This window comes from Canis lupus, chromosome 36, assembly GCF_003254725.2.
Source record: "Canis lupus dingo isolate Sandy chromosome 36, ASM325472v2, whole genome shotgun sequence".
NCBI lineage: Eukaryota > Metazoa > Chordata > Mammalia > Carnivora > Canidae > Canis > Canis lupus.
Genome location: NC_064278.1, coordinates 17,875,420 through 17,947,508, shown reverse-complemented (window position 1 = coordinate 17,947,508; position 72,089 = coordinate 17,875,420). Strand labels below are relative to the sequence as shown.

The following is a 72,089-nucleotide window of genomic DNA, read 5'->3' as shown; positions in this document are numbered from 1 at the left end:
TACTGGATGCAAAAAGGTTCAAGGGCTGCTTGTGTTTTTCAAATGTTATCTAAGGAATCTTTTCACAAATCCCTGCTATTGTTCGACATAATTTTTGTGGCTCTTGGGGACTTAAATGCAACCGAACTATTTTAAAGAAACCAAAATATGACAAAAGGAATAATAGTGCCCCTATTATAAAGCATTCTCGTCTTTTTCTTTCCCTCCGTCCACCTTTCAACCAAGCCCTAGTCTGGCTGATGCAACTTATGTCTGAGAATGCTTGAAATTTTAGGGTTTGGACTGTGTACTGATTTAGGAGAATATCTGAAACTGTGCACATATTAGATTACCATAAATTAGGGAGCTTTTTTTCTCTTTCTTTCCTTTTTTGTTTTTTTGTATTTTTTTAGAACAAGAAGACATTGAAAAGCCATGTATAGCTACTGGGTCAGGCTCATTTGTTTGGTTTAATACTAAGTTGATAATAATAATAATCTCCAGAGAGAGAGATGCTCCATGAATGTGATAGCACTCTATGCACGGCCAAGGAAAACTACTCTAAATAATTTCAACCCTTGAAATTATTTGTGAATTTCAAAAAAAAGTAAAGAAAAATACATCTATTTCTTCCCTTTTACTTTGTTGTGGTTCTCTTCTTAATCTTCCAAAGCCTTCCCATTACTTAAAAAAAAAAAAACAAAACACACAACTTTTTCAGGGGCCCCTGGCTGGCTCAGTGGGTGGAGCAGGTCACTCCTGATCTTCGGGGTCATGAGTCTGAGCCCCATGGTGGACACAGAGATTACTTTAAAACAATCTTTCTCAGAGTTCGGTCCTATTTTCCTGTTCATCCTATATGTAATAATAATGAGGAGGATAGATGGTATTTATCAAGTAATTACTATATGCAGCTCATGGAACTAAGCACTTTACATACTCATTCGTTTAAAACTTACAATAGCCCTATGAGGTCAGCACTGCTATTATTTCCATTTCCCAGATGAGACGATTTGCCCAAGGTCTTCAGCTAATAAGCAGCAGAGGCAGGTTCAAGACCCAGGATTTCAAGTCCTGACACCACGCTCTTAAGTACTATAATGGACCATAAATATATATATTTTCCAATCTGGGAGATACTGATCTATTTTCATACTTACACAAACAGCAATTTATTTGCATAAAAGGAGAATTCCCTGCCAATACTCATTAGATTTAATTATGCTTTTGATTAATAATTTGGTGCAATAGACCCACAATACCATTTATATATTTAACTTAACTGTAGCTTTAATAGTATAACATGTCTATGCTCACTGTAAAGTATTTTCTCGTTGGTTTATTATTTCTTTTGAATTCTTTGACTTGATTTGCCTCTAAACTTTGCTCATTTCACAATAGAAAGAACCAACGAACACTCATGTGTAAATTAAACCTAAGGATAGCAGACTTAGGAGATATTCATGGGGTCAAAAGAACAATTCTCCCAGCAGATAGAGCTCATCGGAGGAGATCGTTCCAAGGAGAATGACTCCGCAAAACCAAGCATAGTGTTTTCCTCCAGTAACCACTACCGCTACCATCCATGATTTCAGAAGAAAAAAGCTATGGGTAGAGAGAGAAAGGGAGGCTCTCTCCAGGCCTAGCAACTAGAATGTCATAGGACAGGCAGGGAGTGAGGAAGCCCAAACTAGTCACAGGCCAGTCTTGGAGGCTGGTGGAAAGGAGGTTTCAATGCTAAAACTTGGTCTTCAAAGTAAAAAATGGACTTAGGAGCAGTCATGGAAAAACCTCAGGTCTGTTCTGTAGAAGACAGGAAATCAATACAGAGCAGAGGTTAACGAGAGAAAGAGAATTTGTGTACACATCCAAGAATAAAGACAACAAGGTATTGACAGTGAGTCTAGGTCAGGAAATAAAGGTCAAGAAGCTTTGGCCTTTGGGCTGGAGTTCGTGGCTACTTCCTTCTGACCCAAGCTCAGAGTGCCCTGAAATGCTAGCCCGTACCCTAAATATTACTACTCATGTCCGTCCCATCCCATTGAGTGCCTTGGAGGGACCTTGGGGTCAAGGATGGCTACATCATTTGTGGGTCCCAGTTCAAAATGAAAATGTTGTTGAAGATACTAAAATATAAAGCTTTTTCTTTTCTATGGCCTTGTTCTCTTGACTTGTTATGATGGGTTTTTTAATTTGTTATTTAATATCATTCTAAGGAAAGAAAAATTATAAATTTAAATTATTGCCATGGATTTTACTGCTCATCTTTGTATTGTGCAATTCTGCTTTTAAATACAAATATAAGAACATTTAGCTTGTATGTGGACTCTCTGAAATGACACAATTTAGATTTCCTAACTCATACATGCATATGTATTCCATTCTTACCAGAACAGCGAAGATGCTACACGAAACTTCCTCAATTCTTTATTTTACTCCTTGTTTAATACATGCACATTCTACCAATACATTTTGCCTTTAGCTGATGAGTATGGAAGGACTGAAAAGAAAATGAAAGAGAATTATGGGTTGGCCTAGCTTTTTCTTTCCTTCAGTGTCATCTTTTCCAGCATAAGTGGTTGGCTAATAAGTAGCATGGTCAAGAACGGATACTATAAAGTTCCTTGGGATTTCCTAGCACACCATTTCTTTCTTTCTATGTTGGAAGCAAGTTGTGGTTCAAATAGGAAAGACTGGCTTCTCAGGGATGTCAGCACCCCCATTTACTCCAGTCATAGATGTCATGCTCTCTTACCTTGTACTCTCATTTGAGTCTTGTGGAACTTCCGTGCATCACGTGTCCCCAGGAATTCTATGCTCATGGATCTTCGTGAATCCTATGTGTGAATGGACCATCAAGGAACAGTGGGCATACAAATGGAGCTATCTCCTCTGCTCACATACATGCTTCATTATCCCACTAGACTGCATTTACAAAATACAAAGTTTAAAGACAAAACTATGAAGAAACTCGAGATGACAACAGCAGAGCATCAAACCAAGCAGAGGATCTTTCTGAGTTGTGGGTCCTGGTCAGCTGCACAGGTGGTACATTCATTAAGCTGACCCTGCCTGGGGTACCTGCTCTTGTGCAACTAGGAAAGGATGCAGTGGTATCCCGAAATGTAGGGACTCACACTACTATGAAAAGAATGGTAGTAGACAAAGACCAAATATACAGGGACAGCAAGGCACCTACCTACACAGTGAGACAGAATTCCTGGTGAGTGTCCCTAGGCTTCCGTCCTGGGTGGGTCCACTCACCTGCCCGATGCTCCAGGACACTTGCTCAGTGCTCCCTCAGAAATTCTCTCCTGGTCCATGAGCCCCAGCACATCGTAGACCACGTAACGACAACCCTAGAAATGATTCTGACATGACTTAAACAGCCAGGAGACCACCTTCCTCCTCTTCCTTTTCCCTCTTCTCGTTTTCTCAACAAAGCCCACATTCTGCTGTCCCTTTCTACAATAATTGAATAGAGCTCAGGGGCCTGCAGGCAAGGCTTTAAAATTAGAAACCTGTTCATCTTCCTTAGTTGGTTGAGGGGAGGAGAAGACAGTGGGAAATACCTTCCATTCCTCCCCATGAATTTCTACTCCAAAGGCTGAGCGGGAGGTACTTTCTGCAAAATGGCATCTTGTATATGGGGAGATATTTTTGTCCTTAACTTATTTAACAGACAGAAGATTTGAAGCAGAGGAATTGTGACTTACTAAAATTAAAATCGCACTGATTCTCTGGAACAAATTCTATGATTATATACCCATTTTTATATAAATCAACCCAAAGCAAAAGCAGTGATCTGAGGTCCTTGGGCAACTTTTGACCAACGCCTTTTCCAGATCATTCTCTAAAGAATTAATTCAATATTCTCATTACTGAGTACCAGAATTTAGATATGAAAAATGCTCGTTGTACATATCTATACATTGATATGTAATATTATTTATATGAGAAAATGGCCTTATATATTATACATCTAGATATCTATATATGTAGATGATCTATATTTATCTATATATAGCTATATAAGAAAATGGTCTTATAGTATCATAAGCAATTTTGAGAGTTCAAAGAGCTTCTATGATTGGATAAGAAATCTCATGTAACCTGATTTAAGTTGCCAATTTCAATCAGTTTTCCTCTGTGACAGAGACAGTCACATAAACCGATCTAGTTTAGCTGATAGTAACAGTTCCAGAAATCCAACCCAGAGAGTGTTTTTTTTTTAATAAAAATGTATACAGGATTGGAATGTTGATAAGACATTTGCAAATGTATATAGAAATATGATAATTTATACTATTTTTTGATAAGACTCCTGGTTGGCATTAGTGATGTGTCATATGATTGCATTAATTGCAAAGAAGAAACTCAAAATGGCATAATTGTGCCTGATGTTCAAGTAATAGAAATGGAATTTAAAGTGTTGTTAGAAGATGGGAAATGTTACCGAGGTGAAAAGGTTTTAAAAACATGAATGCAAAACCAAACCATTAGCACATGTAACCCTTTCGAGGTATTATGAAGCGCGCAGCAATGCTCCTACAACACCTGCTGACCCCAGCAAGGATAAAAGACAAGTGGGAAGTGAGTGTCAGGCTCCAGGGTCATCTCTGAAAGTGCTTAGCTGGGGCGGTCGCACGTTGTAAGACTCTCACTCCATCAGGTCGTAAGTACCTAGGTTGATGGTTCTGGCCACTGGCTGTCTTAGTGTGAAATGCAGCATCATATAGTGGTCTGGAGCATGGACTCTGCACACCAAACTGCCTGAGTTCAAATCTTGGCCTTACTGCCAGCTAGCTCTGTGTCCTTGGGCCAATCACTCCGCCTCTCTGTGCTCTCGGTAGAGCTTGTAAAAGCAGAGTCATTCACTGTACTTTTTTTCAGCAAGTTATAAGACTGAATGAGTTCATATTTGTTGAACTCTTGAGACAGTGCCTAGCACATACTAAATAATCAGTGTTTTTCAGGTAAAAAAAATTTTAATTGATTATGAAATGTATACATGGTCTTGTCTTTATAGTCAACAGGAACTGTGGAAACTCATCCTCTGAGAAGTCTCCTTAGAGGGCACAGAATGAATCCCATTCAGTCACAGAGATTGTAGTGGAGATGGGAGTTGTACCCTGGCCCAGCACACCCTCTTCTTCATCCACAGCGTGGCTGACCAGGTAGGCCCAGGGAGCCATGTTTACAGCTCCGACCAGGGCTCACCAGAGATAAAATCTTAACTAAATCTGAGCAAAAGGATTCTCCCTCCAAGAAATTTGAAATGGGAGAACCAAAACATGGACTGGGCTAACTTTCTGGAGCTGAAGTGCAAAGTTATGTAGAACCCAAGAGGAGTGAACATCCTCACAAGACAAGACAAAGTCACGTACCAACATCCATTATGGGGCAATGCACACTAAGAGCCCCACCCCCGAATGTGGAAAGTCAGTCCATGAGATTCTCTTGTGTCCTTACACTACATCCCCTTCTCACTGAAGCTACCCGGAAGAGGTTATTGTGCCTGGCAACTCTGAGTGCTAGAACTCATGCTGGAAAATTATTACTGAGTATCTTCTGTTGTGCCCATCACTGGGTCAGATGCTGGGTGTGAGGAAGGACTGGAAGTACTTCCACTCATTGAAGTTCTTGAGGTGGTGTGCACTGCTGGGCGTTTCAATATGTCACCTCACTTAAGCTCCCCACTAACCATAGGACATTGGTCTTATTTCCCATGGGTGAGGACACTTATTTCTCGGGTAAAGACACTGAAGCTCAAGGAAACCAAACCAAGCTCTCGAGGGAGAGGCAGAGTTAGAATTTTATCTCAAATTTGTCAAACGCTACATCCCAAGCTCCTTCCAAAAACTTATTTAAAAGGTGTTCAAGGGTATGCACATGAAAATATGCACCTCATAGCTCTAGTTGACTGCAGTGAGCAGCATTATAACAACAAAGCCGCAGAGAGCCAGCCACTGCAGGCTTCTGTTCTAATTAACAAATTAAGGCCAGTAAATGTCAGGTCTTAGTCTTCGGTGCAGGGAGTTCCTTTTAGGGGTAAGAGAAAGAGTAAGTACAAAAGTGGGTTGACCTTGGGGGAGGAAATTGAGGAAATTCCTTCTCTAATGCTCAAAGTGAGAGGAAGGTAGCAGTTCATCTGGGCTCCATCTGGCAACTTTCCTATTGTCGGGAGGGCCCAGGGGAGGCTGCGTGTGGAGGTCATCTCTCCCTCCCCTCCTCTCCGTTGCTGTGACACCAGGTTAGGAACGCGTTTTTGCATCTCAGAGCAGCTATCTGATGCACTCTGAAAACTCTCTCCCAGCATTCTGCAAGCCAGAACAGCATTCGGAAATATTTTTAACCGATGTCCATGTAAATAGTTTATTCAGAAAGCTCAGCTCTTTGGCATAGGAATGTTAGAGAATTTATTTTCTAAGAATCGACACACACTATACTCTGTTCAACACCCACCTCCCTGTGCTGTTGGGTAATGGTTCCCCTAATGACTGCTTGGCTAGGTTGCGTAGATTCTTAGGCATTTTAGCTTATTAAAACAATATTCTTCCAGAACCGTTCTCGTAAAACTTCAAACGCAAATATGATTTAAAATTATCTCCTTCCTTTCCTAGCACAAAAATTGTATGGGGCAGGGGGAGTGCCAGACTCAGTTTCCTCTTTCTCCCCCTCTGAGATGCTAGTTCCTCAGGTGTGCTTGCAGGTGGGAGGGGAGGCGAATGTGCAAAAGAGAGAAGTCTCCTCCTTCAAGTCAGCCCCTAGTCTTCTACCTGGAAGGCCTCAACTGCTGTGCCCACCCATCGTCCTGGGGCTCGGGTGGATAGGTGGTAGCTTCCAGATGGCCCACTGGCAAGGGACCCATTCTCATGGAGCGAACTAGCGTGACCGCCCCTCACCGTATTTAGCTGCATCTACCAGCTGACTCTGGGCTGGGGAGACTCAAGCTGCATTTTTCTGTTGTGTGCATCTCCACGTCCCCCATGAAGCAGTGGTGCCGACAAAAGTATAACTACAATTTGTGGCAAATTCTCAGGCCCCTGGGCAAGTGAGGGACCCATTTTCTATACTCATCTGGGAACATGGCCAACAGTCACAAATTCTTTTTCCCCTCTGCTCTGGTATTATAGGGACAGATCAACAAACCTGCCACCCGAGTAGTCAGTCAACCAAAGAATGAAATGCCATCTCGTTCTTGTAGATACCTCCAATCTTTACAAGATTTTACTAAGGCTTTTTAGTGAGCCAGGGAAGGAAGTAGCTCTTCTTCTCCCACTGCCGTATAAGCAATGAAAGCCCCAAACATTTCTCTCTCCAGATGGTGTGACTCATTCTTTGTAAGCCCTGTGGGAGGTGACAAGCCCCACACAGGAGCAGTGCCCGTCCTCAGGATAAACAAGAGGAAATGCCCATTGATATCCTGTTAAAATGAATCAGTCACCAACATGCCCAGCACACACTCTTGTTTATGGTAAACAAAATAATTTTTATTTTTACAGTCTTAACCTCTTCATGAACTTTTTGTAGAACTTTGTTTTCATCACATGAAATCTTTTGCTCATGAGCAATTTTCTCTGATATTTCCTACATAAAGCCAACCCCTTGGGGATCTACTAGAGAAAGAAAGGAGAGGGGGAACAGAGTGTCTATTGTTTTGTGATGGTAGGTGGATAAACCATCACTCTACCATATTATCCCTTGACCAACACTAGTGTGCACCCACGCATGCAAGCACACATACACACACACACACACACACCTCTCAACTCAGGAGTGGGGGAAACTTTCTCCTGTAATACTCATCATCGTTTCTTTTATATAAAACATGGGATACGGGTCTTGGCACCAATCCTTAGGGGAGAACCAGGAAAACAAAAAAGGATGAGAAAGAGGAAAAGATGTGGAATTCCTTACAGTCAATATTTCGTTGTTTCATTTTATGAGAAAAATACAGGTTATTTTAAGATGTTATATGAGTTATTTGCTTTGAATCTGAATTCAAAAACATTATACAGTGCTATTAAAATAGTACAATGATTTGTTGGGTTTAAAAGTATTAAACATTAAGTCTTCAAACAATGAAATCTAATCAGTGAATCTATTAATAATACAAGAGGAAATGGTGGGGTATAGAATGAACTTTGGACAACTTACTGTTATTATTCTTTTTAAGACTGTTGTTCTTAGCCTGTTTGGGCTTCTATAACAAAGATACCATAGACTGGGTGGCTTATAAACAACAAACATTAATTTCTCACAGATCTGGAGGCTTAAAGTCCAAGATCATGGTGCCAACAGATCTGGTGTCTGTGAAGGCACACAGCCTGTTTCACAGATAGTGTCTTCTCTTTATGTCCTCAAATAGTAGAAGGGGGTAGAGGGCAGGGAATCTCTTTTACAAGAACATTAATCTCTTTCACAAGTGTGGAGCCCTCATGACCTTATCACCTCCCAAAGGCCCCACCTCATAATACCACGTTTAACATTAGGACTTCGACATGTGAATTTAGGGGAACACGAACATTCAAACTGTAGCAGCTGTTATTTGTCTTCCTCTTCTTTTCTTTCCTTTACTTTAAAAAATATTTGTTAATGGGTGGCACCCACTGTTATATTGTGGGGGGCACCGCCAATAAGGCTGGAGCCAAGGAAGCATCAGGGCCTATGGGAGGCTAATGAGACTCAAGAGGTCTGCAGGGCCAGAGGGGAAAGGTGGTCAGGAGGTTGCAGTCATACAAGGAAAGTAAGCAGATAAATAAAGATATAAACAGGTAACAGGAGCCAGCTTTTTCACAGTTTAAAAAGCTGCTAAAAATAAGGAAAGGGTAAGGACTAAATGGGCCCTATATTGGAATAGATATTATTGGTATGAATTCATAACTTTTAATATATTTACATAGTTCTAGAAATAGGTACAGATTGTATGTGTGTGTGTGTGTGTGTGTGTGTGTGTGTATAAACATATATCCATTTCTTAGCTCTGTCCACTGAGAGGGCTTAGATGCAAAGAGCACACCCAAGGTCCAGATCTTGGTTTCTAAATACCATTCTCCACTCACAGTAGTCAGGGCTCTTTGGAGAAATGGCTGAGGTGGGCAAATACCAGATGAACCTGGAACATCTTGCTGTTCCAGGAAGTAAGGAATTCTCCCAAAGTTAAGGGGACCTGTCAAAAATCACAAAGAAATCAGCTTGAAGGGGTTACCACTTGCCAAATACGGGGTAATTTAAGCATCAAAATAAATAATGATTGTAATGGATGTTAGAGATTAGGACCTATCTGGTAAAATGGAAATCCACGGATCTTCTGGTAAGAATAAATAAGCACATACATGAGGGGAAAAGGAAAGCACTGCCTTTCAGTAGAAAGACAACTAGCAAATGCAGAAGTAATGATGAAATTGGAAAAATCAAAATTTGGCAGCTGTTGTAATATATTTTATTCAGGCAAGAGTCAACCAAGGATGATAAAATAAGCTGACTGTTGAGGAATAGAATATTAACATGATTTTAAGGTAGTGCCCCATGAGACACTTGTTCATTACAAATAAAAATTAATAATAACTTACAGGGAAGAAACCTGGAAAACACCACCTTAGCCAGAGATTATAGTTAACATAGCCAATGGTGGGACATAATGATGTCATTTTCTTCCTACCATGATATACTGAGAAGGGCATGTCACTTTGATGACATTCCTACCAAACATGCATAACCTAAATCTAATCAAGAAGAAGTAACAGACAATCTCAAGCTCAAATTGAGGGACATTCTACAAAATAACTGAATGTTATAAGAATATCCCGGTCACAAAGGACAAGAAAAGACTAAGGAAACGTTCCAGAACTAGGAGACTAGAGAGATATGTGAAAAGATGTGGCACCTAACTGCAATATGTTATCCTGGATTAGATAATGAACCACAAAGAAAAATTTCTTTGTGCTATACAGACAATTATTGGAAACAACTGGTGAAATTGAAATGAGATCCTGGAAGTAGCTAGTAATCTTATATCAATATTAATTTCCTGATTTTGTTGGCTGTTCTTTGATTAGGTAGGAGAATGTCCTTGTCTTTTAGGAAATACATAAAATATTTAGGAGTTTTCAATTTACCTTCATTTGATCAGAGAGTAAAAAAAAGAAGAAGAAGGTGGAGAACATCTTGTGAAGAAGAGAAAGAAGGAGAAGGAGAAAAATATATTTATTAGGACAAGAATGATAAGAAGCAACCGTGGTAATGATCTTAACAACTGGAAACCTGGATAACGGTATACATAAGATGTGCTCTTCTTCCATCTTTTCTCTAAGTTTAGAATTATTTTGAAGTAGAAAGTTAAAAATGATCAAAGTAATCACTACAATTCATTTTACATTCATTCTTCCAGGGCAAAGGCTGCTGTATGCACCTGCTTTCCCTAGTCTGGCCCATTTCCAGGTACAGAAGAGAAAACCCAATGACTACTTGTTTGAATAACTGGTGATTAGACTTGTCTTATCTTCTTACTAAATTGTAAGCTACTAGAGGGCTTGAACCATGCCTTCTTTCTGGGAATTCCCTGGAGACCAGTTCCATGTTCCATGCATAATTGACGCCACCGGTTATTTGCAGAACTGAATGGAATTACATGGCCACTCAAATGTTATGATAATGATTAGGTTCTGACAAAGATCCCCTTTATGGGCCTGTGAAAACAACCACAGCACTTGAAACTAGTCTTCTCCTCCTGGGCCTATGAAAGCCAGGGTCCAGGTTAAGCAGCCCCGTTGTGAAGTTGCATTCTCTTGGAGCAGCATCTCACCCTCTACTGAGTCACCTTTGGCAGGCAGCCTTCCTCTTGGTCTGCGGTCATTACGCTAATGAAGTGCAGCTGGGGTTTCAAACAATGAACTTGCATTCAAGTGGCAGCCGCCCTTAAAAGAACAGTACCCTCACATACTGGAACAGCCCTCCCAGGCCAGAAACCGGCCCAGTGGTTTTACTTCTGGATGGGATGTGGACCCAAGGGGAGCCAGAAAATGGCAGCTGCAAGGCATGCTATTGAGAGAGAAAAATTCGGTTTAAAGTTAAGTGGAAACCCTGCCCAGAGCGAGGAGCAAGACTTGCCATGTCTTTCAAAAACCACTGCTGTATTAAAAAAATATATATATGTTTGCAAAGGAATCTGACACAGATTTCACCTCTGGACAGCTGTCTGGTTCATTTTGTCCTGATCAGATGCAGGGTGAGCTGGAAGCCAGGCTTCAGGGCTCTGAATCCACAGTGGCCCCCAGCAAGCAAGAAGATCCCCCAAAGAAAACCTCTGGGTGTCGGGCATTTTCCAAGCCTATTTCTCTGATGAGAAGAATTTTTTTTCTATGTAAGCCTGTATAGGTCGCTCATCCAATACAGAAATCAACATTTCCTAAGAAGACAGAAATACAATGGCTGGTAATAACCCACATCAACCGAGTGCTTACTCCCTGACAATTGCTACTCTAGGAGGTTGACGTGATTATCTCATTTAATCCTCCCAACTGCCCTGTGAGCTGGCTACCCAGCTGGCAGAGAAGGCACACGAGAAGCTTGACCAAGGCCACAGAGCTACCACACGGTGGGGCCACCACTCGAACCCAGAGACTCTGGCTACCAAGTCCATGATTCAGGCCAGGTATTTCAAAGTTGGGTATTTTTCCAAGGAAACCTTGAACTGGCACTTGAACACCGAGATGGTACTGTGTTAGGTGTATTGGAACGTGTTTTAATCGCACACCCACGCAAGCCCACACAGAGTGCCCTCAACACGGAGCATAACCAGCACCACCAAGGCTTACAGCAGTAGGAGAAGAACACGGGAGCATCGGCAGTGCTCACTTTGGCTGTTAGGGACCCTGGCCAGAAGCTGACACCTGTATTAAAAGTGGAGAATGTGACAAAGTTGAAGCCCTGCTGGCCCAAAGGGTTAAGAAAGCTTCTCAGGGGCAGCCTGGATGGCTCAGTGGTCTAGTGTGGCCTTCAGCCCAGGGCGTGTTCCTGGAAACCCAGGATCGAGTCCCACGTCGGGCTCCCTGCGTGGAGCCTGCTTCTCCCTCTGCCTGTGTCTCTGCCTCTCTCTCTCTCTCTCTCTCGTGAATAAATACATAAAATCTTTGAAAAAAAAAAAAGAAAAAGAAAAAGGAAAGGAAAAGAAAAAAAGAAAGCTTCTCAGGCTGGGAATGTGTCCTCAGTGTCTGGAGTTCTCATCTCGGATGCTGCCTCCTGCAGGAGGAGATTTTGTGGAAGCTCCCAGGCTGTTATCAGAGAGGTCAACCAGGTGGGAAGCGTAGTGATGGGCCTCACCGCACTTAGAAATGCAGCCTGGACACCAGCAACAACCCGGCTCGTGGAAGGGGGTACATGCTTGCACCCATTAGCAGGCACAGTGAGGACGGGCAGGACGGCGGATGCCCAGCTGAAGAGAACCAGGGGAGCATATTCGATATAAGACACAGGAAATGACACTCCAGCCAACATGAAAGAGCTACACAACGAGTCAGGAAGGAGAGCGATCAATGTTTCCAAGGCAATAACACTGGCTCATTATATCAAGTTTTCTGCTCTGCAAGTCATTAAATATACAAGTGAGGAAGGCGAAAAACACATTTTTATGAATCAAGCAATCATCAGCTTCTATGAAGCGGCTTTTCATAACCAGACTATGGGAGTAAGCTGTTGAGATGAGGACAGTCACACAAACAGAGGATGAAAATGGGCTGGCAGGGAATGTGTGCAGCCTGGCTCTGGGGGGCCCGGCCCGACAGCACCCCAGACCCCTGGACCTTACAAAAAAGAGCAATGTGATCATGTTGATGTAGAACTTATTGATTCTTCACAACACTGTTTTGTGGGATCACTCTGCTCCCATTAGAAGAATAGTAATAAAGAGCATTTGAAGAGTGCACACACGGACTGCATCACAGCCTCTGCATCGTGGCCTGCTCAGGTCGGACTCTTGCCAGGTTAGGGCTTTTCAACTGGGAGGCTGAGAAGTGGAAGCCAGGGAGACAGTTTCAATGAAATGGGTAGAGAATTTTTTTTTTAAGATTTTATTTATTTATTCATGAGAGACAGAGAGAGGCAGAGACACAAGCAGAAGGAGAAGCAGGCCCCACGCAGGGAGCCTGATGTGGGAATCGATCCCGGGTGTCCAGGATCAGGCCCTGGGCTGAAGGCAGCGCTAAACCGCTGAGCCACCTGGGCTGCCCCAAGAAATTTTTTTATTTTAAAGAGAAGAACCCTAAATAAGATTATGGGACATGATATATATCACCTGCAACTCGGAGAAACATAATTATTATCTTAGGATATATGGGTAATTGACAAACTGGGGGGGGGGGTAACTAAACACCTTAAAAGGAGACACATAAAAAATAAATAAATAACATAAAATAAAAGGAGAGACATTGCAATATGGGAATTTCAGAAACAGTTTCCAGACCTTGAGAGTATTTTAATTTTGGAATGGGTCACCCAGATATTCTTGTGATGCTTCTAGGAGGAAACATAAGGATAAGGATAGAGATCGATCTATCTACCTGCGACAGTTTAACGCAGTATTTATCAAGCTGAAGTCTATCAGGCCTAGTTCTAGAAGATCTTTAAAATTTTATATTTTCATTTTGGTAATCATCTAAAAAATTATTTTGTGACAGTCTGAGCATGGCTCAAGTTTGGGAGACAACAGCTGAAGTTCCTAAATTCTCCTCTCTCACTCTATTTTATATTGTTCTAGTATAAACTTTTCTTAGAGTAACCAATCACCACCTAACAGTAGAGTAGAGCACATATTCAGTGCTACGATTTGTTAAAGATGCAATCAAATGTTAAAATTGCAGAAGACAAGGAAGCATATTTACTTCCTATGAACTGGGTCATATGGTACTATGGCATCAGTCATTGAAAATGGTAGGGTGCAGGGGACGCCTGGGTGGCTCAGCGGTTGAGCATCTGCCTTTGGCTCAGGTCATGATCCCAGGGTTCTGGAATCAAGTTCTGCATAAGCCTCCTTGCAGGGAGCCAGCTTCTCCCATCTCTGCTTCTCTCTCTTTGTCTCATGAATGAATAAATAAATAAAATCTTAAAAAGAAAGAAAGAAGAAAGAAAGAAAGAAAGAAAGAAAGAAAGAAAGAAAGAAAGAAAGAAAGAAAGAAAATGGTACGGTGCAGGCCCCCTTAAAGAAAAAAACACACGATTCTTCAGAGGGAATATTGTAGCCCCTCAGGTACTTTCTTATTTGAAAAAGAGTGGAAATTTTACATATTTATTTGAGATAATTTATGTAGTCTCCATAGACAAGAGAAAAAAGTTGGTTCAAAAGAAAAGATTAACTATTCCTGCAAAATCTTAAGTAATTGAAGGGTTAAAGAATTTGATTTACTGTTTGTTTACCTCATATATTATTACCTTCAAGTAATGATGAGCATGTATTTATCTATAAACCACTAATTTGCTACTACTTTGCCCATGATGCCTCATTACTTCTCAGTATCTGATTGGGAGAGGCTGACCAGAATTTTAAGAGATGCAATGGAGCAGTGCAATGGGTTTGATGCTGTGGGAACTTCATTCTCTCTAAGGATGCTACCAATGTGTCGGCATCCCATGAAGCAGTGTGTTGTGGACGCCAACAAAGATAATCATTCAAGTACAAATTCATTCAAATGCTGACGATGATATTTTAAAACTCCTCACCACTTTAGAAATATGAGTGCCAAGGGTATACATTCCAGTTCAAACAACAACCATATCTTTCCCTTGTTTTTATCTCTCTTAACCCCACACACCTGGGTCCTGCATACCCCCAAATATAATGATGCAATTTACTAATTTAAAGGGATGTCATATGATATCACGAATGAAAAGCATTTCAAGTTAACAATACCTATCTTAAAAAATAAAAAGAGGGGGCTCCTGGGTGGCGCAGCCAGTTAGGTGGTGGGCTCTTGGTTTCAGCTTAGATAGTGATGATCTCAGGGTTGTGGGATCGAGCCCCCTGTCAGGATCTGAGCTCAATGTGGAATCTGCTTGGTATTCTCTCTCCCTCTCCCGCTCCGTCTGCCTCTGCCCCTCCTGCTTGTGTGCATGCTCTCTCCCTCTCTCTCCCAAATATATAATCTTTAAAAAAAATTAAAAATAAACAAATAAAAAGAGGTTCTTCACTATTGTGAACGTTCAAGAATTGTCAAAACAACAACAACAACAACAAAAAAACAACTAGAGGTTTTACAACTTTCCTACTTCATTTTCCTTATAAATAAAGAATTGAAGCCAGATACATTTCTGAAGTTTGAAATTGTTTTAACTGTTGTAGGCATTGCCTAGGACCCAAAAGGCGAGTTCTAATAGCAACAGGATGGGGTGCTTTGAGGAAGAAGTTCCACAAAAGGGACATGTTAGGCCTCTTCTGGGCAAAGATTCTGACAAATGTGTAGGATTACATGCAGATTTGAGAACTGAAGGAGATGTACATCCTCCAGCATCACACAGAGTCGTCACTGTATAAATTTCTGAGGCTATGTCCATTGGATTAGATAGACAGATGATAGATGATAGATGATAGATAGATATCATTTTGTTCAAAATTGTAATTTAAATGCTTTGTGATTTTAGAAATAAGAGAACCGAGTTTTCACCCGTAAGGTGAGTGATTCTTCAGACACATTTGGCACTGTCTGTAGGGTTATGGCTTCCAACTTGTTTAAGATCATTCCCAGAGTGAGGACTGATTTGCCACGGTTATGAAGCTTTCAAGATATAAACTATAAGAATGATAAACTACAGCAGTTGAAAATGTGCCTTCAGCCACTCACTTGCAGCTCCCATTTATGTCTCTGGGAAGAGAGAAATGAGGATCTGGGGAGCAAATCTGGCCCAGTCAGTAACAGTGTGGGTAACACATAAATATTAATGTTCATTGCAGTTAGTGTGGTATGCAGAAATATCAGAGTATAATTGTTAATTGCCAATACATTTCATTCATGTTACAGAGGAATAAGTGAAAACCATTTTACTGTAATTTTTAAACGATTCCATCGTAATAATTATAAAATATTCACTCCATTCCTTAGATTGTTAAAACTGCATTTTCTGAAAATGAAGCATTTATACTTCACCTTTATTGCCATTTGCTTTCTCTATAGATGTGTCTATGTATCTGTTATTCAGTTTAGTCAGTGAAATAGTCTCTGGTTGTGTCAATTTATTGGTGCTCCTACACTTAGCATTCCTTCTACATGATACAATGTTCAAATCATTAAAGGCAGGCATTACAGATTTCATGGTATTTTAGGAGTGATCATGTGTCAGGGGGAGAAGGAGGTCCCTGCTTTGCCCTGCCAAGCTACCTGTTGAATCCTTTTCTCTTTTGATTTATTATTATTCTCCTTGGATTATACATATTCCTTCTCAGATCACTTCTGTCCCATTTTAACAGCAACAAATATTTATCAAATGCCTATGTGTCAGACATCATGCTAAGCATTTTTAATGTATTACATCTTTTAATCCTAAATAAAACCCTATCAAGTCCTGATTTTTAGTTCTGTAGTAAACCTGTCTTTGCTTTCTCCTTTTTTCAAAACGGCACTACAATTTTTCTTTGAGTGACTTCCCCTGACCCTTTCCATATGGCTCTGAAAAAACCCATCCCTTCCCTTTCTCCCTGCCCAGGTGTAGACAGATGACTCAAGCCTGCCGTAAGTGACACCAGGATGGAAAACAGGGTGGAGTCATTTTAATATAAGAATGTTGTCCAAATGGCTGTTTGTTCTGCTGTTGCCAGGGTTCTAGTCTATACAAGGCCCGATTGTTCAGCTTTCCCTGCGATTCTGTGAGAGAATAAAGATCATTTCCATACATATCCCTTTTTGGCATAAGTGAGTCTGTTTCTGTGGCTTGCAACCAAAGAACTAAACTGATGTGTTCCCATTTTGCAGGTGGGTTAAAGGAACTGAAGTGCAGAGAGTTAAGTAACTTGCCCAAAGCAGCTGGGAGAGCCAGGACACACACCTGTGCCAGCCAGACTCCCAAACATAGGATCTTACCTCTTATGTTCTGCTGACTATTACAGCAAGGTGAGCCAGGGAAGAAGTTCCTGGAGCAGGACCAAAAGCCACACCTATTGCCTCTCCAGCTTTCTGAAACTCCGCATGTTTCTCTTGGATCAGGGACCCATTACTATGGGTCAAAACAGATATAGCAGAGCAAAATGATGTACTTATTTATTTTTTTTAAAGATTTTTTAAAATTTATATATTCATGATAGAGAGAGAGGCAGAGACACAGGCAGAGGGAGAAGCAGGCTCCATGCTAGGAGCCTGGCGCGGGACTCGATCCCGGACTCCAGGATCACTCCCTGGGCCAAAGGCAGGTGCTAAACCACCGAGCCACCCAGGGTTCCCAAAATGATGTATTTATTGACTTAATTACCCTTCAAACTATAACTTTACCATCGGCAACTAACCCCACCTCATCACTCATTAGACCAATCATTTTCTACATTTTCTGAAGATAGTATGATTTTTTTTTTTCTTTTTTTGGTAGGCTTTCAGGTCCCAGCCCTATGATGGATGGTGTATGAACAGGTCTCGACAGCTATCTTACCAGGTAAAGTGGCTCGACACGATGGAAAGCAGGTAAGATTTGGGGCCAGAAGACAGGCTCCTGGTTGCAGCTCCAACACTTCCTAGGTTTGTGACCCTGGGAAAGTCGGCCTCTATGGATCTCAGGTCCCTCATCTGTAGACGGGAACAAGTGATTGATTCTTCCTTTATAGGTTTAGGGTGAAGATTTAGTAAGATCTCGGACCTCTTAAATGAATTCTCTAGTGAATTATAAAGCCCCACAAACATTACCATCTTTACTTTGAGGATCTACTGTAGCATTCAAGGACCATTTCAAGAGCCTACTCTCTATGGTACAGAATCTTTCATTGGTGCTCAAGCCATCGTCTTCTTTCTCTTTCCCCATTTTTTTATAAGATGAATGGCAGAGTCTTTATCATAAAATACATGTTTTGAGTTTCCAATCCGTAGGTCTGAGGGTTTGGGTGACTTTACCCTGAATCTGTGCTCCCTGTGGCAACCCTGATTTCACTGAAGGAGATCTGACCTGCAGGGTTACGAGTGGGATGGAGAGGACAAGTCCGATGGGTCACAGGAGTGGTTCTGGTTCTCATTGGTCATGCTCATAAATCATTACCATTCAACTGGACATCAGCAGTCTCTCTAAAAAGAATCAGTGCTGCACACTCATTTCCCAGGGACACACAAGCCTGCATGGACCCTGCCCCAGCACCCACCTGCTCACTAGGGTGATGATGAGCTCTCGGGCGGTTCTCTGTGCCCCCCAGTGACCTCTTCTCCTGGTGACTGCTACATGTGAGTACCCTATCGTGGAGGCCTAATGCTTCTATCCCCTCCATTCCATTTTCTCCAACGCCATACAGAAGGTACCACCTTTCATTCATTCACTTACTCACTCACTCAGCACTGAGGGTCTACTCCATGCAAAGTGCTGGGTTTAAACCCTGGGAACATTTTTAAAAACATTATCAGAAATAAACAGTGCTATGAAGGAGCAAATAGCCCAGTAGGAGCTGGAAGACATAATCATAAATAACTTTAGTCAGTGTAACAGAGACCAAAAAGTATGTTAAATGGTGGCAAATAAGGGGGCCTGGGTGGCTCAGTTAGTTAAGTGCCCATCTTTGACTCAGGTCAGGATCCCGGGGTGCTGGGAACGAGCCCCAAGCTATTACAGGGGTAAAGGAATCGAGTGGCAAGGCAAGGGGGGAAGAGGAAGAGAGACAGGCAGGCCAGATGGCTGCGGCTTCGCCATGGTGAAAAGTAGCTTTTAAGAGTAAGGCTGTATAAGATTTAATATTGTGGCATTTAGGAATATAAACCTCCACTCATTGCTTCAGCTCTCTAGTAAACTTGACACACAGCGCGTCCTTCTCTGACTGCTCTGTGTGTTGGAAATTATGAAAAAGGGAGGTGGGGCTGAGCGCCACATCAGCTAAGAGAGGAAAGAGCCACAGAAGGTAAGACACGGAGTTTAAAATTTCAGTGAGAGCAGGAACTTGGAGCCAAAAGAGCCCATGAGTCTGTAATTCTCCAGAACTTTCTGGACAGAGGAATAGACATTGCCTTTCCCGTAGGATTGGTTTGACATCTCAAGGACAGGTGATTTCTTCTGTAATCTGGGCCCCCAAGCAGAACAGGAGGTTGTTGTAAGGAGAGACTCTATGAAACAGCTGGTGTGAGTGAACAGATCTTGGGAAGGATTTCATGGGACCAGGAAGAGAAAGAAGACAATCCGGGCAGAGGTAAAGGCTGAGGCCAGCTGTGGACAAGTGTGGGACATGTGCCAGCCACAGCCAGAGTAGCGGGAGAATAAACTAGAAGGCAGTTTGGACCGTTGGGATATAGAAGGTTATTTCATTCTTTGGTAGGCACCTGGGAGCCTACCTTTTACAAAGTATTTTAGCGCTTACGATCTGATTTGATTTTTATCACCTCTCTATTTAGAAGAGAAATACAAAATGTCATGATTCCCATTTTACAGATAAAGAAATTTAAAAACTGATGAACAAAGTTGTTCATGATCAGCACAATAACTGAAAAAAAATTTCACACCCCCCCCCCAATTTCCTAAATTCGAATTCAACAACCTTCTGGTGCTTCTAGTGCCCATAAATATCCTCTTTGAATAAACACATCCAGGAGCTCCAGGAGAGTCCCTGGGGAGTTGGGGGGGGGGGAGAGAGGGAGAATCAGGGGGCATGCTCTGGCTGATTTTCTTGGGAGCAATTCTGGAGAAGAATTTCTGATGAATAAAATTCTCCACCTCATTACACAAGTAACTAATCTAATCAGCCAGGCCAGCAAGTGGGCTAATTTCTGGTGTGTGTACGTCTCCCTCAGCCCACCCACTCTCCCAGATGCCCTTTCCTTCTTCCTGAGTATCAGCTGATTGTCAGCAGTTCATTCATTGAGCTGATACTCCCACCCAGGCTCGTGGAGTGTCAGGGAAACAGCCTTCTGGGGACAGGGATCTATCTTATCCCAAACCAAAACCTTTATCCTTCCTACAAACAAGGATGAGCGTGTTGTTCCGTCTGTCACACCGCCTGCAACCCAAGGCGGCCTTGCCGAGTAAATACTTGGTAAAGAGTTGTTAAAACGTCTGTTTTCCCGGCCCACCCACATCCACTCGTCTTCCAAGTTCTGTATATTCTGAGTCCCCATCATGAAGGACATCTCGCATGTTGATTTTCTGAAATTCCACCCCTGATTCTCCCTGCGACCTGCTGCTGCTTCCATTTTCTTACAGTTCAGTCCTGGTGGGATGACATTCTTGATCTAGAAAAAGCATTAGCTCCCCAGCCAAGAATCCTACTCCTAGGTATTTATCTTCCCACCCCCATCATCCCCAGGTGAGCATACATCCCCCAAAAGAGAAACTTCACAACTGCTTTGTTCACAATTGGCCATAAACTGGAAACAACTCAAATGGCCACGGACAGAAGCTCGAATAAACCAAATATGGTACATTTATTCTATTTAGGAATAAAAAAGAATGAACTACCAACACATGTAACAGCAGGAATGAATCTCAAAATAGTGTTATTTGGGGCAAAAGAAGCCAGACACAAGAGTACATAATGTGTGCTTCCATTTACGTGAAGTTTAAGAAAAAAAAACAAAGCTAATTTATGGTGATAGTAATCAGTACGATGGTTGCTCATGGAGTAGGATCAGCTAAAATAGTCTATGGGAGAACTTTCTGGGGTGATGAAAATGTTCTGTATTTGGGGGAATTAGTAAGATATGTGTATATATTGCTTAAAATTCACTGAATCTTACACTTAAGATCTATGTATTTCATATGTGCAAATTCTACCTCAATTTAGATAATTGGTAGCTCCCAACTCTCTAGTTAGTTCTATACAAATTCATGGGCCGAATCCATACGGACAGAAAGTAGATTAATGGTTGCCAGGGGCTGGGGGAGGGGAGAATGGGAAGTGGCTGCTAATAGGTGGGGGGTTGTTTTTTGGGGTGATAAAAATTTCTGAGATTAGATAATTTTTATGGTGGCACAACCCTGGGAATGTACTAAAACCATGAATCACACGGTTTAAAAAGAATGAATTTCATGACATGTGAATTATACCCCAATTAACAAATCTTCATCTACCCAGCATTCCAGACAGTCATGAGATGGTTCTAAACTAACTTTCTGGCTCAAACCCACTAACTGGTGGTTCCCAAACACCTTAGGCTCTACAGTTTTCTCACTTTGTTCCTTCTTCCCAGAATCCCAACACACTCAGCAAACATCTCCGCCTGTGAAATTTTCCCCATCATTCAAAGCTCATCTCAAAAACCATGGCTTCCTAGTTCTCCATGCAGATCATGGCCACTTTCTTCTCTGAACTTTGGGTACTCGGTAGAGCTCTTTCTTGGGAAGATCTCACCATTTTCTGCCTTGCATTATATTTATTTGTGCATTTGTCTGATACTTCTTACTCAATTCTAAGATTTGTGAGGACAAGAACTAGGTCCTGCTCAGCCCTGTGTCCCTGACAGCAAGACACTGTTGTTCATTAAATGCTTGATCAATTGAATTAACCAAGATTAAGTAGCTCTAACTTTATAAATTTTGACCCAGGAAGAAAATGATGTCTACCCAGTGACAGTTCTTGTAAGGCACGAATGTTTAGGCTGTGAAGTGATCACCCACTCCAGCAGGTTCTCAAATTTCAGATGTACCAGCATCACTTGAGGGAGCTATTACTAACTGATTCCGCACTAGAATGAAGCCCAGAAGAACCCCAGGTGACCCACAGACCACATTTTGGGAAACTTTGACTTTGAATTGGACGTTTACAAACGAATACAAAAAATGACTTCACTTAATTTATTTTCTTGAGCTGTTTTACCAGCTAAATTCTTCACCTTCTGATGGGAATGCCCTGCTGGAAGTCAAAGAGGGCTACAGTTTGTTGGAAGTTTTCCAAACAACCCCCAAAAAGTTTGTGGTTTTTGAGTAAGAATCCTATGGTGATTTCGCAACCATGCTGCTATCATGGAAACCAAATCACACTGATGCCTCAAACTTTGAGTCTAGTGGTGATTTCTGATTTCCCAGATTTCCTAGCATCACAGTGCTTCCAGCTTGGCTTTGGGCAGTTTGTTATTCCATGGGAAAATTCACTGAGGGGCGTGTATGTGGGGTGGGGGGCGAGAGGGGGAGTGTTGGCTGGTTTTTCACACTGAGTTCGGAACATAAGTTCTGAAAGTAGAAAATGTTCATACCTTACCACATGGGCGAAAGAGCATAGCTGTACACCAAAGCACTCCAATACTCATCTTGAAATAAAAGTGGGCCTCTCCCAAAGCCAACATAATCTAAAGATCTAATAAATATTACGATTCACTTGGATTTTAAGCCTAACGACCACAGACAAAAAGGTCCTCTCTCACAATCGTCCTATCTGCAGGAGGAGATAAAATGTGCTCTCCACACCCCCCTGCCCTAGACGGGAGGCCTGGCGCGCCTCCTGCCAGAGTGGAGGGCTCTGAAAGGATGCGTAGACACTCGATCTGAAGCACAAAGAGCTGAAAGAGCAGAGAGCCACGTCCGTCCTGCGCGCATTTCTTTTTCATTGTGTCCTTCATTTGATCCACGCACCAAGTATCTCCATTAGCGCCCACAGGACTCCCGGGAGCAGAGCAAAGGGACGATGTTCCAGCAATGAATCATCTGGTTCCTGAGCGAGCCTCTGGTTTTCCTTGGATCCCCACGGCTGTAGGTCTCGGATCCTCCTGTCCCTTTTTACCTGTGCCTTCAGGCAGGGGTTCATGTATAAAGCCCCAGCAAGCGAGAACTTTGAATCGAGGGCTCGGTGGGGAGTGAGCCAGGTTCAGGGGCTGGCTAAGGTCTGCTTTTGTTCTGAGATTAATTAGAGTTGCATTTTCCCCCGCCAAGTGTCACCGAAACAGTAGCACTAAGGCCGTGGGAGCAGACCTCACCTAATTGTACATCTTCCCACTTCTTGTCACAAGAACGCAGATTGCCCATTTGCTGGCAGTGCACTGATGCATGGGCTCTCTTTACTTGACCTGCAGTCCTGAATGGCTCTGTCCTAGTCAGTCGGGGCAGAACAGGCTCCTCAAGAGGTCTAGGGTGCTGGATCCCCAGGCATCTTGTTGGATCAGAGTTAAGGACAATGAGAGAGGTCAGCAGAAAAGAAGCCGTTCTTACCTGGCCTGGCTCTTTCTCTCCCTCCACATCTCCTTACCCCTAATCAGCCCTAGGTTTAGACTTCCAGAGAGAAGAAGATGGGATGAGGATGCCGGGTCTGATGAGCACTGCTGAGGCAAGCGCAGGAGAGGAGTGGAGCTCATTCGTGGAGCTCCACATTCTGTGGCTCGGAAGGCCCAAGACCAGGCAAGGATACCGGAGGCTCAGGACATTTTGTCCCACTCTGGGATAGCCTTGGACACATCGAGGGTCTAGAACTGCTGACCCAGGACCACCACTACTCTAGAAGAGACCTAACTAGAACCAGCCCGTAGGTGCAATGACTTCTTTCTCTGGATTCGCCCCGGTGTCTCTCATCATTTGGCGGCTCCTGCCGGAGGTCAGGGGCCTTTAGCTAGGCCGAGAACCATCTCTCCAACCATGTACCAGCTGTAGATCTTGGGGCAGTTACTTAACCTTGATGTGTTTCATCTGGAAAATGGAAATGATAGCTCCCCGATGAAATAATGCATTTTGCAAAAGGTTTAGCAACGTGCCTAGTTTGGGGCAAGCCCTCAATCAGTGGTCACCGTTCTTCTTGTTACCCATTTTTCACAGTAATACTGTGAAAAAGTATAATAAATACTGTTATTTTAGTATTATTTACTAAAACAGTCTGACCCGTCCCCACATGTTCTATGCCCCCTTGGCACCGATGCCAGGGATCGCTGGAGAAGGCTCGGCGGGGAAGCCTGAACCTTAGGAAGTGGTGGCCGCTCCAGTGGTGTGACGTCAGAATGTTCTGGGCTTGGAAGAAAAGGTTTCCTCTCCGGGCTGCCTCTGCATAGAAAAGAAGGGAGAGGTGAGGAACAAATCTGTTTACTTTTTCTTCGCTGTAGAGTAAATGAGGTTTGTTGAGCCAGCACACGGTTGTTTGCAGAACTCAGGTTTTCCAAGAATGGGGGCTTGTGAATGGAGGCAGTGATAGCATGGGTTCGCCCTCTTTCCTCCTACATGCAGCCCCAGAATTTGCCAAGACCGGCTTTTCTGTGCTCCTCCGGCCAGTGCCAGTGCCACAGGACTCCCTCCGCATGCCCGCATGGCCTCTGCTCTGCCCCCCTGGTGGGCGGGAGGACACATTCACAGACGACAGCTCCAGGAAATCAGGAAATAAGCCCGTCTCTGACCCAGATTTGGCAATTCCAAGCTAAATTCTTTAAACATTTGGAAGGATTGTAGAGAAGGAAAACAGCTAATAACTTTATTCCTTACTGAAATATTGGAATGAAAATGTGAAGAATGTATCAAGGGTATTTGTAGACCTTCAGCTGGGATCCCCCGAGTTCTAAACCCGAGAGTGAAGAGTCTGTGCTGCAAAGCCTCCGTGACAGCCAGGCACCCCCAAAGGTAGAGTCCAAGCCCCTCTGCACGATGCACAGAATGTTCCATCAAGTGCCACCTGCCGCCTCTCCAGCCTTGGACAGAGGCTGGATGGTGACTAAGAGACCTTCCAGTATTCATAGATTTGGATTCAAGTTTTCAAGCAAAACTCGGGCGTGAAGAAGCTGTCGCCCAAGGAGAAGGGTGGGCGCTGGGGGAGGCTCAAGCATGACCCCGGGGTGCTCAGTGTGTAGGCACTGCAGGCTGCTCCAGGAGAAGGTCCGTGGAAGAGCGGGGGTCTTAGAACTTGATTATTAACTAAAAGATTAAATCGTATTGAAAGAGAACCAGATCCTGAGTTTCCCTTTTAATTCTGCTGCTTATTACCAGTGTGAACCTGGGTGAGTTACTTATGATGCCCAAGCCCTATTTCCTTCCCCAGTAATAATACCTGTCTAACCAACCCCATGTTTTGTGAGATTAAGTGCAGTTTGTAACTGTAAAGCACTACACCAATATGAGTGATGATTACTTTCACCATAATTCTGGGGCTTCAGAAGAAACAATGACAAGGTGATCGATTATTTTCAAGGTCCTTAGAAGAAGAGGAATAAACAAAAATACTTAAAAAAATAAGTGACTTCTGATAATATATATATATTTTTTAAAAAATTAGCAGACTCAGGCTAGGAAGGGTTCATTGTAGAGGGAGTTTCAGAGACCAAGTATATTAATCAGGATGCTTCAGAGAAACAAAACCAAAGGATATATATCTATATGCTACCCTTACAAAAAGTTTAAAGATTGAGACACAGATGGTGACAGGGTTAGAAAGAGAGAGATTTGTTTAAGGCCTTGGCTCAGGTGATTTTGGAAGCTGGAAAGTCTGCAGCAGCCTGGTGACCCAGGGAAGAGTTAATGCTGCAGCTCTAGTTCAATTCCCTGTTCTTCAGAGCTCCTGTCTTTTCTTTTAAGGCCTTCAACTGATTGGATGAGCCCCACACACATTACAAAGATAATCTACTTTACTTGAAGTCTTCGGATACAAATGTCAATCCTATCTTTAAAAACCCGTTACAGCAGCATCTAAACTGGCATTTGACTAAATGTCTCGATACCATGTCCTAGCCAGGTTGACACATAAAATTAACCACCACGGCAAGTAATCCAGCACTGCCACTCAGGGTAGTTTTGCAGGTTCTCAAAGACCCTAGCAGGGTGGAGACCAAACAAATAACATGGGGACCAGCTGAGTAATCTCAGGACTTCACTGGATGCTGAAGGGCAAATGGAAAAGCATTAAAGATAGAAGACATTGGGCCAGATTGCTGAAGATGGTGCTAAGGGTGGGTAGGAAGGAAACAAGTACTATCGCTAGAGCCGTCAGTAAGATAGGCATGAGCAGGAAGGGAGAAGGGAGGATGGAGATGGGAAATTGCAGAGACCACCCAATCTCCGCCCAAAGACCAACCCCTTTTATGGTTTAGCACAGTCTGATAAACAGAAGACATGGGCCACTGGGACCGTCCAACTTTGGAGCATGCGCACGTAAGAAAAACCTTGTCCCTAATATTCTCAAGGCTGTTATAATATCATTATGATATCATTTGCACTGAGACTTTGCCCCACCCTCACCCCCACCTCCACCCCCACCCCATGGGTTTCACTTAGGAGCTCGTCAGAAGATGGCCAACTTGAACACCTGCAAAAGGTTGGAGGGGAAGAAACCAGGGGGAGGGATCTAAGAGGTGGTGTGATGGTGACAAGATGGGACAGAGGAGACCAAATAGACCCACATAAGAAAACGCAAAGCAGAAGTCATCAGGCTGCTCCCCACCCTCAGGTCAGGCTCTCCTCCAAGCTTCGAGTGCACCTTCGCCTTGCTAAATAAAAGCTTTTGTTGCTTTAACTCTCTTTGGGGGGTCTCTCGACAGAATTCTTTCCTTTGAGAAGACAAGAACTAAGGAATTCCACAGTCCACCACCAGGTAACACAACGAGAAGGGAGGCCGACAAGTATTTCAGAAGCTGCTTCAGCAGCAGCTGAGTCCAAGCAGGACCAAGTGCTGGTGGAGGGGAGGCCTAAGCAGTCTCCGCTACAGGAAGGAATGCTGGAGAGGACAATAAAAGGCAGAAGCGGTCATTTGTCTTTCAGGTTGGTTTGTTGTTGTTTTTTAAATATAAAGTGCAAACTCTAAACCAATCAAGACTCAGTTGTTTTGGAAAAAATTGAAACCAGATGAGACCAGAGGCCAAATAGGTTTACAGAGAATCTGAAAGCTGGATGCACGCAAGTGAGCCAGTTCTAATGATATGCAGATAGAACCTTCTAGCGCCTAAGATTCTTTTTTTTCTTTTAAGACTAGAGAGGACAGAAGTTCCTTTTGAGTAGAAATGTGAGCAAATGTTATACTCATTTTTTAAAAGATGGGGGCTGGGAGGTGAAGATGAATTAATAGAGTAATTACAGACCACATAGCACGGATAACTAGAAAAATTTGATTAAATCACTCATTAATCTATGCATCAAAGAGCATAAAACACCAGGAAGCAGCCAATGGGTTTTTTTTTTTTTTTTTGAAATGCCTAAGGGACAGAAGGTTTAAGGGCAACTTTCTTTCCAAATTTGGGACACACACCATGGTCACACTGCCCCTTAACCCAGGACTCCTGGATTTATGTCATCCTCCAGCCCTAGCCTCCAGGGGTCTGGAGCTGCAGAGCCCATGCTCTTGGTGTAAAATATACTTGAGCAGTGGTCCTTTTATGTGGGGGAAATGCAAACAATTGAATTAAATCCAGCGCTCACCTCTTGAGTGTTTACTACGTGCTGCCTCGCCAGGAAATGATTTTGAAATTACGAGAATGCAGAGGACATGGTTTCTGCCCCCCGCCCCTCCCCAAGATCACTGAAAGAGACCAACGAACATATTCATAAAAGAAAGAGTTTGATTGTAGTTAAAACAGGAGGGGAGCATTTCAGACCCAAGCAATAACTCCTAAACATCAGGATGATAACATTGGAATTTCCTCTGGAGAGAGAACTGAAGACTTTGGGTCTTAGATGTAAAATTGAGACGAAAAGCCAGCCTGTCTTGGGTGGTTAGACTTTCACCTGGCCCGGAACAGAGCCTGGGGCAGGTAAGGTGGGGCGGTCCCTTCCACTGTATAATTCTAAGACACTCTCATTTCAAAGTTGCTAAAAATAGAAGCATGGCGTCTGGTATGTAACAATATACACTATTGCAGCTGTGTCTTTATGATGAATAATAATACTTTGGAGTTATATGATGAGGCAATCACTTTGCAAGCAAAATCTCATTAACCCTCACAATATTCTGATTAGGTAGGCAGGTGGCAAGTGATCTGAACTCAGTTGGCAGTTGAAGCCCAGAAACCTCCCAGGGAGCACATGGTTTTGGGGCAGAGCTGGGAATGTCAGCCAGGTCTCCCTTTCCCCAAATCTGGGGCCCTGAGTAGTAGCAAGCATCCCTTCTCAGGTGCAGCCCCGGCCACAACCCAGAACCGTGCTGCCCAGTGGGCACCCTCTTGGGAAACATTGCTGACTTCTCTTCAATAAACTCCAGGGTCACCCCAAGATACAAGGTTTACTGTTTCTTTGTTGATCCTTCCTCTCTGGGAGCTAATAACCAACCTCTTCTTCCCTACAAACCCCAACCTGTCTTGAAACAAATGAAAGAAATGTAAAAACCACACCCAAGTCTCTTCAGCACTTCTTTTCTTTCCTGTCTCTGTTCATGCCTCCTGAGCTTTGGTTTTCATTCTGGGGCCGATTTAACCAAAGGGCAGGTTTAAGAAAGTTTTAAGAGGAAGTCACTGTTGCAAAAGTTTCTGAACACTGGGACAGGCACTGTCTAAACAGCTTTCTCCTTTCAGTCCTGATTTTGTTTCTTTGTTTAAAAAAAAAAGGAAAGAAAAAAAAAAGAAAAAGATTCTTTGGCTTTCCTAAACTCAGACTAGAGGAACAGGTTTGGTGGTGCTGATAGAAAATTACAGGGAAATGACACCATTAACCAGGAAACGTTTGCCAGCCAAGAGCAAAGGAACCTTCCCGGCCTCTGGGGAGACACTGACGTTTGTCTATGTGGGAACCGTGAGATTAATATGGGAACTCGGGTTTTGTGCTTTTGGGGTAGGCTTCCCTGGCTCCCTTTGAGACAATGACACATCTTCAAATTGTTAATTATGTACTGCCCCCTAGGGATTTTCGCTTTGCTGGTGGCAACCTGCTTCAAATCCTACAGGAAATATTTATCAGCTGGCTTCAGCCAGGATTTGGTCTCATAGAAAGCGGTACCTTTTGGTGACCTTGTTGTACTGAGTCCACCCTTTTCCCTAGCAAGTCGCATGCAGGCACTTTACTTTTTGGATTATTGATTTTTTTCTCCCCCTCCCTCTTTTGTCTTTATGTCCCCAGGATGGCTACATTTGCATAATGTGGGGGTAGACCTCGCCTCCGCTCTTTTCACAGCTTTGCTTACTGCATCCCCCCCACATTTACCCCCCTGCCGTTTTGTAAACATCTCCGGATCTGGGGAAAAGAGGAAGAGCAAACTGTGAATTAGAGACACTTACACATATGCACTTACATATTTATCTGTACTTATCGATGGAGGAGTTCTCTACACTCCAGAATGTTCTCTATGAAATCCCATTTAAATCAAAAACTTTTATCAGAAAAATGAAATTGCTTTATGATTGAATAGCACTTTGCTTCTAAGTACCAGCCATCGAGGCTTGATGAAATGACCACGATGACATTCTTCCCCAGAAAGACATCCTTGCCCTTTATTTTAAAGGTGGAGTAAAAAAATTCGGCGCTGTATTCCTTCAAACTGGCCCCCTCGTTCCCGGGAACAGCCTTTGGCCAAAATTAAGGGCATTTTGGCATCTGATAAGAATGTTGTAAACATGCATGTTTTGAGTCTTTACGTAGTTTTGCTTTTAATAACGCAGAGGACAGACTTGGCAGGAATCTTTCTTTCTGCATTATATATTTTTCAACACATAGGCACACACGCGCACACAAATCCTGTACACAACTTTAGCAAATATATGCATGATCAAAACAGTTCAGAAATATAAGATCTGAAAATGAGAAAGGGCAGCAGGTTTTTGAATAGGCTTCATCAGCGGAGGGGAGAGGTCAGCCGCGGAGATTAGTTATAGGAGCTATTAAGTCTCCTCTGACACCCACAGTACAAGCTGCTTAACATAATCAGCCGCAATCAGCAAAACTGCTGTTTATTACAAAACGTTTTTCCCTTTTAATATTTCATATTGTTATGTAAAATGGTGCAGTGTAGGGACACACACATTTCACCAGGGACAAATTGTACAAATTGTCAGCAATAATAATTTGTGGCTCTTCTCGTGACATCTTTCGAAGTTAAAAACCGTTGAGCGATACCTCTCCAGAGCTATTTTCTCTAATGTGGTTAATGGTTTGCACCGGAGTTGACCAGCCACTCTCGGTGCGATGTTGTCACCACCGTGTACCGGCACGAGAAAATGTTTGTGTGACCGCGCATCAATCAGTCAAGTCTCTAATTTGGGGCGCTGAAGCTTGGTTCTGCTCACTCTCGCCCATGTGGTCAGAGCCTTGCATGATAGGTGGGTCTCCTGTGTATTTACTAGTCTGTCTGAATCACCAAAGTAATTCCTTTTCCAAAATCTTTTCCTTTAAACAGCACTGTGTATGAGGCGTATGAGAGTGGGCCTTGTAGCATTCCCTTGGATTTCACACAGTAGGTGTTGGGATGGGAGCAATGTCCTAGCTGTCCTATTGCATAGGCTGCAGTGGCCTAGATCGGAGGGCATCTGGAGATGACGCCAGCACTTCCCTAAGGAGGAGGAGGAGGAGGAGGAGGGATGGAGACAGGCACTGCTGGTCCCCACCCATTCCAGCCCCCTAGGGATCTCCTACAAGATGCCCCCACCCCTGGAAGCTGAGCCTCCTAAGGCTCCACTCCTGGTCCTGGGCCTGCTGGACTGAGAGGCGGCAGTGGGAACAGGACATGGGGATAGGATTTCATTTTTACAAACATGCTAATAAATACATAAAAGATTAGGTAAAAACTGTCGCTTACCAAGCAGTCACTTCAGCAGGCTAAATAACACTTATTCAAACAAACAATGATGCTGCTATTGCTCACTTTTTCGGGCTATCTTGTTTGCCATCTTGTTTATCCGCCACCCCAAGCAAGCAGTTTCATGGCTTTGCACTCAACTTCCCTTTTGAACCTCACCTTAATCATCTATTTTATTCACCAGGCCTGGCTCCAAATTAATGGACATTCCTCAGACTTTGTACAACCTCCTGTTAAAATAATTCCTTTAAAAAAAAAAGATTTTATTTATTCATGAGAGACACAGAGAGAGAAGCAGAGACACAGGCAGAAGGAGAAGCAAGCCCAATGAGGGACTTGATCCCAGGATCCTGGGATCACACTGGGATCACAACCAGAGCCAAAGGCAGACCTCAACCACCGAGCCACCCAGGTGCTCTAAAATAATTCTTATGGATGTGTATTTATGGATGTTCCTCAGGGGTAATGAACTCCTGAAGGTTAGGAAATTTTCATTTCCACCTGACCATGCATCACCGTCTCACTGTGTCAGGCACACAGTAAGTGCTCAAAGCATGTTTGCTCAATAACCCAGTGAATGGTGTCTGGAAATTAAATTCCTTCCTAGAGGACAAAGTTGCACTTCCATGAGAGGTCTGGACTCTGAAGATTATTCTATTACAGTTTTCTTTCCTTGAACATTTCTTGAACCATGTAAACTTCTCAGGAATTATGGGGACAGTGTGTCATTAAAATGTAAAAGCTCTATTAGGATTCTTAAAACGCCCAGTCACCAGACCTTCTAGACTAGTGATGTCCAATGGAAATATAATGGCAATCCACTTAATGAAATACAAATTTTCTAAGAGCCACATTAAAAAAGATGAAACGGGTGAAATTACTTTCAATTCAATATTAATATTTTATTTCACTCGATACATCTGAAATTTTATTATTTCAACATATAATCAACTTAAAAATCGTTAGTGAGGCACTTCACATTCTTTTTTTCCTTGTTGCCTTAAGTCTTTAAAATTTGGTGTGTGTTTTACACGTCCAGTACATCTCCGCTCCCACCAGCAAAGGGAGCGGAGATGTACTGGACGTGTAAAACACACAATGCAAAGGCTCACAGCCACGTGTGGTAGCAGCTACCCCATTAGATGGTGCAGCTCCAGACCTGTCTCACAGCCCTTTTGACCTGTGCCTTCCTGGCACTGATACATTTCCAGGTGGGCTGCAGGGGGCAGCAACAGGCAATGACTGGATGTGCCATGAGTGGTCACTTCATGACTTGACTTGTCCTTTCTCCCCATTGGAAGCCATGGCTAGAAATGGGATCTTGTTCAGATTAGAACAAAAAGCTCATGAGACGCACCAGCCTTTCTATTGTCCATACTGACCACATTTGTATTCCTTAGGCTAATTGTTCCCTTGCTGCTTTTCCTTGTTTTCAGCCCAATCTAGCTGCTGATGACAAGTATGGTTTGGACTAGAGTAGCAACGGTAGAGTTGATGGGCTTATTGACACCAGATATAAGAAAAAGAGAGGAGCCAAGGATGATTCCTGGGTGTTTTCTTTGCTCAACCATGTCAGATGGTGGGATTGACAATCCCCTAGAGAGGAGAGTGTGGCTAGAGAAGCAGGTATTACTAATTGCAGAGCCTTGGAATAGTCCACCGCTACAGGCAGAGAAGAGTAGAGGGAGCCAACAACAGAGGCCGAGGGGAGGAGCAGCCTTAGAGTTAGAGATCAACCATGGGGTAAGGGTGGGGGTGGAGGTGGGGGTTCGTGGGAGGGTGGGGACACATGGTCCCAGAAGTGGAGAAAAACTACCTCCAAAAGGCTGGCATCAACAGTTTCTGGAGGTCAAGTAAGACAGTGTGGATACAAAAATGCGAAACACATGAAGTGGATTGAGAACACAGGCTCCGGCAGTGAGCAGAGCAGAATCAGGATAGTCTGAGGACAGGGTAGCAGATCACATTGCTCCAACAGGCCAACTAAGCCAACGCTGGAAGAAGGAAAAAAACAAAGCTACATGTACACCTTGAGGGCTTCTATGTCCCTCATTAGCCCAGGAAAAGCTACCCCTCCACGGAGTTTTCCTTATACACAGAAAAGGGCCAGTAACACTTCCAATCCCCAAGGGATTGTAAAAGTTGAAGTGTGCAGTGGTTTGAGCCAATCTAAATTTAGCATAACCTGAGGCCTTGACTTAGGAAATTTATTTATAGAAATTCTTGCTAATATAATTGACCTAAATGTTCTTCAGTAGAGAATTGGTCAAATAAATTATGAGACATTCAAATAATGCAATAGCAAGCACTCATTAAAAAGAACAGTGAGAGCTGTACATATTGACCTATAAAAACACTCAAGATTCATTTCTAAGTGGAGAAAGCAAGGTTTGTAACAGTGTAAAAAGTATGCTCACTTTTGTGGTTAAAAAAAGAGGGTTATAGGGGCACCTGGGTGGCTAAGTTGGTTAGGCATCCGACTCTTGATTTTGGCTCAGGTCATGATCTCAGAGCTCCACCGGGCATGGAGCCTGCTTGAGGTTCTCTCACCCTCCCTCTGCCCCACCTCCCCAGGCTCCTGTGCATGTGCATGCACATGCTCTCTCTCTCTTAAAAAAAAAAAGTTCTATACATATTATGTATCTACATAAATGTACCCTCTGTGTGCACAGGAATTTTCTGGAAGGATAAGAAAGAAGCTATTAATAGCATTTGCCTCTGGAGGAGAAAGCAGAAGGGAATTTGGAACGAGAGGGACATGTAATCTTTAGTATCACTCAATTTCTTTTGGCTAGGTGCAGGAATTATTATTTTTTAAGTCAAAATAACAGTTTAAAGTGTTCTGAACAATATTTTACTTACACTGTTTAAATTACAGGATTTAGTAGTCCTGTAAGTCCAAAGCCCAAGAGACTTTGGAAAAAGGACAGCATTTCTTTGCAACCAGTGTACCATATTCATTCAACCACTCTTCCAAATTTCAAATTTGGTGGCACTGGAAGACTGCAGTGACTAAGGGTCCACTTCCTCTATATCAAAGCTTTTCCTCTTAGCAACTGTACTTAGAGTCCAGAAATCAAGCTCATTGGTGGCTGACATGAAGGCGCTGCTGTGGCCCTGGACTTCACGGAATCTGAAAGATCCAAAAAGCTGGACAAATGTGAAAAGCAAGACCTGGACTAGTCACGGACTCACCTCTAGGGTCTTTCATCGGTTTCTTAGCACCACCTGCATGCCTTGCTTCCTTCCAGGTGACACCCACAATCAGGCCCAGGGAGACACCAGAAGGCTGTCTATTGGGAAGGAGGCAATGCTTCTCGTTCTGGAGCTCCCAATGACACCGATGTGAAGAGGCATGGCATCAGGCACAATGAAGAAGATGAAGGAGAAAGGGATCCCCGTGTACTTTGGAGAGATAAGAGAAACTTCCACAGGCAAGCCTCCCAAGGCTCTGTTTGAGGACTGTCTGCTACAGGAGTTCAGAGGTGGTAGAGACCATATGTAATCTGTGCGATTAGCAAAGATGGAATTTGAATGGGGTCTTAATATTATTGTAAGGGGTGATTTTCAGCCCCCAGTTTCTTGCTGCTTTGCCATCTTCCATCCCTTGGAGCCGAAGCAATCTGTCTCTTAAAGAAGGGCAGAACCTAGCCCTTGTAGAAAAGACAGTATTTCTTCCTATTTCAGATCCCAGAGTCGTGAGGCTTTTGTCTGTGAGAGCCAAGCTTTGCTGAAGTAAGGAAGAGTCAGTGGACTTCAGGGACCCAAAGTTAGAGGAGTAGAGTTTTGACAATTAGCCATAGGGAATGGGGGGGGGGCAGTTCTTGAAACCCTGGGAGGAGAAAAGCTGCTCCAAGGACAGGGGGTGTCGGCTGTGGGGATGAAAGAAGCGTTTAGGAGATACAGGCCTGGGGTTAAAGCACTAATTACACATGTGAGAAAGCACCTGTGTCTTCGAGCCCTCGGCTTGAGAGAGCGCCAAATGATAGAACCCGAGGTCACTGTAGGGGGCTTGGGGCTTTCTGTTGAAGTCTAGGGAGGAGGCATCTTGTGGGTCCCTAAGCCAACAAGCACCGCTGTGGGAGAACATGGCCAGTAGATGCACTTCGCTAGAGAGGGTCTGAGTGGGAGATCCTCACAGGCTGCATGTGGAGATTCAGAAGTCCCCCCGGGAGCTCTTGGGGAGCATGGGAGGCCAGAGATACTGGAAGGATCAGAGAGATCCCGGAGTTAAAAAGAAAAGCTGGCAGACCTTGCCGACAGAGGCTTCAGCGGCAACCTCACAACTTTTGGCTGAAGATGCCACTGAACAGTTCCCGGCAGGGAGGAACATGGCGAGTGTGGTACTTTGGTTTCATAGCTGGGTTAGCTTAGGAAGCAAGGACTCAAAAAGCTGAGTGTTTACATAAAACAACAGCACCCACGGCCAGAAGGTCATCTTTAACGGAATGGCAAAATGGTGCTGCTCCAAGGGAAACCAGAAATTTCTTGTAGGGAACTGTATTTTAAGTGCTTTTGTTTGTATATTGGTTTTCACCTGGATTTGAGGAGAGAGAACAGCAATGGCTTTCTGCATCCGGAAGCTGTTCCGTGACCACGGCAGGTCTCCACCCTGCCCACCTGGGGGTCAGTCACCTTTGGTGATGATCACCTGGCTCTGCGGGGTTGCTCAGAGTCCACGGCTACTCATAACTAATAACATTTCTCATCCTGAAATGATAAAGCTCCCCACGTCTTTAACATTCGGTACCATCCAGTATGGCCAGAATGCAAAACAAAAGCCAGAAATTACAGTTAATAAACCCAGGGGAGCTGGTTATTGTTCTTTGTTCTTAAATTTGTTGAACTGGAAATACAGTGTGAACTGAATTCTTCAAGTAAATAATAAATCCAGTTTGCTGCTGAGAACAAATTCGAGTAGACTCTATTGTTGAACTTTTTTTTTTTTAAGATTGTATTTATTGGGATCCCTGGGTGGCGCAGCGGTTTGGCGCCTGCCTTTGGCCCAGGGCGCGATCCTGGAGACCTGGGATCAAATCCCACGTCAGGCTCCCCGTGCATGGAGCCTGCTTCTCCCTCTGCCTGTGTCTCTGCCTCTCTCTCTCTCTCTCTCCCTGTGTGAGTGACTATCATAAATAAATAAAAATTAAAAAAAATAAGATTGTATTTATTTGAGAGAGAATGAACAGGGGGAGAGGCAGAGGGAGAGGGAGAAGCAGGCTCCCTGCTGAGCAGATTGCCCAACGTAGAGCTCAATCTCAGGACCTTGGGATCATGACCTGGGCTGAAGGCAGACGCTTAACTGATTGAGCCACCCAGGAGCCCCTACTGTTGAACTTCTTTTGACTCATCCTGAATAACCTTTCCTTTGGCCTCCATTTCTAGACACTGGCTAAAAATCATACTTAGTAGAGAGCCTAATGTACTCATCTCCACCATTTCTTATGAGAGGAGTATGTTTTGATAGCCCAGCTAAGAAAATAGAACAGAGTGCTTCATCCCTGCTTCCTCCAACATTAGAATGGTATTGTGTCTATCTAAAAAGATCATCCAGCCGTGAAGATGCAAATGAAAAAGAGCAGTGCCAATCTAGATGCCTTTCAACTCTGTATTAAGTGTTCACCAATACACGTGCATCCCATGCTTCTTTTAAATTTCATTTATAGAGAAGAAACACTTACACCATTATACATTATGCATTGTATCTCTGATGGACAGTAAAGAAGATTATAGTAGATTTACTGCCCTTGGTGTATTTTTTTTTCTCCCTCATTGGCTAGGAGCTCAGATAGCCAAATAGGGCCAGCAAGAGCCAGCCACATCAGCTCATACAATTTTAAAAGCATTTTGGCTGAACAGTAAGTCGAAATCCCCTTCTAATGAATTTCTGTCCTAAAAATTATCTTCCATGTCAGGAAAGATACCACAAGGAACAAGCATCTTCTTTCTCTGATTTGCATTGTGGAAAGAAAAGGAAAATAGCACAGATGCATTCGGTATTGTACAAAGAGCATATATGGGCATTTCAATCCCTAATATCACACTAGTTTCTGATGCTAATGTAAAATATGTTCTTTTTGCATTTATAATCATGATGAGCAGATGGCGAAGACGGTTTAAAGTAGTACAGTATGTCTATTAAAATAATGTATGCTGTTAGTGAGTCTTCCCTAAAACTGGAGTTTAATTGCTTATAAACACATACGTTAGAAAGAATCAGGATTCTAAGAACCATTTGCTTTGCTAGGACAATAGTTAGAGTTCTCTATAACAGGCTTTGGCCTCAAGACTTTTTGTGGCAGCAGATGCTTTGCTCTCTCTCTCTCAAAGAGGCTTAATTGAAAAAAAAAAAAGAAAACATCAGTAGTGGCACAAAAGGACCTTGGTTTCTTAAAACAAAGGAATCCTTCTTAAAATTAACCTAAAATAGGGAAATTAAAGGAAATGTTGGCTGGGGGGAGAACAGGTATGGAAAAAAGGAGGTATCAAGCTTCCTCTTTCTTTTTTCTCTTTTCACCACCTTGTCTCAAGCAAACCATCAACAATAGCATTTTGTCATGTTCAGTGATGAATATTGATTGTACCGTTGCTGCTTTCTGGAAGGAAAACTGTCAGATGGGAGAGCTTCCCCTGCTGAATTTCCAGGGGCTGCTGAGCTGCTGGGGGGCGGGGGGGGGGGGGGGAGCAGGCAGGGCATAAGCCATCCGCTCCAGCCGCCAGGCCTCCCTGGGAAGGCAGTGCTCCCCAGGAAGGATGTGTGATCAGGGAAGCAAACGACAAAGTCGGGAGGATCACAATCCACCCCGAACACCAGTGAAAGGAAACGGATACTGTTTGCAAACAGGAGGAGGAGAAAAGGGAGGAGGCGGCAATAGAGAAAGGCAGGCGGAGAGCCAAGGGCCCTAAAAAGGCAGCAAGTTTTAGAAAACACTCATTTGACTAATTTGCCCAATATAATAAAGAAAGGATGGTTTGATTTTCAAATACAGAAGAGGTGATTGATTAGGTGGGCATTATATTTGGAGCATGTGGGATGAATAATGGTTGTGAATGGATATGGAAAATATCTCACCAAGAAGGAAAAAAAAAATCCATAAGTCATACAAGGCAGAGCACAAAAATACCAACATACCAACATTCAGAGAGAGTTTAAATAATAACAGACTGAATCTTGGAAGCACTCCAAAGAAACAGGGAACAGAAAGAGAGCTACACGCAGCATAATGGTTTCTAGACAATAGGCATTGAGAGAGGGTCTGCACATGCTTGTGAATGTGGTATTAGCTCTTTAATTGCTGTAATTACCCAAGTTTAAGGTCAAATCACCTGTGTATTGCTGATAAAATGAATGATTTCTTCTAAAATAGTGGAAGTAGCACTTAAATTGCCCAGGATGTTATAGGAATGGGTAATCCATGGGAGTGAGATACTGCGGAATTATCCCCATTTTGTACAACATCTCTGATAAAGAATGGCACGGAATCCCACCACATCTGCAGTAGTCAGAGACCCCGGGGAATACATTCCAATGCATGAGTTCCCTCTTTGGTCGAAAGGGGCTCCTCTCACTACTTAAGAAATGCCTCCCGGCAGTTTAAGAATTTACCTTGTAATAGGTAAGATGCAGCGAGGCCCAGAAATTTGAACTCAAGTTTTGTGAGCTTTGACCAGTCATCAAATTGCAGCCTGAATCAAAAAAAGACTGGGTGCGGAAGATTTGCACGACACCTGTACTTGGAATGTTTCTGAATGATGAAATTCCAGAAAGTGTTATTTAAGTGGTGAGGTGAAAGATTTCACTTTTTCTTGTCGGGACTAACTAAAAACTTCTGTGATTTAATTTTTCATCAGCATGAATTCCAAATTGTTGAGAACCAATACTTGAAGCGTCTGATCCAAAAACTCCAGGAAAAAGCTCTCCTGTTGTCCTTCAGGTAGGACCTAGCTAGATCTCAAGCAATATGGATGCAGCTCAGACATCTATATTTTTCAAGTACTTCATGGGTGATTGTGATGTACATCATCAGGCTTGAGAACCATTGCTGTAGGTAGGGGGCAGTCTTTAATGGTTTAAGGGCTTGTGGGATCCGTATTTTTTCAACAGATCACTGGTTACTACATAGTGGATCAATTTGAGGTGAAGCAAGACTGGTGTTAGGGAGGGCTGTTGGGATACCACTGTAATCATCCATGGGACAGGTGATGGGTTCTGAACCAGGGCGGTGGAAGCTGGAAAGGGAGACAGAGCTTAGGAGTAGGGAGGCTGACTCAATAGGTATTTAGAAGGCAAAATCAGCCCTACTCTGTGATTGAATGTGGAGGGTAGACTAGCAAAGAAGTCTAAAATAACTCAGATTTGTACGCTGAGTGACTGGTTGCATTGGTGAAGCTTTTATCTAAATACATTTTAACAGCAACTCTCTGACACCAGTGGGTATTCTATAGTTCGATTCAATTCCAGCACAATTCAGAATTAAAGCAGACCCCACAACTTAAAGGCTCAGTCCCAAAAGACTGCTTCGCTCAGCCCCCAGGTGACCCACACTTCTGTTGGGCTTGGCTACAAATTCAGGGGTTCCCACAACCTGACTTTATGTTCAGTAGGGTGCTAAAATGACTCACAGAACTCACTGAAACTCATTATACTTAACCATGACCATTTTATTGTAAGGATGCAAATAAATGACCAGATGAAGAGATGCATGGGGTATCTGGAAGGGTCTGAGTACAGGAGCCTCCGTCTCTCTAGAGTGGGTTACACCACCTTCCTGATAAGTCGATATGTTCACCAACCAGGAACTTCCTTGGCTTCCTCATTTCAGAGTTTTTCTGGGTGTCTGGGATTTCCCTGCAGGCATGTTGGTTAAATGACTGGCCACTCAATCTCCAGCCCCACTCCTCTCTAGAGATGGAGGGTACTGAAATCCCAGTCCTCTAATCCGTTGCGTAGTCTTTCTGGTACAGCCAGCCCATTTCTTGAAATTATCCAAGGGCCCCCATGACTCACCCTGTTAGTACAAACTCAGGAACGGTTGAAAGAGGCTTGTTATGAGGGACAAAGATGCTCCTATCACTCAAGAAATTTCAGAGGTTTTCTTTTTAGGTTTTTGTTTAAATTCCAGTTAGTTAACATATACTGTAATATTAATTTCAGGTGTATGATATACTAATTCAACACTTCCATACATCACCCAAGGCCCATCACAAGTGCATCCTTAATCCCCATCACCTATTTCACCTCCCCCCGCAGTGCTGTTAACCATCTGTTTGTTCTCTATAGTTAAGAGTCTGTTTCTTGGTTTGTCTCTCTTTTTTTCCCCTTTGCTCATTTGTTTTGTTTCTTAGATTCCACATATGAATGAAATCATATGGTATTTGTCTTTCTCTGACTGACTTATTTTGCTTAGCATTATACCCTCTAGCTGCATCCATGTTCTTGCAAATGGCAGGATTTCATTCTCTTTGATGGCTGGGTAATATTCCACTACACACACACACACACACGTGTGAGTGTGTGTGTGTGTGTGTGTATAGTAGATCCATATATATATATGGATATGGATATCCACTATGTATTATATGTGTATGTATCCATATATCTATTGATGGACATTGGGTTTCTTTCCATAATTTTGCTATTGTCGATAACACTGCCATAAACATGCATGTGCCCCTTCGATTCAGTATTTTTGTATCCTTTGGGTAAATCTGCAGTAATACAATTGCTATCGTAGGGTAGTTCTATTTTTAACTTTTTGTGGAAACTCCATACTGTTTTCCACAGTGGCTGTACCAGTTTGCGTTCCTACCAACGGTGTAAGAAGGTCTCTGCATCCTTGCCAATATCTGTGCTGTTGATTTTAGTCATTCTGATGTGTGTGACATGATAGATCATTGTGGTTTTGATTTGCAAGGAAAATTCCAAGGATTTTGGAAGCTCTGTGCCAGGAACTGGGGCAAAGACCAAATATAAATTTTTTTATTGTATCACACTAAGAAATAATAAATTAAGTTTGCTAAGGAACATAGCTAGTTCCATTTTACCACGATGAGCTTAAGGATTACTTGAGTGAAGCTTAAGCCTAGCAGGCACTTAGGAGAAACTCAGGAAGGAGGTCAGTCACAACTGGAGGCAGAAATTCAGAAATCATTGTTTGGATGAAATACTCTCTATCATGAACTATGGTGAAAAGAAAAAAAGGCTTCAAGTTAAGCTGTGCCCAACAAAATGCAAGATGAAGAGATAAAGCTTGTAGCCTACCACTCCTTACACATGGTAATATAAATTTTGTGCTCTACACCAAGGGTCAGAAAACTTTTTCTGGGAAAGGACAGGCAGTAAATATCTTACGCTTTGCACAACATAGAGTCCAGAGCAACTACTTAACTCCACCATTATCATGAAAAAGCAGCCAAAGAAAATAAGCAATCAAATGTGCACGGCTATGTTTTAATCAAACTTTGTAGACACTGAATTCGAATTTCTTATAATGTTTTATGTGCCACAAAATATTCTTCCTCTGATTTTTTTTCAACCATTAAAATTAGTAGGAACCATTCTTGGCTTGTAGGCTATTAAAAAGCAGGCAGGAGGCCAATTTGGCCCTCAGGCTACAGTCTGCCAACCTTGTTCTAAACCAGTAGGCTTGGGCAGCCCCAGTGGCTCAGCGGTTTAGCGCTGCCTTCAACCCAGGGTATGATCCTGGAGACTATGGATCGAGTCCCACGTCGGGCTCCCTTGCATGGAGCCTGCTTCTCCCTCTGCCTGTGTCTCTGCCTCTCTTTCTCTGTGTCTCTCATGAATAAATAAATAAAATCTTTAAATAAATAAATAAATAAATAAATAAATAAATAAATAAATAAATAAATCAACAGGCTTGTGTGACTTCCTGAAGAGGAAAACTAAATGTGAGGACCCAAGGGCAAGGTGTTGGTGCACAGCGGAGGAGCATGGTAGTCCCCTTGCTGATGGACCAGAACTGACCCGGGGAAATGTGGAGAGTCTCCTGTTCAAAGGGGTGTTGCATCTGAATTGGTGTTTGTATCTCTCAGAGCTGAAGCCAGACACAACCCTTCAGTTTGTGAACAATTCTAGATACAGCTCTTCAGCCCAGGAGCAAATTTCCTCTTGGCTTTTTGCCATGACACTTTTGTGGATTCCTCCTACCTGCTGGATGCCCTTTCTTGCTCCCTTTGCCAATTCCTGTCTGTTCCCCCTTCTGATACTAAGCTGATCAGCTGTCAGTGCTTGCTTCTCTTTTTTTTTTTTTTTTTTTTTTTTTTGCTTCTCTTTATCTACACTCATTTCCTAGTTGGTTTTATCCAGTCCTGTGAGTTGAAACATCTTCCAGATTCTGATGGCCACCAAATCTCTATCTTCAGTCCTGATCTAACCCAGAACTCTGCATGCGCATGTCTAGTAGCATTCTTCACCTTTCTCCATCTCAGAGATAAACAGGTAAACTGTAGGACCGTTCACCCACTGGCTTAACCCCAAACACTGGCTTTCTTTCATCTCATATCCGGGCCATTGAGAAGTCCTGTTAAACCAATTTCTAGATCTCTCCATCTTCCCCACTTCCTTCCCTCCCCTCCACCCCAAAATACAGGCCACATATGCCTCATGTGGACTGCAGCAGTGTCTCCAAACCACTCTTCCCTCCAAAATTAGCTCCAATGACTTAAAAAAAAAGTAATCAGTAGATCATGACAGTATCATACAGAATAATTTCACTGCCCTGAAAATCTCTGTACTCCAATCCCATTCCTCCCTGGCTCTCCGAAATCCCTGGCAGCCACTGATCTTTTTCCTGTCTCTATAGTTTTGCCTCTTCCAGAATGTCATATAGGTGGAATCATACAGTAGGTAGTCTTTTCAGATTGGCTTCCTTTACTTAGTTATATGCATCTAAGTTTCCTCCATGTGTTTTTTTTTTAATTTTTAATTTATTTATGATAGTCACAGAGAGAGAGAGAGAGAGAGAGAGAGAGAGAGGCAGAGACACAGGCAGAGGGAGAAGCAGGCTCCATGCACCGGGAGCCCGACGTGGGATTCGATCCCGGGTCTCCAGGATCACGCCCTGGGCCAAAGGCAGGCGCTAAACCGCTGCGCCACCCAGGGATCCCATCCTTCATGTGTTTTTGTGACTTGATAGTTCATTCCTTTTTATTACCAAATATTATTCCATTGTACCACGGTTGATTTATCTATTCACCTGTTGAAGGACATCTTTGTTGCATCCACATTCCAGTGGCTTTTTAACATAGAAGCCAGAACATATCACACTATCCAACTACCCTGACTCTGACTTTTAATGCCCTAGTAATTTGGCCCTTGCTTGCCCTTCTTAGCTTCTCCTCCTCACTGTGCTGCTTCACTTTGTCATTCTTTCTATTCCTGCCTTAGCACCTTTGTACCACTGCTTCCTCCACTGGGATGTTGTTCCTTTGATTATCCACATGGGCCACTTCTTCACAATTCCGATCTCAGCTCACTTTTCTCATCCTCAGAGAGGCAGAGAGGTTCTCTCTGACCCTAATCCAAAGTTACCATTCAGTTGCCCCCATCACAATATCTCACTTTTAATTCTTTCCTTACCATTTAACTCTACTTGATATTTTCCTTTTCATTTATTTATAGTCTTTCTTCTCTCAATAAGAGCACAGACTCCCTCTGTCTTATTCCCGGATATAAACCCAACACCTAAAACCATACTGACGAATCAACACTTTATTAAATGCTTCTCATTTCTAGAAGTCAGTTGCACCCGCTTCTTTACAATACTAAAGGGGAAATCAACTTTTGGAAATGTAATTTTCCCAGACTATGTATTTTTTATTTGCATCATGAAATTCTTCTCTTGGTTTCTATTCTTAGTCAAGTTCTTACCTTCCAAGGCCCTCTAAAACTGTTCCTGAGTCTCTTAGATCTTTGCTAACATGACGAAGCTGTAGGTTTAAGTGGCAGAGCCAAAGTGGTAGGGCAGGGATAAGGACACTAACTAGGTGCTGCCCAAAGAGAGGGAGAGGAAACAGCAAACGGACAATCAACCAAAAATATCAAGTAAGAGCTGGTTTGGTGAAAAGTTCTGAAAGCAATTCAAAAGGTAAAGTCTTACAACTGTCTTGAATAAGTAAAACAACCTCTGAATAAGTGTTCAGCTTTTATACCCATACATTTTATTCGATTTTTAGATAAAGCTGTTAAAGGGGGAAAAAATCAGTGCTTAAAGGATAGTTGTAGTCTTTGATCTTAAGAAAAGGTATACAACTTATGACTTTTAACTCTGTGGGTTTAGAATCAAACTTGGCATTGTAGGTCTTTATATTCCCTTCCAGCTGTAAGATTCTACAGTTCTGTATATGGCCATCATTCAAGCCATCTTTCCTTTGTGAAAATGTGGTAATAGATCAAAGGATAAAATATCCAGTGAACATTTGGATTAGGTCATATACAGTCAAGTTGTCTTATATTCCCTGATCAGCCTTCAGGTGGAGGAATAAGAATCAGAGTGGTCAACAACTTAATTATCAAAAGGCTTGCGGGTGGGAGGTAGCTATAGATTAAAGCCACTTTAATGCAGGGGTCCCTGATTTACAGAGGCAACTCCTCAGAGAGGTGAACAGATTTATACATGAGCATTAATTTATTGCAAGCCATGGCCAGCATCTGAACCCAAGACCTCAGGCTTCCCATCCAGTGCCCTACCTACCTCATTTCAGCTGTCTCTCTGCTGGTACTTTAGGTCACTAAGTTTTGGGATAATTTGTCACTCAGCATTAGATTACTGGAACACACTCATTGAGGGCAATTCTTTAAAAAAAAAAAAAGACAGAGGGAGAGAAAAAGGAAAGAAGGAGGGACATGAAAAAGATGATTATAATAAACACCTATATGTGTTTTACAAAAAGGACCCCCAAAGGTCCTCCCATCTCCCATCAATCCCTTTAAAGACAATTAGAAGAATAGAAGAAAGGGCTCTCCCCCTAAAGAATCCTTTCCATATTAATTGCCTTGATGGAGCTCTTCTTTTGTTTTCTGCTTTGCTACTGGAAAAACAAACAGGAATTATGAAGGTAGACATTTGGTAGTGTGTTCTGAGCTCTGTGATAATATCCGGTGACTGGCTACTGTATGATTTTGTTAATTGAACCACTGCATATATTTACTTATTTATTATCTAAAGTTTTTATTTATTTATTTATTTATTTATTTATTTATTTATTTATTTGAGAGAGAGAGCACACATGCACAAACAGAGGGAGGGGCTAAAGGAGAGGGAAAGGGAGAAACACTCCCCACTGAGCAGGAAGCCCAACATGGGGCTCGATCCCAGGACCCTGAGATCATGCCCTGAGCCAAAGGCAGACACTATACCGACTGAGACACCCAGGGGCCCCAAGCCCCTGCATAAATTTTAGAAAGCTTCTTGGTATCTAGCCATATCATATATATGGCTTATTGAATATCATAGTTGAAGTCATTTTTGGAAAGCCTGGACATAGGGTCTTTGAATGGGAATGTTACACCACTATTTATAAGTCAAGTCAGAGATGACTCACATCATTTCAACTCATAGTACCATTTTCCAGGAACAGAAATACAAGGACTTTCAACTATAGAATATTCCTAATTCTGACACTATACGTAACTCATTAACCCTTTTGGGAGTGACTTGGGAGATCACTGTACCTTTTATAAGTCCCAATTAGCATTGCTTTCCTGACACAGAGAATTATCAATTAATTCAAACTTTAGGGAGGGATGTTTGAATGGAAAATCAAGGCTTTTAGTCTGCTTCTTAAAAGCTCTCTATATTTTTTTGTTTCAGTAACCATATGATAAAAATATCATTAAACCACTTGGTTTTGTAGAATTTTCTCATCCTCATCGAGATATTCACAATGTCACTAGACTAAGATGAGTTTTTGAGGCCCCTGATAACTAGATATCGCCGATGGAAAAAATCAGTAAATGAATTTTTCCCTTTTACTAAAGAAAGCAATTTACCGGAGTGCCTGGATGGCTCAGTCAGTAGAGAATGAGACTCTTGATCTCAACAAGCCCTACGGTGGGTGTAGAGATTACTTTGAAAAAGAAAAATCTTTAAAAAAAAAAGGAAAGAAAGAAAGCAACTTGCCAAAAACACTGTCATTATGAGAATTCACTGCTGGAGGATTTATTTGTTGATTGAAGGGGTGGGGGGAGTTTTCTTTCTTCACATCTTTCTCTTCATCTTTGGCTCTTGGTAAATTTTGTCAATTAAAACCTGTCAGTAGTTCTTTCTGGAACTGACTTGGCCAAGTCTTTAGACAGTATCAGCTTATCCACTTCATTATCACTAAACATGCTAATATTTCTCCCCAAGACTGTAATATTCTCTTATGAATGTTACAACGAATTTCTTTCCTACGTTGGCTATATTTTAAAAGTGCTTCGCTTAAAAATTCATTGCATTTCATTAAGGTACCGAATGCTATGCGTAACTTTCTATAAAAATTTGTGAAGTGTTAAGTACTGTTTTCTTACCTGTAACTCACATTATCTTTTCTAAAAACCAAGAGCATCATTTCTTTACCTTGTAGATAAAGCACTTTGCTCTTTTTTTCTCAATAAAACTTTCAGGCACTGCAGTTTTACCCACTTCTTCCCTTTCAGGATTTGTTAACTGCTCTTGAGGCACTGAAAGCTTTTTCCTTTCTATTTTACTTCCCGGTACTCAGATACGAAATAGAAGCTCTTTTACCTTCTTCTCTTCCACTTCAATCAGAATGATGGGCGTGCTTACTCTGCCTTGCTCTACTCCTTTGGCGTGGGTGACAGCTAATTTCTTGCTTTTATCCAGAACTGCACCATAGGAACCTGGTGCTTTTTACTGCAACTCCCAACTCCTTTAAGACTTTCAGGGGTCCCCAGATGAGTACCTCTTTCAAATGCCAACAAAAATGCTGCTCAACCCCCTAATTAGATGGAAAGCACACCACCATGTCTCATTCAGAGGAAATGTATATGATTAGGATCCATCACACTGATCAAAATGACTTTACTTGTCTCAGATAAACTCACAATAGCCTAAGTGATCATGGGAATTTGCCACATTACATAACGAAGAACTCTTCTTTGGAGAATTTAAAAGAAATTTTTGTTTTTACTTTCTTTTTTTTTTAAAGAAAATTTTAAAGGTGGATTTGTGCCTTAGAATCTATATACTGTTGACACTTCATCTACAAATATACATGATAACAGTGTCTGGTTAATTAATAAAACACTTTTATGGTGGTATAATTAGAGGGTTGGAAGGTGGAAAATCCTGAATTTCTTTTTTTGGTTTGTTTTAGGTAACTGTGATTCACATGAATGAGAAGTTATCCCATTCTAATAATTAATCATTGGTATACAGGCTGTAACCTTAAAAAAAAAAAAAACAATTCCGAATTGTAAAGCAAGAATCAAAAAAAGGGCGGGGGGGGGGTGGAGAGGCTTCCAGTGAAACATGGCGAATTGTAACAGTTTTAACTTGCATTTGTCTCCTCTTCCTCCCCAAAAGTCCCCAGAATGACAATAAAGTATTAATATATGAGGACAGAGAGGAGAGAAGAGGAGACCAAAGAGGAACAGAGACTTCAGGAGGTTATTTGAAAGATGAAACCTATGTGGGAGAGACAGGAGCCAACTTTGCAGAGCTGAGGAAGTAGCAGGTGGGAGTGCTGCAGAGTGAGGTCTAGACACCCCAAGCCTGCCCAGGTTCCACCAAGCTCACAGGACAGTTCAGGTTCGTCTCGCAGAAGCTGAACAATAGAGCTTCAGAATGGGCTCCCAAGGATCAGTGGCAGGTAGGAGTGAGGCCATCCTTCACACAGAGAGATGAATTGTGGGACACAGTCCCTGTTCCCCAAAAGCCAGCAGCCAAGTCTCTGAAGCAGGAGACTGGAGGACTCTTCTCTTAACAAAGCTAAACAGCTGTTTATTTGCCAAAATACCAATCAAACAAGAAAGAATAGTGTAGTGGTTTATTTGAGCTGATATAATAAAATACCGTAAACTGATGGCTTAAGCAACAAAAATGTATTTTCTCATAGTTCTGAAGACCAGAAGTCCAAGATCAAGATGTCAGCAATACTGGTGTCCGGTGTGAGCCCTCTCCTTGGTTGCAGATGCCTGCCATCTCTCTGTGTACTCTCTGTGCGCAGAGGAAGCAGGGGCAGGTGAGTTTTCTTCTGTCTCACTTCTAGGGACACTAATCCTATTGGATTAGGGCCCAACCTCTATGACTTCAATGAACTCAACTTTAATTGCTTTCTTACCCACATACAGGTATACTAGGGGTTGGGGCTTCAATATATGAATCTGGTGGGAGGACACACACATTTAGTCCATCAAAGATAGCCTAGAGACTATTTCAAATGTGCAGACTTAAATGCTTAATCCATGATACTCCTGCCTTAGGGAGCTGCTAAGGGACATATCCCTTTGGCTTGGAATCCAGAAAACAGGGACATGGGACTGGAGATGTTCCAGGATAACTGATGTGTACCAAGTTAAAGAACACCAGTCCACTTTGGAGCTGGAAGGAAAACCGTAAGAAAACTAGGAACCTCTATTATCTCTATGAACTACATTATTAACAAAAAGTTTAATTAAAAGGTAAGATAAATGTAGTGTATCATTTGGTTCAGCAATGATATTCTGCATATAGTCATAATAATGGAAATATTGACTCTTGATTTAAGCAAAAATTGTGATACAACTGTATATTTGCAGCGGAGTGAGGGGAGGTGGGGAGGGTGCTGTGTGTGGATGGCCACAGTGGTGTAATAAAGCCAGGTCCTCAATCACCATCATAGGAAGTCAAAAGAGAACGTCTCTTCTAAATCAATTTATTTCACAAATACTTATATGTCAGTATCAGGCACTTTTCTAAGGCTTAGTTCATACGAGATCAGCACTATTGTTATCCTTATTTTATAGAATAAGAAACAGACACAGAGAGGTTAAGTAGTTCACTCAAGATCATGTAGTTAGTTTGTTCAGAGTTAGGATTCTAAAACAGGCAGTCTGGTTCAAGAGTGCTGTGCTCTTAGCATAGTAAAATGGATAAATGAAGACATAGCAGTATAAGCATTTCATTTAGAAATATGGAGGTAAATTCTGGAAGAAATAGTTAAGAGTTGAATGTGTTCGGCTCTGAGAAATAAGACTAGAAGTAGGGATAGGTTGGGCAAGGGATCAGAGTTTTTATTATAAGATTTTTTAAAACTTTGATTTTTGGGGTGCCCTGGGTGACTGGGTCAGTAAGCATCTGACTCTTGATTTTGGCTCAAGTCATGATATCAGGGTTGTGAGATTGAGCCCCACATTCAGCTCCACTCTGGATATGGAGCCTGCTTAAGATTCTCTCTTTCTCCTCCCTCTACCCATCCCTACCTTGCTCTTTCTCTCTTTCTGTCTCTAAATACAACAACAAACTATTTGCTTTTAAAAAACTATTTGCATGTATTTTTAAAAGAATAATGTTATTTTTTAAAAAAAGAAAAGAGAAAGAAAAGAAAAATACCAGCTTTTTTTACCATTGCCTCTTCTTCATCCCTTCTCCCCACAACCATAATTGTTCCTGAATCCTACTATAACTTGACCAGATGGAGTCTGAGCTCCTGGCTCTGCATGAGCCTTCCTGCTTCTCCAGCCTTGTCTTACCCATGCCCTGTGTCAGAGTCTATACTCTAATTATGTTAAAATATTGATAATTCCCTGCACACCTCCTGCTGTTCTGGCCCTCTGTGTCCTATCTCTTGCATTCCTCTTGATCTGAAATTCTCTGATAAGCATAACAGTTTGCCCAAAGGCCCAACTGGACTGCAGCATTGGCCATTTACTCTGGGTTTCACACCTCTCTGAACCCTAATTATAATGAAATTGTTTACATCTCCCCCAATTACTGTGAGGCTCTCAAGGCCAAAGGCTCTTTTGTTTATATTGTGCCCTGGATCCTAGAACAGTGTCAGACCCATAGCAGGTCCTCAATAAACATTTGTCTTTGTATTTTTACCTTCCTTTACATGGAATTTAGGACACCCTCATGTTGTGCAGTCCAGGTAAATTTCTCAAGAAGCTCTGTCAGGTTGGAGAGCCAGTCCAGGTTTACTTTGGCCAGCTCATCTGAGTTCTTTCTGTAATGGTGAGCATAAAAACTGGACAGTGCTACAGAAGGTAAGTCTTAAAGTCCATCCAAAGAAAGATCCCATTTCCATTAGCACAGAGAGACATAAATGGAAAGATGTAGAGGCTCTCTTTCATGTCTACCTCAAATGTCAGGGAACATAATATCATGAAATGCCAAGGTTTCAAAGGATCTCAAAATTCATCTGTTCCAACTCAAAATGCAATTAGAGCAGTACAGAGACAAAGAGCATAACTTATACTCCCCAACACAGGTGTCTAACTTCTCACTCAACTTCTCTTCTTTGAACTCTTACAGAAAGCACAAAGTCAGTATGTCCAAAATTCAACTCCTGATGTCCCCACTAGGGTGTTTCTCTTGTACTATTTCCTGTTTCCGTGAATGACACCACCATGAACCCAGCTGCAGACACAAGAAACCAGCACCACCCTAGACCAAGTTCATCATCTCTTTCCAGGATCATCGCAATGACCTTTTAACTGGTCTTCTATGGACACTGAGCCACACTCCATACAAATAGTTTCTTCACAGGCATAATTGAACACATTTCACATTCACATTTAAAATCTTCCAGTGGCTTTCAGTGCTCCTGAATAAAGACTAAATTTTTAACATGGCTTAGAAAATTTTACATGGTCTAGCCATTCAGGTATCTCTAGCTTCATCCTGTACTGTGGCCCCTTCAGTCTCTGCCCAGCTACATTGTCCACCTCTCAGTCCCTTTTACTATTCATCATCTAGTGAACAGTGTGCTTTCAGTAAAGAAATCTTGAATGTATGATATCATACAGATGTGGGCTCAAAACCTAGTATGTTTTTGAACACAGAAACCTCCCTAAACCTGTTTCCTTATCTACAGTGTAGAGACAAAAATAGCACCTACTTATGGGTTCTTATCAGGATTCAACAAGATAAGGACAATAAAGAACTTATCATACTGTCTGGCATAAAGTAAGAACCCTTAATTTTTTTGCTATCTAATATTCTGCAGAACCCCATCCAAATATTCTATTTTCATTAGTAACTAGTCATGCAAGTCATTTATTAATTAATTGAAACCTTTAAAAACTTAAAATGTTCAGTCTGTGCAAGTTCTTGGGGATAATAAATTTTATGACTTTATTACCCTAAGTGCAGAGTAGTCAAGTAATGCCAGAGGTGTGCTGGAGCTGGTCTGTCCCAGCCCAGAAGAGCTAACTGTTAAATTTTCAGGAATTTTGTGAACCAGTTGTTAAATATGGATTTTATTAAAAACTAGACTATATAAACTTACAACCGAAAAAAATTATATTAAAAGCAATAGTAATAAAGGTAATAAATACTCAAAATGCATCACTTCCCAATTATCTTGCTACATTTTACTATTATCTATACTCTTTATGACTGTTGTATCTATATAGTAAAAATACTAGACAATGGAGGACTACACATCTTTTCCCAACTCTGTATTCAGTGATGTCACATTGGGAGCTTGAAACTGGCCACGCTGGGAGTATTTACACCATGGAAATCAGCAACCATTATAAAAGAAACCTTCTCCCCACTGCCCCCAAAAGCTGGTTTTTAAACATTCACTAGCACGTCAGTGTGTAATGTCCAATTATGTAGACATCAGACACAGATGAAGACCTCAACATAAATGACAATGACCTCTCAGCAAAGTCAAGAGCTCTCATAAAGCCCTTTAACTAAAGATCATTTCATTTACTCTATTATGAATCCATTCCTTCCTTAGAGGATATACTGACCTTAAGTTTACATACAATTCTTGTTAGTTTGGCTACCAGGTTTGTTAGTCTATAAAATAAATGAGATAGGCACATTGCTATGAGGGAGACATGACAGCTAAGATCTTGGCAGCAAACAGTATAATAGCAAAGGAGGACAAATAAAAACAATGAAAACATAAGAATGAATAAAGTCTAATAGTGGGAGGTCATTAGGATAGGAGAGCCACTTTAAGAGTCACTGTAATACAGCATAGATTAAGAGTTAACAATCTTGGATGTAACAAAGAACCTTCAAGAAAAGGTTTGCTGTTTTCCATACACTGTTGAAGAAAATAGAATAGTGTGTAATATGCATTTTAAATATCTAAAAATGCATTTCAACAAATGGGGCTGAAGAAACTGGATATGAACATGTAGAAGAGTTAATTTGGAACCTTAGCTTACAGAGTGCATTAACAAATTGACTCAAGATGGTTCAAAGACCTAAACATAAGAACTAAAACTATAAAACTCTCAGAAGAAAACATAGGAGGAAAGATGCATGACATCTTGGATATAATACCAAAAACACAGGCAACAACAGTAAAAAAAATTTAAAAGATACATCGGTCTTCAACAAAATTAAAAACATTTGTGCATCAAAGGACACCATGAAGAAAGTGAACAGGCAACCCATGGATGAAAGAAAATATTTGTAAACCATAGATCTGGTAAGGGATTAATACCCCAAATATATACTAAATGCCTACAACTCACAACAACAAATATAAACAACTCAATTTAAAAATGGGCAAAGAACTTGAACAGGCATTTTTCCAAAGAAAATACACAAACATCCAATAAGCACTGGAAAAGATGCTCAACATCACTACATCACTAATCACTAGAGGAACGCAAATCAAAACCACAATGATACACCATTTTATGCCCATAGAATGGCTATTATCAAAAAACTAGGAAATAACAAGTATTGGCAAGGATGTAGAGAAATTGGAACCCTTGTGCATTATTGGTGAGAATGTAAAATGGTACAGCCACTAAGAAAAGCAGCATGGCAGTTTCTCAAAAAATTAGCATAGAATTACTATATGATCCAGCAATTCCACTTCTAGGTATAGAATCAAAAATACTGGAAGCAAGGACCCAAATAAATATTCATACACCCATAACCATAGCAATATTATTCATAATAGTCAAAAGGTAAAAACAGCCCAAATGTCCATAGACAGATGAATGGATAAGGAAAATGTGGTACATGTGTACAAGGGAACATCATTCAGCCTTTTAAAAAGGAATGAAATTCTGAGACATGCTATACCATGGATAAGCCTTGAAAACATGCCAAGCGGAAGAAGACAGACATAGCAAGACAAATATTCTATGATTCCACCGCCACAGAATAGTTAAATCCATAGAGACAGGAAGTAGAATAAGGATTTCCAGGGCCTGGGGGGTGGGCAGGAATGGGAAGGGAATTCTTAAACAGTAACTGGGTCTAGAGTTTTGGTTTAAAATGATGAAAAGTTCTGGAGATGGAAAGTCATGATAGTCATACAACATGGTGAATATACACTGAATTGCACACCTAAAAATTATTAAAATGGTACATATCATGTTATGTATATTTTACCACAACAAAAAGTGCTTTATAAGCATACGAATCTAAAACTGGGTAACTCTATTCAAAATGTGCGACTTACAGTGTGTGAGCTCCAGATCTCCCAAATCGTACCTTATATGAAACATCTTAGTCTCTGGTAGGAACGATACACGAGATGTAAGGTTTGTTATGAACATATCGTGAGATGTCAAAAATTGACATCCTCTATTGCTGTAATTTAAACACGTGGTCAGTATAAAAATTAATACAGTCCTTGTGTCTGTGGCAGGAGAGAGAGAAAGCACACACTGGAACTGGAAGCAAGGACAGGGGGTGGCTCATCTCAGGAAAGGTGAAAAAAGAAAGAAAGAAAGAAGATAAAAGAAGGCAAAAGTGTCCTTAACCATAACAAAAGATGTGAACTACAGTAGGACAGGAAACAAAAATGATCACGGGGTGGGTCTAAATACTGCTGGCTCTTGCACTTGTTTCCATTGTATACCACTTTGGGCCTGCAAATAACGCATTCCTGCACACCTCACTCTGCACCACCCATCCGTGTCCTTTTTGCCCACTGGCACTTCCCCCGTTAGAGTCCTTCCCCTCCCTCATTGCCACTGATAGTACAGAAAAGAAGATTCTAGGAGATTCTTCTTGACTTTTTGTATTTCAATAACCTCAATACTGAAGGGAACACGCACACACACGCACACACACGCACACACAAATGAAGGTTTTTGCCACAATATTTAAAAGTTTAAGATGAGGGGTCACCCTCCCCCACCTCCTACCCAAACCACATGGAAACCAGAAAGGCTTTGCCCAGGCTGTGTTGAGGGAGCAAAGGTGGTAAGGTAGGGAAGTGTTGGGAAGGGACCACAGATGAGAGGGGAGTTCATAGCAGCCCTGAGCCAGGGACGGCATGGTGGGTTTAGGGCAAACAGGCTCTCTGATGATTTTCTAGTTTTGTGGGGGTGGGTAGGAGAAACCCCTACACTGAGAATAGACACCCAAGGTTAAATTTCTGCCACTTTGGTAGAATAGTGATGTAAAACAGACCTAAGTTATAGAAAAATCAAGAAAGGGGCATCTGGGTGGTTCACTTGGTTAAGCGGTTAAGCATCTGTCTGCCTTTGGCTCAGGTCATGATCTCAGGGTCTTTGGATAGAGCCCAGCATTAGGCTCCTGCTCAGTGGGGAGCCTGCTTCTCCCTCTCCCTTTACCCCCTGCTCATGCCCTCTTGTTCACTCTATCTCAAAAAAGTAAATAGAAAAAGAAAGAAAGAAAGAAAGAAAGAAAGAAAGAAAGAAAGAAAGAAAGAAAGAAAGAGAAAGAAAGAAAGAAAGAAAAAAGAAAGAAAGAAAGAAAGAAAGAAAGAAGAAAGAAAGAAAGAAAGAAAGAAAGAAAGAAAGAAAGAAAGAAAGAAAGAAAGAAGAAAGAAAGAAAAGAAAGAGAAGGAAAGATCAAGAAAGCTATGTTTTTTTCCACAAGCCAGTTTGTATACTAAGATTGGCACTTACTACATAGTTTTGGGGAGCCCAGGAAAACAAGAAAATGGTCCAGGAAAGCACATCAAGTGAGAAGGTTAGTGGGGTTGGCGGAAACTCTTTATGACTTAGTGACCAAGAAGTAGAAACATCTACAAAGGAAATATAGACCCAGAAAGGCAGGAGAGAGGAATGACCTGGAAAACAAGGCCCTGCACTTCATCGAGAGGTCTTGATAATCTGGTGGTGCCAAAGTCATCAACGTGCTATCACTTTCCTGGCCTTAGACTGTAATCCTCTTCTCTGACTCACCTGGTTAAAGTCCAGCCCTGTGCTCTCTGCCTGGAAATCCAAGCCCACTGATTTCCATTTTGAGTTCCCCGGTCTGTGTGACATAAAGGCACCCCCAGGGCTTTCTAGGTCACTGCTCACTTGTCTCCTAAGTGCCTCTCCACTTGGTCCATGACAGTTCTGGTTGGCTGTGTGTCTGCCTCTTTGTCACAATCTCACCTCTTTCATATCCCCGAGTCCCTGCCATGCTGTGACCTTACCTCTTCCTTTCAACCTGTCTTCAGGATTAGGATCAATACCTGCTGCTTGGCTTTTATTCAAGTGATGGATAGCTTTGGAAACTCTTATCTGGGCTGGTTTGCTGTCTCCATCTGATACTTCAAACTGACCTTCAGCCTAGGAGTCTTAAAAAAAATGTCCATGTTTTAAGGAAAGATGGATGATCCTCTCTGTTTTAAACAAGAAGGAAAATCTTTTGATCAGAATGGAAGCAATGGAGGAATTTGGTTCTGTTTTGTTTCAAGAAGTCTTTGAAAACCTGTGAATAGGTTATCCTTCTTTCCTTTAATTACGTTTGTGTCCCAAATTCAGTAAAGAACTGGCTAGGGGAAGAGAAGATCAGTAGCAGTAGCATCCCGGGTCTCAAACTAGGGCTGTACACAGAACTTCTAAACATCTTTTTTGAAAATTTCTCACCAGATTATTTTCTGCTTGTTCTTCTAGGCTCAAGAAATACAGAGACATCAAGAAATAGCTGAGATTTCATCTAGACACTCAAATTAGACTCCCACAGTGAAATTAAAGCTTTCCTCAAGGTTGCTCATCCTTATAGATCCTCGGAAGCTTTGTACTTGGGCTTTGAGCTCAAGCAGGAAAAGAGATGCCACAGATTTCACCCAGAAATGGTCTTTTTCACTCCATCTCCAGGAGGTGGCTTTGTCTGTTGCTCCCTCAACTCACCGGATGACTCAATCACAAGTGTGTCTTTCAAAAGCTGCCCATTTGATTTAAATTGTGAAACACTTAGCAGAGACCTAAGACATGCAAAGTATAGAGCTCGCTAAGGGAAGCTGGGGGACCATAAAGAAAAGGGAGTGATGGTGAACTTGTAACCTTGTGACCTTGACATCAAGGAACCTGCCAAATATAAGATAGAAAATAAGGATGAAAATAACTATGATGTAATAGTGTCATCAAACAGAAAGGAATGAACACTTAGATGAATTCTGAAGTAGACATGTGAGTTTTTAACGAAGGGGCATTTAGAAAAGGATCGATGATACAGTGGGACTTCTTTGGGGCTGACCCTGGAAGATTGGGTAAGATGTCAAGCATAAGTGCGGAGTTGACGGGACAGTTTGTTGGTTTAGGAAATAAAGAATAGCAGTCGAATGCAGAAGAACTAGGCGTTAGTGTCTGTTTTAAACTGATTGATGCTAGTTTTTCCTCCAGCAGTGCTATAAAGAATAGAGAAGTTCCTGAAAAATCTAGCTGTGAAGCAAATTTTTGCCCAGCACATTCAATGCTACTTTTCCCCAGTGGCTTATGGATTGAGAGCAGAAATGCACGTTAGGGTTGGAAGGGATAGAGGGGTGGGAGGATGGAAACTGATGATACAATAAAAGGTTTAAAAATGTTTTTAATGTAATAAGAATATGATTCAAGAACTGTGAGAAATTACAAAGTTAAGGCAAAAACCTCGGTTTTCAGATGTATGCAAAGTAGTTTGGGAGTCCACAACTAAGCACACCACAGAGCTCCTTCCCTCAGGCTGGCTGTGTTGAGAGTCTAGAGTGACAGGAACGGCTTGTGAATGATTCAGAGCAGATTCAGAGCAGAAACAGAGACATGGGTGGAGGTAATTTAGCACCACAAAAGAGAAGGGAAACAAGCTTTCTGAGTAGAGGTGGGGCAGCCATGGGTATTCTGTGAATACATCAGGGAGGATAAGCTCTGAAGCAAAGATCTACTGGGTGTTAGGCTTGGGAGATCGCTGACCTTCCAGAATGCAAGAAAATGGAGACAGTGTGGGCAGGCTGCCCTGTCAAGAGGTTCGGTAGTGAGGAAAGGGGGAGTGGAGAGAAGCAGACAGCCTGGGATGCCAAGAGCTGGGCATTGGACTGGATGGGGAGATGGGTAAAGCTGGAAATGGACATAGAGTGAAAAGGAGTTAAGGGTCTGGAGGTCAAGATGGACAGGAAGAGCCAAGAGAAGCCGGGCTGGAGAAGTCATGATGACACCTCAATATTTAGGGTCTCCAACAGGCCACGCTTGCCAGACAGGACGATAACCCCTATTTCCCCTTACATGCTTCTACTCCTAGTTGAAAATATAGCAGGGAAATTCAGTTCTCAAAATAAATTCCCTCCTCAACAACCAAAACAGAATAATACATTATCCAAATTCTGCAGTAGTAGGGTCGATCAGAGAAGTGGAGTGCTGTGAGTGGCAGAGGGGATTTACTTTATTTATTTATTTATTTATTTATTTATTTATTTATTTATTTATTTATTTTTAGGGATTAGACCTCGTCTTGCCGGATCACTGGAGCATGGCAAGCAGTTGTGTACGTCTGCTGTTCCTGTGCGGGCTGGTGGACATGAGGTCAGCAGAGCCAGCAGTGAGAACAAGCCAATGGTTGGGAAGTGGGGGCAGGTGAGAGCAGACAGGAGTCTGGGAGAAGGAGCTGGAATCTGCTTCCCTTTCTCACTGGAACCCACTTCAGCCTCTCAGCACCTTCAAGTGTCCAGCTCCAGCAGAGAACTGGCACATGTCACCAGAAAGCCCTCATGCACCTGCCCTGGAGTCAAGGAGGCTCAAGGAAGAGTTCTGTGGAGGCTGGAGGAGCTGTGGGTGGGGCGGCTGCCTCACACCCGAAGATGAGCTAACAGACCGCCCCCCAACCCCCCCAGCAAGCCTGATCTTATTACACTGGCAAACTTTATGTTGTTCTCACTTTCTGCCTCATTCATGTATTTAAGAAATTGTTCCTGAAGGAAAAGCGATAGTAGAGATTGAATAAATAAATGGAAAAGGTGCTTGAGACTTACCCACCCACCTCTGGGTAAAACCCTATCTTTGTAGTCCCTGGGGTCTACTAAGACCAGTGGCTCTTCCAAAAATGTCTTCTAAATTCAATCTCTTTTGGAAACTGGAAAAATCAACCTTTTCCTAACAGTATTGAAAGAGGCAAATAATCTTAGTGTTATTAACAAGATCAGTTAAACAACCCGAATGGTAAACACCCCTTCCCAAGAAGGTTTGCAGTTTTAGTACCCTGTCTCTCACACCACGGAGATTCTGATCCTTCTTCTCCAGGATTGCGAATCAGAGCTCTACAGCAATCATTCCTAAGGCGGTGTGGCAAGACAGCCTCATCTGAATTATCTGGCAAGATTTTTTAATTGCACCCAAAACCCCATGACAAGTGGTCAGACATAGAGGAGAAGGCCCTGGCAAGGAGAGCAGCAGGGACTAGAATTACATGGTCACATGACGAGCAATGACTGGAGCCACTAGAAGGCAGAGGGAGCAAGGAAGGAGTCTCCTCTAGAGCCTTTGGAGGGATGGACGCCCTCCCTGGTCTACACTTTGGTTTTAGGCTTTGGAACTGTGAAACAACAGATTTCTGTTTGTTTTAAGCCATCAGGTTTGTGGCAATTGTTAACGGCAGCCCCAAGAAACTAGTACACCCTGCACGTGTCCTCATAACCCTGCAAATGAAAGTTAATGCTTGGTACAGAAGGGGCTTCCAGGAAACTGTTCTAGTATCGTGGACAAGCAGCAGTTCTGATGGGTTACCAGTTCTGATGGGTTCTTCCTGCATAACATCATGCAGGAAGTTTAAAAAGAGAGCAATGCCAGTTGTGAAATACTTTGAAGAACACCCTGAAAAAAAGTGTAAGCGTATGATTGAGCCTCGTGCAGGTAAACATTGAAGAACAATATAAAACAGAAATGGTTTTGTTAATGATTAGGAAATGAGCCCAGGTGGGAAGAAAGACCTATTTTTGCATTTTGTTCTCTTCTACACTGTTTGGAGTTTTATTTTCCCCACGCATAACCTATTTTTTAAATCCCTAAGAAAAAAAATAAAACACCACGTAGTTCTGATAACAGACATGTTCGAGAATGCCTGCATTAGGGACCAGCTAAAAGAGGCACAAGAGAGTCAGCCCAAGGCAAAATTCGGAAACACATGAGGTGGTTCTGGGAGTTTCCAATCTAGATGATTCTGAAGGTCAAGAAAGAAAGGTCAAAGATCTGAGTAACCAGAGGTTATCTGTTTCTAAGTTTCATCACATGTGAAGCCTCTACCATCCCAGAAACAGCCATATTTTAGCCAGGTCTCTCTTCTCGGCTGGGAGGACCATTCATTCACGAATACGGACACTGCTTTGCATATCATTATTTACGCCACTGCTTGCCTACCTCCTGAGGTGTTTATGGTGAGGAGTATCACATATATAAAATCACACTAATGTTTTATATGAAAAGGAAATCATACTGAAAAGGAGAAAAGTCCATGGCACCTTGTTAACAGCCCCCACTGCCGTCAGTGAGATCTGTCAAGGGTTCTGGTTGCAAAACATTGATTTTATAATAGCAATAAAGTTTACAAATGGCAAAAATATGAGCTTGTTTACTTCTGGAAGATTTTATTATTCATGCAAACTATTAGTCAAATACAGAGGCTGTGATATACACTGCAAAAACCATTTTTTGAGCCAGAAAGACCCCAGAGAGAGAGATACAAAGGAAATGATTTTGTAAAATCTAAGGATTTCTTAATCCTTAGGTTAAAAAGCCAGGTTCTATACCTGGAGCAAAGGTGAGCCTGGTCCGGATCTTTGTGATCAGCGCTCTCTTATAGTTGGTTGTGTTAGTTGTACCAATAGAAACTTCCAGGCTATGGGATACCTGCAGCTCAAACCCAAGTCTACTAGACCTAGTGATCATACACTGTTGGAGGGTTGAGTTCTTTTGCCTTAAACGCAGTTGTTCAGTGGGTCCTGCCAGGTAGCATGCTTGTTGCTGGTTTTTAGGATCTTTTATGCATCTCCTCCACTGGTCTACACTCAGTAAAAGCGATGGTTTCCCTCTACTTCTCGATCTTAGCCTGGCTTCCTAGCTGGTTACCAGAGTCTCTCTAATCCAACTGTGGCTATTCACTGAGGAGCTGAATATACTTAGTGTAAGTGAGACAGACCTGTTTTCCTTCTGCCTTAGCATAATCTGCTTAGAACTCCCCTAAAATACATTGTACAGATTCTAACTATAGATTTCCTTCCTGCATAATATCACGCAGGAAGTTTAAAAAGATAGCAATGATACTGTTAATTCCTCCAGTAAGAGCCATTACAATGTTCTACAGGCAGACACCGAGGGTCTTCACGGATCCATGAATAAAATGTTTTCCTAAGACTGTAATGATGATAGTGAGCTTTTTTGTCTGTTTTCCCTCATCTCCCACTCTATGAGCATTCATTTCTCCCTTTCCTCCTACTAGGACCCTGAAATTTCTAGCTATATAATTTGAGTGTCCCTGACCTTCCCCAACAAGGACACACTGGCCTTACTTACCTGTCTCCTTTGATTGGTTCAGAGTTGATGACACAAGTTGGTTTAAGTAGATAAAAGATCTACTGGGGAGAAAAAGCTGATGCTTTCTCCTAGTGAAGGAGAATTAAGACCCATCTAATTCCAATTGTTACTTCCCTCCATTCCACAATAAAGAGGAGAACCAGCCTTTAAAAAAGCTGCCATAGTACAAGGCAAAGCAGAGAGAAGAAGACCAGAGGACACCAGTAGCCATTGTTGGGCTTCTGGATCAATTCTAGCATAAAGCTCTCCTTTCCTCTGGATTCTTCTGCCAATAAACTCCTTTTAATTGTTTAAGCCAATTTTATACAACTTAAACCTTATATACAAGTAAAACCTAACTGATACAGTGATCAACACAAAATTAAGTGCTGTTTCATAGACATTCAGCTACTTTCCATGCAAATCCTTAGATTTCATTTCCAACAGTAAGACTGAAATGTTGGGGCCACCCCTAAATGGTCCTTATAATTAGGGACCTCAAAATACTTCCTGGAACCTGTGTACAGAATTCAAGGTCGAGATTTGAGTTCTAGATGAATCTGTGAACTCCAAGATTTCTGGGTATTTACAAACAATCCCACAACCATCTAGAGGGAAGGAGCTACCCCAGGAATACCCCCAGCTTCCCTAGGATCATTGGACCTATGGATGAATTCTGGTCACTGCCAAGAAAGGGTCTTGGTCACACCAGGGTTTGGCCAGAATCAGGATACCTTCCTATACCACCACTCACCTACTTGCCTTTGCCCTTTTGCTAGCTAGAGGCACTGAATGAGTATTTACAGATGAGCTAGTTAAAGCAATTCACAATCCAGAGTTCCTTAATTTTACCACTACAGCTTCTGTGAGAAGAGCCACAGAAGGATTCCAGAAAACACTCCCACAGGGTCAGTCTGTGAACACAAGATATTTTAAAATCTTTTAAATAGGTGTTGGGTATATTGTTTTAATAGTGAATATATTTACTTATACTTTATCTCTGAAAACTATTTGAGGTCGCTTTAAAACTATGTAGGAAAAAAGATTAATAAATGAAATCAAACAACATAAAAGTAAAAATAGGAAAATCAAAGACAGGGTAAGGTTAGTATACAAAATGGTTTCATAATATCCTACATAGTTACTATAGATAGACAGCAAATTTGTTTCTGACTTTTTGAATTAGATGTGGCAAAAAGGAAAACACACCTCTAATAGATTCCCAAAGTCTGGTAGATTTAAGAAGAAAGAAAAGAAAGAAAGAAAGAAAGAAAGAAAGAAAGAAAGAAAGAAAGAAAGAAAGAAAGAAAGAAAGAAAGAAAGAAAGAAAGAAGGAAGGAAGAAGAAGGAAGGAAGGAAGGAAGGAAGAAGAAGAAAGAAAGAAAGAAAGAAAGAAAGAAAGAAAGAAAGGAAGGAAGGAAGGAAGGAAGGAAGGAAGGAAGGAAGGAAGGAAGGAAGGAAGGAAGAGAAAGAGAGAGAGAAAGAGAAGCAAACAAAAAGGTAGTTGCATGAGAAAGAATAGTTTTCCTGTGAAAACTTTCTCCTGCAGCGAAGGGGACATTGTGTTACTGAGAGTCTCAAAGAACAAACTGTGGAAATCACATCAGCTTAGCTGATGGGATAACCTCAAAGTACTGTTCAGCAAAAGCAGTTCTAGGGAACAAATTACTCTCTGGTTGGAGCACATAGCTTTTTCACTATCTGCCTTGGTCCAATGAGGCAATTTACAACATCTATTTAAATGTCAGGACCTCAAGCCGTAAGGATGCCACCCAGGGGTGTCTTATATCCATGCAGAGAAACCACCAACAAGGAAAGGAGACCTGAGAGACAAAGAGACACACACAGATGAATTTGATTGTCTGAACACCTGGACTGCTCAGGTCCATCAGCCAATAAATTCCCTTTGTGCTTAAACGATTGGAGTTGAGTTCTGTCCACTGTACTCTATTTCCATACTCTTGACAGATGACTCCCACTGCGTTCAAAAACGGTCTAGGGGCACCTGGGTGGCTTGGTTGGTTAAGTGTCTGCCTTCGGCTTGGGCAATGGTCCCAGGGCCCTGGGATCAGGCCCCGCATCATGTTCCCTGCTCGGTGGGGAGTCGGCTTCTCCCTCTCTCTCTGTCTGCCACTTCTGCTTGTGAGCTCTCTCTCTCTTTCTCTCATCAAATGAATAAATAAAAATCTTTAAAAAAAAAAACAGGGCTAAATCGAGGAGGAAGGAGATACAGGGGCACCCATACTCATCCCAGAGGTAAGAGAAAGTGGGGCTTTGTTAATTCTAAAACCTACCACTCCCTCCACACACGATGACCAGGTAGCAAAATGACAACAAGATTTATGTGTGCGGGTCCCTTCACATCTCTGGCTGTTGTATGAAACCAATTGCTTCATTTCTTTATCTACCATCTATTAAATCATGAGTTAAGGAAAGATGCTCTGTGAATTGATTCCACATATGAACTGAATGAATACACATCATCTGAGGAACCAACTGTCGGAGCACAGATGGTATATCGGAGCATGAGATAGTTTCCTTGTCGCAAAGCTCTGCTCTCTGCAACTGCTTTGCCCCCTGCTGTAGGACTGACTTGTTCAGGTAATCTATATTTATCAATAGAGCACTAACATTGTAAAAATAAGGCAATTATACTCCGGTGACAGAGTTAAATATTATGTCACTATATGCAGCAAATGGCATTGTAAGTCATTTCTTCAGATATGATTTGCTCTATAAAAGCTGCATTTCAAGGCATTGGAACTCAGCGGGGATTCTTTGTCAACAATCTGCCATTTCTAGCAAAATTAAGTAATCATCTGGCTACTATATTTAGAAAGCATGTGCAGGCTATAGAACATATAGAAAGCTCTAAATGATGCATTTATCTTCAGGGGACACCATTAGATAGGTGCAGAGTAACATCTGCTTTTATAAGAAAATGGGCTTTCTATTGGAACCATAGAACAAAAAGAACACCACAGTGTAAAGTTCCCTTTGCCTCCCAGAATATCCAGGATCAGGGGATCAGGTCACAAAAACAATGTAGAATAACTTGTAGTTTTTCTTAAAGAGAGTTCTGTGGTTTGAAATTATTTCTCTCCCGTGCCTCTAGCCTTCGCAGAAGTTTTAAGAGACTCACCCTTGGATTATTTCAGAATCTCTCCTTCTATAAGAAGATACTCTGCGCTCACAGACCAGAGATTCATTATTTTAAACCATTATGGTAACTTTGAAAACTATGATGGCAGCTCCTGTTTCTTGTGCACTTACCATGTCTGAGGAATAAATAGGCATTGTGCATACGTTATTTCGTTAAGTAAATGATATGAAATTATATAGATGTATGTGTGTGTGCTTATTGTGGTTAGGATATATGTATAAGGTATATATTTGTGTATATATCCCTGGTTCATAAATAAAGAAATCAATATTCAGAGACATAAGAAATTTACCGAATATCTCATAGAAAGTAAGGGATAGAGCTGGCTCTGGCTACTTCTGAGGCCAGGCCTAACACCACACCACAGCTGCTCCCCGAACAATCAAACCATCCATTGTATTATTTACCCTCTCACATTAATTCACATCTTTCTCCTCCTGGATCTCCAAGCCCCTCTTGCCTTCCATCTATAGTTACACATGGTAATGGGCTGAAACATAACGACTGCTTTCAGGAGGTGTCCCGAGTTCTCTGAGAAAATAAAACTGAATTCTGTGAAAGTTAAAGGACAAGTGAAAAGGACAAGAAGAAGAGCAGATGACATGAGACCCTGGTGTGCCCATTGCCTGATTTCCAGTAGGCTCATCCTGATTCACTGGGCCCGGATGCTTTGGAAGATGTGTTTATTCCATGCCTGCACTCTTGCCCACTGCTGCTAGAAAAAAGACCTCGGGACCTTGCTGGAGGAGTTTTTCCTGGAGTGTGCTTTTTTTTTTTTTTTTAAAGATTTATGTATTTATTTGAGAGAAAGAGAGTGCAAGCAGTGGAAGGGTAGAGGGAGAAAAAGAGGAAGAGGAAGAGGAAGAGACCTCAAGCAGACTCCCCACTGAATCTCTCAGACTCTCAGATTCCTGAGATCATGATCTGAAACAAAACTAAGAGTCGATTGCTTAACCTGTTGAGTCACGCAGGCGCCCCAGGACTTTGCTGTTTATGAGAACTCCTTGAGGGAAGGAATGCAGGGAGTGCGAGGCAGCCAGTGTGGGCCTGAAGACCACTGCACGTCAGGTTCTATCCAACTTCCAGGCTTTCTTTTCTACCTGAGATCTACTCTGTGGTCAGCAAGAATTTGATCACCGTATGCTGCGTGAGAGAGAGACCGAGACAAAGAGTCTCTCCTGCTTGGAGTTATTGGGCTTCTTTTACTTACAAGTTTACAATTTTAATCAAAATTGGAACATTTTTTAGCCATTATTTATTCAAATAAATTATTGTTCCCTTCTAGTCTCGCCCCTTCTTCTGAGACCCTAGTAACATATATGTAAACTGCTTAATATCATCCTACAAGTCACTGCTGCTCTGTTTGGCTTTTTGGTTCCGTGATTTTTTAACTCTATATTTCATTCTGTATAGATTTTATTCCTGGATCTTCAAGTTCACTGATTTTTTTTTCCATCTTTAGTGCCTAATCTTCTGTTAATTCTATACACTAAATTTTTCTTTTCAAATGTTGTATTTCAATCTCCAGAAGTTTCATCTGGTTCTTTTTACCTTCCATTTTCTCATTCCATTCATGCTTTGCTTTACTTGAACATATTTATTATAGCTGGTCTAACGTCCTTCTTTGCTAATTCCATCTATAGAGCTAGAGTGTCTCTATTGATTGATTTTCTCCTGGTGTGGGTTACATTTTCTTGCTTTGTAGCATGTTTGATGATTTTTTAAAAATGGATTATGGAAATTATGAATGTTATGCTACTGAATGTGTGGATTTTTGTTTTTCTGTTTTCCTTTAAAGAATAGTGGGCTTTGTTTCAGCAAGCAATGACTTGCTTTCCAGCTTCACCCCTTCTAGACCTGTTTGGTTTTTTTGTTTGTTTGTTTTGTTTTTTTAGGTTTTCTATCACACACCTTGTGTAGTTTTATTCCAGGGGTTGTTCAGCCTTACTATTAACACATGACCCCTTGTAGTCTCCACTGAATGCCCTCGTGACCAGTGAGGACTCTCTACCGTGGGTGCCTGGAGCTTAAACATCTCCTTGCCCTTGTGAATTTACAAGTCTCTGATTATATTTCCCCCTGCCTCATGGACTTTTACCCCATGCACACACAATGTAATAATTGGCAAAATGCAAGGGAGCCCTGCAGGAAGATTCATGCAGCTCCATTTCTGCATAGTACCGTCTTCTTTACAGTTATGATCTGCAACTCCCAAGGTGCTCAGCCTCCCTTTATCTCCTTTTCCTTAGTTCAGCAAGCCTACTGAGCTCTGCTTGGGATTCTCATCCCTGCACTGTGGTTGGAAGTTGCCTCCAAGTGGAAACCAGGGTGAGAATGGGGCTCATCTCATTTGCTCCTGTCTCTCAGGAACCTCAGCCCTGAGCTACCTCTGTCTGGTGTTTGGAAATAGCTGTTTTAGAGACTTTGTCCAGTTTCCTACTTGTTTATGGTAGAAAGATAAATTTGGTCCCAATGCCTCTTCTCTGGAAATAAACAGAAATTCAAGAAATTTTTTGAAGCTTCAAAGTTCTCATAACATTTCCCAATTTATCTGACCATGCACCACCTCTTATAGAGCAGCTATTAACATCTTTGGGAGTTAGTCTTCCTTGGAATACCTTTTGGAAAACTTTGCTTTAAGGGAACATATTCTTTAGAGTAGATATAAGAGCGTGTAGGAATGTCAGGAAGGATGATTACATGGGTCTAGCATATTTCTGATATAGTTATTTTTCTCCAAATGGCTCCTCTTTCAGTAAGTTAGTTTGGGTCTATTCATTGGATTTATGGTGATTTTTTTTTAAATTATGCTCTGTTACTACTTACTGTTAAGTATGCCCTATAGATTGAATAATTTAGTTACCAGGGGAAATGACACTGCAAAGTTCAAAACCCAAATTAATATAAGTAATCTGTTTTCTTATTCAATAGTCTAAATCTCCAGCAACATGACCAGAAAAAGCTTGTAATCCTTCTCCGCAAATATGTTAAAGAATACTCAGGGATGCCGCATAAGTGACTCAAATGTCCCCAAATGCACTAATTGACAGGTCACATTATTTTCTCTCGGGGCGGAAATGTGAAAGATTGTGTCATATGTGATCAATTACTACCTGCAGCTCTAGGGGTCTGAAGCCTCCCTGACAGCCTGAGTTCCTTGGTGGGCCACAAACTGGTTTTTCTTTCAGACCTCAGATCCTGTCCCACTGCCTGTCTTTGGTGACTATTCTTCACACTGTGTTAACAACAATTTTGAAGCAAGAAAATATAATTCAAGAATTGTTTGAGGGTCAGAAATGATCTCCAGATATAGACAAGGAGAAGCTGGAACGTGATTTCCTGAAGCCACCGAAAACTTTGGTTCAATTTAATAAGTATTTACGAAGTATGCACAAGATAAAATATTTTTTAAAGATTTATCTATTTATGCATGAGAGACACAAAGAGAGGCAGAGACACAGGCAGAGGGAGAAGCAGGCTCCCTGCAGGGTGCCCGATGCAGGACTCGATCCCAGAACCTCAGGATCATGCCCTGAGCCAAAGGCGGGCACTCAGCCTCTGAGCCACCCAGGTGCCCCAAGATAAAATACCTTTAACACGTCTTCTCAATAGCCAATCTTTTCCAATCATGTTAGAACCAACAGAATGCAGTCAGGCTAGCATAAGCTACTTTGGCCATCCCTAGCCAGAACTTCTGACATCCGTTTTTGTTGTTGTTTGAGGAAAATCTTTATTTCTGGGATTTTTAAAATGATATTGCGCCTTGTAGAAGATGTGAGGGTGGGATCTGGTTCAAAATACCAAATATTAACACATGAATGAACTCTTCAAGCTAAAATTACTCCAGCTGCAACGTGACTTGTAAGAGATAAAAAGGGAAGCAAAGAGGAAAACAATTCCGTAAGCTAACAAGTTCAGATAAATGAAATGAATAAAAACCCATAGTGACTTAAGGAGGGATGTGAGACAGTTCATTTAAACGTGTGTGTGTGTGTGTGTGTGAAAATACAAAGCTGAAGCCATCTGAGTACTTCCATAAGAAAAAATGCATTTTTCCATTTCACCGATAGCCTTATGTCTTTCTATATATTTTTTAAAGATTTATTTACTTAAGAGGAAGAGAGAAAGAGAGAGAGTGGTGGGAGAGGAAGAGGGAGAAAATCTCAAGCTGACTCGGGGGCCCAACGTCACGCCCCTGAGACCACGACCTGAGCCAATTGTCAGATGCTTAACCGGCTGAGCCACCCAGGCACCCCTATGTTTCCAAATTTTTTTTAAGTAGAAAAATATTATCTGTGGTTTTAGGTAGAATGAGCCACTTGCACACATAAGTAGTTCAGAAAACATCTATAAACTCTTCATGAATCCATGATCTTTCTGTGTATATTTTTGCAAGCCTCGTTTCAGATCTCATATGTCTTTGAGGATGAAATCCCTCCTAGTATGCCACAGTATCACTTTCCTTAAGAAATCTCAAAGAATAGGGCAGTCCCGGTGACGCAGCGGTTTGGCGCCGCCTGCAGCCTGGGGCGCGATCCTGGAGACCCTGGATCGAGTCCCACATCGGGTTCCCTGCATGGAGCCTGCTTCTCCCTCTGCCTGTGTCTCTGCCTCTCATTCTCTCTCTGTGTCTCTATAAATAAATAAATAAACAAAATATTTAAGAGAAAGAATAGATTACTTATGCTTCAAATTAAAAGTGTGATAACTTACTATAGGTCAGTGAGTGTGCATAATATATTGTTCCTTATACTTACCCTGACTGCGGAAAGCTTCGTTTTTTGCTCCCCCAGGTACATGTGATTTGAGACCACTCGCCTTTGATGAGTGGGACTCATGTGCAAACCAACCTTCGGTTTGGAACTGCAGTTGTTTTTAACAGAAGCTGTTATTTGTGGTTTTGTCTCACTGCATTGCAGTCTACAAAATGCCTTTGTTCAGTGTTTGTCGCCTCACCTCTAGTTACGACTCATTATACTGCCTTTTCACTTTTTCTTTGACCGCTTTCCAAAATTCAGTATTTAATAGCTAACCTACCAGCACAAATACGGGCCCCGAGGTATGCACACGGCGCACCTTCTCACCTGATACCCATTACCTTGGCAAATAGTGCCTGTTTATCCCTCCACTTGACACCTTCTTCCTGTGTGTCCTTTGAGTGAAATTGTGATGTCTCAATATTTACCTCTATCATTCACAGACGGAACTTATCATCTGGCTTATCGGTAAGTAGAAATGATGCACAGCTTATGTGCAATGAAATCATCGCAGAAGCGAAATCCAGAGACTGATCCTAACCTTGTAGGGCAGTGTCTTGTCTCTCTTTGGTGAGGTGATTCGGTATCTCTAAGAGTATCAGTCATTCATAGGGTGTTTGGGATACTGATGTCAATAATCCTCCCACTGCTTAAAGATCACGTGTGGTGCTTGTTAATAATACAAATTCCAGGATCCCATTCTCAGAGATTCTACCTAACAGGCCTTGTGCGTGGCCCATTTTAGCAGTTCAGCAACACTTTCAGATGGTGTCCTGATTGGACTTCGAGACACACTGACCTGTACAACCTCAGAGGTTAAATACCTGCACCACTGGGCTAGAGCTATACATTCTTTTTTTTTTTTTTTTTTAAGTGTGTTCTGAGTTTTACGGAGAGGTAAACAAGATAGTGCGCTCTGATTTTTATCAACAGATATCAGTAGCTGAATTAAACATCACTTCAACTTCCCTAGCTGACATTCTGTCCAGTTCAACTTTGAAATATTATTATCCCAAAGAGGATCACTGGCACTTCCATGTGGCGATTTGACCTTGATGAGATGCTCTGCTCCGCAGATAGCAGGACCTACGATACCATGAGCCGCTCGCACGCAGTCAGGAGACACCTGCTCAGAGAAAGAAATGGATTTGTTTTCCTCTCCAAACCCAATGTGGGACCTTGTCCCATTTTATTTGTCACTAAAACACAACCGAGGAGACTTCATCAAATCTGTCAAATACTAGCCAAAGATACACTTGACCTGGAGTGAAGTATCAGGAATTTTTAAACATTTAACTCCTAGTGTGTATGAGTTTGAAACCAAGTTGAGCAGAACCCATTAATGTCACAGTGATCGGTTACCAATGGAAATAAATAATTCATGATGAAGGGAATTAGTCTAATTAGCAGGCAGTTTGAGTCCTTTGATAAAACCTCGCTCTAATTCCGTGAAGGGCAGGAAGTGCTGTCATCAGTCAGCCCTGAAAAGATTAGCATCTATTATGAATGAGGTTCGACACCCTAGCGAAGTCATGTGTGTCCTGGAGACAAACTTAATATGTTCCAGAATGGGACACAGTTTGTCTCACCAACACATCACGATTCCTACCAGGCTATTGTATGTAATAACAAGCAAAGATCAACGCTCCATCCTGTCACTCACTCCGCTGTCCGTCATTCTGACAACTGTGCAAATACATTCTCCATGCAAAGGAGGGAGTGTGCCCTGAATACTTGTAAAATTGCACAGGATGTCAAGGAAAATATGTGTTACTTTCTCACTCACCAAAACAAACACACAGAACCAAATGTCAGCCCGGAAACTGACGGTTTCAGAGATGGTGGGCAATATAGGATGTCAGGTTTGGTGTATACACATTTCATTTTAAAAACTGTTGTCAGCTCTCCCGGGAAATTTGCTTCCCTACTTATCTCTCTCTAGATATTGAAGTTACAAGATCAATCACAGGCTTCTGGCTTCTGCAACTGCAGATAAATGGAGATAAGGGTCCTGAGCAAAGAAGCTGCTGGAATTCCAAACGAATGTTATAAAGGAAAACAGGGAAAAGTTTTTTGGTTTGGCCCGTCGTTAGAGTGCACAAATGGCTTGCATCCTTGGGATGGCTCAGTTCTGGGAAGATCTGCAGTTTCTGAATATGTGGCCTGATGTATCTAAAAGATGTTGACTGTTCCGCACTGTGCAAGCCCCACATTATTTTGCAGCCCACAAGCTGACGCGGCATCAGCTGTGTTTCCATTTTTACTTATGAGCCTTTTGAAATTACATGTTTCCATTTTGCAATTTGATGTAATAATGAAGAAACTCCAAATTTGTAAGTTATTGTATTGCTTGTTTTTATTGTGTAAAATTAATTGCTCCATTTATTTATGTCATTAAGAAGGGGGGTACCATTTTGCGCATTTTATCATTTGCTGTAATAATTAACATGCCAATAACACCACAGACGCCTTGGAAACAGCAAGGATCAAGCCTGAAAGTCTGAATAGCACATAACATGGCAGCCCCTGTTGTGAGAAGGGCTGCTTCCCAAAAGTGAGGGGAAGAACGTAACATCACACAAGTATTAATAATCCTGATGAGCACATACTTGTGGAAATGAAGTGGAAGTGAGCATGTTTAGTCAATACAAGAAGTGACGTTTGTAGAAGCAAAATAGTATAGTTCTCATAAATTGTAATCCAGCTGTCCAAACACAGTTGAAATAAGCGTCGATACTGTAGACATACATGGGCTGCACCAACTTGGTGTTGACAACTCACTTAGATCTGAAAAGATACCTTGGTAAATATTTGGTATAGTTCTTTAGAATTAGCTGTTACTAAGGAGGGTTAGATATTGGCTCTATCTTTCTTTGCAACCTATCTACCAACTAGAGAGCTGAATCAAAATCTTACAGTTTTGCATTTATGTAGCCAACACTGGAATTGCTCTGCAGGGGAGCAGAGAAATGATTTGCAGATCTGCAAAATCTTTAGCACTTCGTGTACACCTCCTATTTATGACCAATTACATAGATAGATAGATGATAGATAGATAGATGATAGATGATAGATAGATAGATAGATAGATAGATAGATAGATAGATAGATGATAATAGATAATCTTGAGGGCAGGAAGCATTCTTTATAAAAATTTTTTTTACTTAAAATTCAATTTAACTGACATAGAGTGTGTTATTAGTTCCAGAGGTAGAATTTAGTGACTCATCAGTTGCATAGAACATCCAGTGTTCATTACATCAAGTGCCCTCCTTAATGCTCATCACTCCATTGCCCTACACTCACTCCCCTCCAGCAACTCTCAGTTTGTTTCCTACAGTTAAGAGTATTTTTTTAAAGATTTTGTTTATTTATTCATGAGACACACACACACACACAGAGAGAGAGAGAGAGAGGCAGAGACACAGGCAGAGGGAGAAGCAGGCTCGATGCAGGGAGCCCGACGTGGGACTCGATCCCGGGTCTCCAGGATCAGGCCCTGGGCTGAAGGTGGTGCTAAACCACTGAGCCACTTAGGCTACCCTAGTTAAGAGTATT

At 41.9% G+C, this 72,089-nt stretch overlaps 1 long non-coding RNA gene across 2 annotated transcripts; it reads left to right on the top strand.

Annotated features, from left to right (window-relative positions):
- The first annotated feature begins 22,364 nt into the window (after nucleotides 1-22,364).
- Nucleotides 22,365-59,631, top strand: LOC112668117 (uncharacterized). 2 transcript variants are annotated; one of them, XR_007408616.1, is made up of 7 exons: nucleotides 22,365-26,476; nucleotides 26,568-26,787; nucleotides 38,594-38,676; nucleotides 47,822-47,947; nucleotides 48,189-48,386; nucleotides 55,752-55,843; nucleotides 57,547-59,631. It is a non-coding gene; the product is annotated as an uncharacterized LOC112668117 (long non-coding RNA). The 2 variants fall into 2 exon arrangements; XR_003141486.3 differs by having other exon boundaries at nucleotides 55,752-56,006.
- The last annotated feature ends 12,458 nt before the right edge of the window (nucleotides 59,632-72,089 follow it).